Source organism: Hemicordylus capensis, chromosome 5 (genome assembly GCF_027244095.1).
Source record: "Hemicordylus capensis ecotype Gifberg chromosome 5, rHemCap1.1.pri, whole genome shotgun sequence".
Lineage (NCBI taxonomy): Eukaryota > Metazoa > Chordata > Lepidosauria > Squamata > Cordylidae > Hemicordylus > Hemicordylus capensis.
Genome location: NC_069661.1, coordinates 199506139 through 199578227, shown reverse-complemented (window position 1 = coordinate 199578227; position 72089 = coordinate 199506139). Strand labels below are relative to the sequence as shown.

The window sequence follows — 72089 nt, the reverse complement described above, 5'->3', positions numbered from 1 at the left end:
CCCAGCCGCCAGGGCTTCCTTCAGTTGTATTCATCCTCCAAAACTGATGTGAGTGTTAAGACCTGGAGCTACCAGAACAGCATGTCTTTCTCTAGTACCATTAAATGACTTGCATCGTCCACAATTTACAAAACCTTTAAAAAATAATTTAGGAGGATGTTCTATTGTGGCACATAGGTTTTTGAGAGAGAGAGAGAGAGAGAGATTTTACTATGCTTTTGGTTACCACTATTCAGCCTCATTTAAGAGTTCTTTACTTCATAAGCTGGGCTTCATCGAAGGGGGGGGGGCGTTTTAAAATCTTGTCTCTGGGCCCACTCCAACCTTGCTACGCCCCTGATAGGACCAGTTGCTCTCCGCCTGCACAATAAAGATAATTACCACTTTTAAAAGGTGCCTCTGCTCAGTTAGCAGATCAATATGCCTGATTATATATTTTTAACGGGTTCTCCTGGAACAGAAGCTCTTTAAAAAGAATCCTACCTTTAGCATGCAAGCAGATATTCAATAATGATATTTTTCCTGACATGGAGATATAGCGATGAATTTGCTATACCATACAGCAGTTAAAGGTTCAGGAGCCCTGCTAAAAAAAATGAAATGAATGATTGCAACCCTTTCTCAAAGTGGAATATAAGGCTCTTAGCATCCGCTTGGAAGCAAGATCTGGGCTGCTGCCCTGTCACTGGGATCCGTCCCAGTCTCAAATACAGCACCATGCCAGAAATAAGCACCCTGCCTGCCTTCCACATTCCTTGAGCATTCTTGTCCTAAAAGTCAGGTTGCCATTCAGCACAACATATTCCAGGGAGCTGAATTGCTTGCACACTCATTGCAAGGTAGTCATGGACGTAGTTAGGACCATGCTAGCTCAAGACTCGGTTGAAAGTAGCCTCCCCCAAAGGAGTTTGTTTATAAATTGCTCTGGTCCACTTGACAAGGTCAAATCCATTCTCTTAATGATGAATCTCATCTGTTCTGGTGCAGAAAGAAATGTTTTCTTTCACTTCTACGTGTTGTAAGAGCTCATTCATCTCTGTATGTTCTATAACAGAATCTCGCTACATCAGAGGGAAAAGGAGTAACCAAAGGGCAACTGATGGCCAGGAAGATATATGGAATTCACTTTCCTGGGACAGACAGTCAAGTGGTAACAAGTGATAGAAAACAGCTCTATATTTCAGCGTGATGTGTGTTCTCTCCCTTATGATTAAACCCCTTGTGGGCCATCTGCATTTAATGGGTCCAAACTACTTTGTAGCTAGATTTCTCTCTCTTTCTTTTTTGATGTTTTGCTTCTACTGCCCTTATTTATTTGAGGCCCAAAGACACTTTTGAAAAGTGCAGCCCATTAGGAATCACTGCCAAGAGAAAGAAGAAGCCGGAGTATAAGCCACTGTTGTTTTAAACAGTTAGTAGTATAAATAGGAAGTGTAGATAAACATGGGCATTTAAGTGGCTTTTTGTGTGTCTCCAGTATATCACTTGCCTAAATTCCAAAGGAGAATTAGGCCAATTAGTTTGTGTATTGGCTCATGCTGGGCTTCAGGCCCAGGGATGGAGGGGATATATTTGGAATCTCCAGTTGATCTTCTTTCTTAGAACTGGTCCTCCTCAAAAGGTTGGGAAATCCCTTTCGCAGTAAATCCACATTGGTGGGTCTTACCAACCACAATTAGAAACAAGAACGGAAACTCCTGTAAGTAATTAGGATGTGAATGCTAACTCAATAATATAATTGTGTTTTGAAAATAATGGAGGGACTCATTTAGCACAACACCTCTCATGTGAATTAAATTATGCCAAGCTAAAACTGTCTCATTCAATCAAAATAAATATGTTACTTGCATATTATCCAGCAAAATCATAAAGCAGTTGAAGCTTATAGTGAAACTACAACTGCTGCTCAGAGATTCTCTCTGTGGACAACACCCCTATTTAACACTGCACATGCACAGCCAAAAAGAAGCATGTGTGAATGGATGCATTCCCATTTCAGCAGCATAGGCACTCATGTTCAAGGGGGGTGATTTTTACTAATTTCCCCTTCTCTTGGAAGTTCTCTGTGCAAAACACAAATATGTCTCTGAGGGTTGCACAGGCCTCAGGGACATATTTGTATGTTGCACAGAGTGCTTCCAGGGGAAAGGGAGTAAATAAATCTCTCCTGTGCATGAGTGCTCGCTGTGCTGAAGTGGAAACACATCCTCTGCATGCATGTTTCATTTGGCTGCGTGCATGCAACATTAGTCAGGATGTCTGTCTAAAATTTTAAGTTTGCTGCCTAATGGGTTGCTGAGACAACAACAACTTCATATGTCCAGTTCCTCTCCCCCATCCCTACTGATCCTTTTAACCTGCCTTCTTCTGCTTGCTGCAAGTTACACATAGAGTTCTTCTCATTAGGGAAAGTGGGGCATGAAAGGAGGCAAAACCATGTGCGAATTGGGGAGAAAGTTCCTAGACTTCTAATTAAGAGACCAAGTTAAAGACACATGGGTAATTTCTTATGACTTGGTAATCTTTGATAAGATTTTGGCTGCATTTGGACATAATGGGGAACTGGAGTTAAATGGGGCAGAGTTTGGAACTCCATGACATCCGATTACATGCAACTGCGGTTTCACAGATAAAGTGACCTGTGGATTGCCTCACCAAACTCCAATTGGAACTTTTGTTTTACACAAAGGTTTGCTGCCAAAACCTGAGGATTGGCCACCTCAGCATTACGTCCGAAAATAATCACAGTTCTGTCCCATTTCTGGCTCCGCAATCATAGAGATGGCAGTACAGACCAGCCCGGGATTGTTCCCCCTCCATGACTGCAGCACTTCTCACTGGCTGCCTCTCCGAGCACTCACCCCACCGCTCCTGTCTCCAATCCAACAAAGCAGTTGCCCAGCAAGAGGGATGATGACTCATCCCAGTCCAAGCTTGTCAGCCTGTCAAAGAGTGAAGACACACAGGGGCATGCCCTCACCCCACTCTGTCCTTTGCTTCCCCCCCCCCCCTTTCCTGGCAAGCAGGGAAAGGGAATGGGATGTCTGGATGGGTACTGAGTCATTAGATTAATTAGATTTATAGTTTTAAAAATTTTAATACCTGGTTTTAAATGTTTAAATGTCTTAAATGATCTTAATTGCTAATTGATTTGAGGTTTGAAATGGTTTTAATTGTAAACCACCCAGAGAGACACAAGTTTGGGGCGGTATAGAAATATTTTAGATAGATAGATAGATAGATAGATAGATAGATAGATAGATAGATAGATAGATAAACTAAGTGCTTCGTTCCCCGAAAATGAAGCAAGAAAGATTCACAAACACAAGCACTCCAGGTGGTAACACAAGCTGGGCACCCCATTAGATTGCTGGGATGGAAACATATGGTAGAAGGGGTTACCTGGGGTCGGGTTTAATGGGCAGCCCCAAGCAGGGATTCTTGAATGGCTAAGGTGTATTTTTTTGTACAATGATGTTGTACAACATCATTGGGGGTACCAGTGCAGTCACTAGGCTTACTCATGAGAAGGGCAGGGTAGCAGAATGGCATTGCCAACACTGAGAGGGGACATTCCTGCTCTGTGATGACGATGGCTTCGGATCCTGAGCGGACCACTCACTCATGAGAGCGTAAGGCTTTGGGGACAGCCCCTCACAACTCATGAGAAGAACCATCTGTGGGGACAGGGGTGTTGAACCAGCTCTCTAATAATGTGTGATGACATTCCCCTTCTCCCATGGACTGCTCTCTCACAAGAGTGCCAAGCCATGGGGGCTGGACGGTAGAGGTTGCCCAGCAGTTGCTCTATAAAGGAAAGCCACGGGTATGGGCATGGGTACCCCACCAAATGCTCTCCCTGTCTTGGCAATTGGTGCCAAGAAGCTGTCAACGTGTGCCTGCCACCACCGTGTTTGCCCATTTGGATATGCCCACCCTTGCTTGTACCTCCAAATGGCGACCCCACTCTCCTGGGGTTGCTGGAAACCGGGGCACCCATCTCCCATGATTCCCCACAGTGGCAGGTCTGCAACGCTCATCTGAACCCAGGCATTTTGAACGTTAGTAAATATCTGTCTCTGCACTCTGTGTTTACCCTGTTTGCACATGCAGTGAGGCTCTGACAGACTGAGTGTCAAAATCTCCTTTGGGTCTTTGGCTTCCCTGAGGAGGAGGCGGGGTTGCAGTGCAAAAGTTCTATCCTTAACATGTCTGCAATGCGATTTATGGCTTCAAATTGAAACAGCAGGTCTGGTGATCTCCGGTTTCACATTATGTCTGAATGTGGCCTTCCTTTGGCTTGAATTGAAACCAAAATTTGGTTCCAGAATAAGGGTCCTTTAAGCACAAAACGGATTTGTTCCTGAAAGCCCCTTCTCCATTGTCCGGGCATGAAGAGGCAACTGTTTCTATCCCAATATGTGTTTTTTTATTCACACACACTTCTTGCTGAGGCCCCAATCATTGTTAAATGTGTTACAGCCAGGCTTTCACTGCACTTCATAACATTTATGCCTCATAAATAGCTGAAATTGTTATTTGTAAGTATATTATTTACCCAGGTCCCTGAACCAAACATATGCATTTCATTGCTTTAAAATTCTTATTAAAGCTAGTGAGAAAATATCTTATTTATTCACTGATATCCTGTTTGGATTATGAATGGTTCTCAAAATGGAAATTAATACTGTAGACGCTGTAACCCCTGGATTTCCAAGGAGAAGTTAACAACCATCTTCCATTATATCCATAATTTATAAGGCAATAATTGCAGCTGCTAAGCCTCTAAGCTGACAGATACTAAAACATTAGCCTAATTGGTTACAGAATGATACTTGCAGTGAATTTTGCAATGACAAAAACTGCATGCCTATGCAATTAGTATCTGTGCCCTGAGCTAAAAGATTGCAAATTCTCCAACCAGTGTGGTAATGATATGAGTATGCTACCAGGGAGTTGTTTACTGTCATATACCTTTGGAGTTTCCTCTACCACTGCAGGGGGTGCATGTCAGCAGTGGTAGTTTGGTGTTAATTCTCACTGGGAGATTCACCAGCAGCTTCAAGTATCCTGAGAGAGCAGATAAGTCAATGGGGTTCTAAAATACAGAGGGATTACTCCTATCCACCTGGGCAAAGAAAGCTGGGTGTATCCTTTGTGTTTTCTTATTCTATGCATGGGAATGACTATGGTAGTCTTAGCTTTCCTCTCATTGTCAGAAGCAAAGTACATAAGATGAGCAAGAGTTTAATGTGCACTAAAGTGAATGGAAACAGTCAAAAAGTGATCTACTCATCATCTCTTGTTAACAGAGGAGCATCATGTTGTAAAATACACAGAAACAAACTACAGATATATGAAACCAGCAGGAAAATATTGTTTGAATTTTCCAATTTTTCCCCAGTATTGTGAGAATGGCTTTCATGGTGGGGGTGGGTCAAACTAAAATTACTGCAGTTAAGTGTTTTTCCTAGTCTTTCCATTGCTCCATTTAATCTAAGTTCTGAGAATATAGTTGCACATTTGTCTTCTTTGCATCACGGGTTTTGTAGTATTAAAAGATGCCAAAAAGGTTATTCTGAAGCATGCACGTTTTGCCCAATACCGTATTGCATTGTGATGTTGCACTGCACTGTGTTGTAACAGAATTTGTAAGGAGAGGAGAGCTGGTCTTGTGGTAGCAAGCATGACTTGTCCCCATAGCTAAGCAGGGTCTGCCCTGGTTGCATCTGAATGGGAGACTTGATGCATGAGCACTGCAAGATATCCCCCTCAGGGGATGAAGCCGCTCTGGGAAGAGCAGAAGGTTTCAAGTTCCCTCCCTGGCTTCTCCAAGATAGGGCTGAGAGAGATTCCTGCCTGCAACCTTGGAGTAGCCGCTACCAGTCTGTGATGACAATACTGAGCTAGATAGACCAATGGTCTGACTCAGTATATGGCAGTTTCCTGTGTTTCCTAAATGTTAGCCGACAGTTGCACAGCCACCAAGTCTTTTTTGGATGTGTGTGTTTTTCTGCTGTGGCACTTGAGCAGAGTTGTAGCCAGACTGTTTTATCCTTCACTTCCATTACTAATGGAAGTGAATGTGGAAAATATATTTGGGAAGTAAGTTCTAACCATTTTAACTGGGTCTTCTTGATACAAAGAACGGTAATTCTGTGAAACTGAATGGGATTACAGGTATTCAATTGGCCAAAAGCTAACTGAGCTTGACCCCTGCTAACTGTCCCCCTGCTAACTGAGCACCACATTTAGAAGGGAAGAGGCCCTACCTAACCCCTGCACAGCATCCCACCCAGTGGCTGTTGCTGGTGCCTATCTTAGGTTTCTTTTTTTGGATTATGAGCCCTTCAGGGACAGGGAGCCATATTTGTATGTATGTATGTATGTATGTAGACCGCTTTGGGAACTTTTGTTGAAAAGCAGTATATAATATTCATCGTATTTGTAAAAAATAGTGACAATATCTCAGCAATATAGAATGCATATTGCTGTTGACTTTAAAAAAACAAAAACTGCAGCACTACATGGAAGGGCATACAGTCCATTCAACCAAAACTCTATATATTTTGGTAATATGTCTTGCTTGACATAGTGATATACAAAAAAAAAAACAAATATTTGTACTCAAATTTATCAGGGTTACCAAAATGTAGCAGCAACTGTAAATTAAACATATTCTGGCTGCCAGGGGCATATCTAGGGTAGGGCAGGCAGGGCACATGCCCTGGGCACCACTTGAAGGGGGGCGCCATTTTCTAAAATTTTAAAAAAAAAAAATCTTAAAAATGGCTGCTGAAAAGAAAACGGCCACCGCACATGCTCAAATGGCCTGCCCAGGCCATGCCAGGACATGCAGAGGCCATTTGAGCATGCACGGTGGCCATTTTGTTTTCAACGGCCATTTTAAAAAAATTTTAAAATGGCCACCACACATGCTCAAATGGTCCCTGTGAGGCCCTAGAGGCCAGCGGGGGGGGGGCCTTTGCAGACCTATCCCCAAGGCCTTTAGGAAGCCCCCTGAAGGGGCTACAGGTAAAAAAATTAATTTAATATAATACAAGTCACTATACACATATTTCGTTTGGCACTATGTACAGAGAATCAGGGCTTGTGAATACTGAGCTGAAACATATGAGCTAGGATTGTATCTAGGAGCTAGGATTTGCTCTTACTTTACTTCTTGTGATAAGTGAGTTAAATGTGATATCTTCATAATATGGCTATTAATGGTGAATTTGTCTTTGAATCAGTGTGAAATCCTTAGTATTAAGGCCCACTGGGAGTTTCTTTCTCTCTTTCTCTCATTTTAACTGTCTTTCTGAAATACTAGAATATATTCCAAGCAGTGACACAGTTTACTCTGCATATCCTTTAATTATTTTCAGAGTATCTGGGAAAAGTCAAATTCTCCATTTATTTTTAAAACTCATGTAATAGTGATGCTACAATGCATAGTAGATAATTAGACAGACACTTCTGTTTAGTTTTCCAAGTATACCTCCGCATAGTTTTTGGGTATTTCATGAGCCCCAGCATAATGAAATTTGTAGTTTCCAGCATTTTTTGGTCTGGCTACGTCCACTTCTAATTTTTTTTTTTTAAAATATTAAAAGATTAACGAGCTTGACTTGTATTTTTGAGCTGTTATTATGGTAAAGTTATCTGAAAGATGGGTGTCAGATGTTTGGACAGGGGCCGCAATTTCAGTGCTTTCCCTAGGCATTATTTTTCCTAGCTACGCCTCTGCTGGCTGCAGTTCAGCAAGAGGAAATCCATGTGGAGGAAATCCATCCTTGGGAGGGGGGGGAGTTGATGCTGGCAAACCAAATCCAATTTATCTTCAATAGTGGCATCAAAACAAATATATGGCAGGGTCCTTTACATGCAGCAGGTTTTACTGCAAGTTTATGGGGAGGCTTTATTGCGAACTTGAAGTTGTCCCCAAAAAAGACACAAATAGTGGATTTTTAAACTCCATATATAAATTGAGTTACACTCTAATGCACAGTGAAAAAACCAAATTGTGCGTGAACTGCTCCTCAATAATTCGCAGGGACTTCGGGGTAAATCTAGCCGATATGTGGATGCACCCCCTCCATTCTGGAGAAGATGCGAGTTAAAGGGCTTCAAAAGCCCCATGTGAAAAGCTTCCAGGGGGGACATACAAAAGTGTATTTAGGTGAACCTTGCCCCACATGTAATATTATTGTCTACCATACAGAGCAAGGGTGCACCAGTGCAGTGAGAGAGCAGCTTAATGGAACTTCTCAAGTGACTGCACTAGTGCAGCAGGGAATTGGAAATTTTGATACCCTCCTCTTCCCCAGGAAACTCTTTGTGCCATCTGAAAATATGTCCCAGAGGACTGCCCTCGGGGACATATTTTCAATGTATTTTCAAGACATATTTTTGCCTTCAGGGACATATTTATGAAGTAATAATCCATCCCAAATTTTTTGCTATTGAAGGCAAGGGAATAACCTTCATTTCAGACACAATAAAGAATAGCTATTGTTAGGCAAGTTAGGCATAACTTGTTATGTCTAATCTTTTTAATGAACCTCCAAAACGAAGAGCGGTTATCAGGGTCTTTGGGAGGAGCACAAGGAGGACATTGGCCCAGCTCCCCTCCCTAGGGAAGGGGAGGATGCCCGAAATTGTCACTTCCCCACTGCACTGGTGCAGTTAGGAAGTTCTGTTAGACTGCTCTCTCAGTGTGTTGTAGCATCTTTGCTTTGTATGTCAGCCCCTAAGAGAAATGGTGATATATTTAAAATCAATGCTCAGATCTTCAACAGGTGGTCCCATGAGTATTTGTTGTTCTTTCTGTGAGCTCATGGGGAATTGCTCTTTATAGATCTTGATATAACAATAACAAAATCCACTCTATACGCTTGTGAAGAATGCCTTTCCTTCAAATAATTTAATTGTGTTTTAATTGTGTTGTAATAGTTTTAACTTTTAAATTTTAAGTGTTGAAATGTGTCAATCTTTTTATTGGTTGTTTTTATTGTTTTGTAAACCGCCCAGAGAACTTGTGTTTTGGGCAGTATAAAAATATGCTAAATAAATAAATAAATAACCAGAGAAATAAGCAAGGGGAGGCTGAGCTACTTAAACCTCTTGACCCTGGTGCTCTGTATACATTCTGCAATCTCTAACACATATGCAGTGAACACAAATTCAGAAATCTAAAAGTGCACACTAGACTCAGCCACAATCATTGATGATGTCCTCCGATTTTCTTTCTGGAAGATGTGGCAGTGAACAGGAGGAAATGTAGGCCAGGTATCCCTGCCTGCTGAACGCCTGTGTTCATGGATCTATGTACAGGCGGCTGTGTATTCCTTATATTTCCCTAGCAAATGGTGCCCTAAATTTATTTATTTATTATTTATTAAAACATTTTTATACCTCCCAAAACTTACGTCTCTGGGCAGTTTACAACGGAATTTTTAAAAAGTAAAACATTTATTAAGACAAAAATGGGGGGGAGACACACATTACAACAATTTAAATTTTTTAAAATAATATTTTAAAACAGCATTAAAACCATTAAAACAACATTAATTAAAAGCAGGCTTGCACAACATGCGGCCCGGGGGCCGGATGCGGCCCGCGAGGCCTTTTTTCCTGGCCCCCGGGGCTATTTCCCCTTCCTCCCCCTGCTGCTTAACCCCCCCTCAAAATTCCAGCCACTGTGTGGCTGAGGAGATGGCTGCGGGGATGCGTGTGTTCTTCCTTACCCTCCCTCATGGCAGCAGTGGCGCACAGCGGCAGAAACCAGAGCGACACTCGGGCCTGCCATTTGGCCCAGCGTTGCTTCCCAACTGCAAGGTGCACCTGCACAGTTAAGCCTCTCTCTCTCTCTCTCTCTCTCACACACACACACACACACACACACACACACACACACTGCTCCATTCAATCTCTCTCTCTCAAGCCAAACCTCCTGCTGCATCCTTTCCATCTTTCTTTCCCCTTCTCCCTTCTTTTCCAAAATTATGAGAAGAAGTTCTCTTCCATGTTTTGTGTGATGATTTGGCAGAGGTGGAAAGGAAGAACATGCATTTTATTATGTATTTTGTACAGATTGTATAATATTTCTATGATTAGAATGAATTTTAATTCAACTTATTTCATATTAATTTAAATCAATCTTGGTCTGCCAGAACATCAAAAGTTAAATATTGATTAAATTCATTTTTAATTCATTTTTAATTCATTTCTCTTTCATTTGGTTGATTGGTTGATTGATTGATATTAAGTGTTACTCTAATAATCAGCACCCTAGGAATTGACCTCAGCCCTCATGAACCAAGTCACGGTTGGTTTCGGCCCGCCAGATCATTTGAGTTGTGCAGGCCTGATTAAAAGCCTGGGTGAAGAGATGTGTTTTCAAAGACTTTTTAAAAGCTGTCAGAGATGGGGAGGCTCTTATTTCACTAGGGAGTGCATTCCAAAGCCTCGGGGCAGCAGCGGAGAAGGCCCGTTCCTGAGTGGCCACCAGACGAGCCAGTGGCAGCTGCAGACGGACCTCTCCAGCAGATCTCAGTGGGCGGTGGGGTTCATGCTGAAGAAGGCGTTCTCTTAAATATCCAGGGCCCAAACTGTTTAGGGCTTTCAAATAATCAATAAAATTAAAATAGAAAAATAAAATTAAATAGGGCTTTAAATAATCTCTTATTCCATGGTTGCCTTTAAGCATTGCCCTGACTTAATTTTTGAGGTGGCTGCCTATCAATCAAATAATACTTGATCCAGCTTTACAGCACTACAGGTAAATGCTGCTCCAATGATTGTAATGAAATATGCCATATTTACCTGAGTCCAAGATTACTCTGAATTTAAGATGAACCCCTTAAAAAAATAGAAGTTAATGTATTTCAGTTCAATAAGAGAAAAGGTTTGTGTGAGTTTTCAAATATGTGTGAATGGATGGATAGATAGATAGAGATAGAGAGAGATAGAGAGAGAGATAGGCCATTCTTGAAATATAGGAAGTAACAGTGGCTGACATACACTCCATCTATCTTGTAATGTGCACTGTTGTGCAAGAGCTCTCTTGTGCAAGACTGCTGAATTGTGCAAATGCAGCTGAGTGATAGAGGACCCTTATTTCCAAGGGTCCTCTGTTGCACAACAGTGTGTGCATGATTCTGTGCTTTGCCACTAACCTTTTCATTCCTGACAAGATCTCATTTGGAGTTAGGTCACCAGTTCTGATTAGCGCAATTCAAGGAGGGTATTGAAAAATGAAGAATGTGTCATATGAGAACGATGGGAATAATCCAGGTGCAAATCATATGAAAAAAGGTTGACAGGCAAGAGTGTGATTAACCAGGATGAAGTAAATGAATGGCCTGTTCCTAACTATGCTTACTTTGAAGAAAATCTCACTCATTTTAGTGCAACTTGCTTCTAAGTAAATTAAGTTTATAACAGAGAAGGCCCCACTTCTTAAGCAAACCACCACACCTCAGTAGACAGTGGCAAGTAGAACAGAGCCATCTATGCTGAACTTAATGGGCATGCAGGATCACATGGAAGCAGGAGATCCTAGGTTCTTGAGTTACCTGAGGACCAGGGGAGGCCCAAGACTCTCAGACACCTGAACTCTCCACTTACCACACCCTCTTCACCCTGCTGACACAGGGGGTATGGCTGACCTTGGGTCACAAATGTCTCATCCATCATGCATCCCAGCCAGGAAGTATTTAATTCACTGACTTGGTGCCCTAGGGGGTGAGGGGGTGCCATGAGAGGTGAGGGGAATCCAGGTGGCCACCAAGTGGCTACCCCAGGTGGTCCCCAGCTATCAGCACAGGTGGCCCCCAGTGATGAGGGACATTGGTGTCCATCACCCCCAGTTCAGTGGTGGTTATGCCACTGAGCTGCTCCTCCTCTTTCCCGGGGCACTCATTTGAAAAGGAGAGGATTCTCATTTGAAAAGCAGAAGAAGAAGTGGAGAGAAGGGAGGATTTCCTCTTCTCTGTTTCCCTCCTTATTTCAGAAGGAAGAGGAAGAGCAAGATGAGGTAGAGTGTCTTCTTGCACTGCCACTGAAGGACAGCGGCAGTGGGGAAAGGGCAGCAGGTGATGTGGAGGTGACAGGTGCAGTAGTGGGGGGAGAGATGGAAGCAACATTCTCTGCCTGCTGATCATCTGGCCCTTCGGCAACTGTTCCAGTGCACTTCCTTATGAGGCTGGGCCTGGCTTTGTAGCAACTTACCTTGAGTTGCACCCAGAAACCAGGGGCGGCCCTTCCATGAGGCAAAGTGAGGTGGTTCCTTCAGGCAGCAGATTACTGAGGCACTAGCAAGGCAGCAAGATGCCTCGTGCCACCACCACTCCCATTTCACAGAATAAAAGGGCAAGAGGGGGAGAAGGTTATGTGTAAGGTGGGTAGCATTTGGTGCCTTGCCTCAGAATGAGCAAATGGAAAGTGAATGGAAAGTGAAGATTGGAGTCAAATGCCATCTGAGAGGTCCCCACTAGCAACCTATGAAGCAGCATTCTCTAGCCACTGTAGTTTCTGAATACTTTTTGCCTCCACACAGAGCATGTTGCAGTAATCCAAGCTTCACTTCCATTCCAGTGAACACCAGACATACGCCTCATCTAAAATGGTTATTCTAGTCTCATGACTGTTGTTGGCCTCAGAAACTGATATAGCTTTGTTCTCCAGTCTAGTGGCTCCAAACTGACTTGGGTTATCTGGTTCCCCATTCATCATGTGAAATGCTGTCTCTATAGACACTCATTCATTGCTTCCAAACAGCTCCACGCAAAGGCCCGGCAAGTTTCATGCAGTCTCTGCATCTCATCACCTTTCCTTCAACAAGATCTTGAATACCTGCTTGTCTGAAATGTGTCAGGATATGCCTGCAGAGTGTAACGAAAATAATTCCCACTGTAAATGCTGGGAGGAAAAGTTTAATTTCAACACAGTCTTTCCAATTAGTTGCAAATGGCAGGAAATTTGCTTTGCCACTCCCTTTCCTCCAGTTGAGGTTACTTCATAGCATTTTTGAACGCAGCGGTTGATTGCTGCAAGCCCTCCGCCTCCATCACAGCAGTCCATTGGTGGGAAATGTGCAGTTCAAAACTTACCTAAAACTCTTGGGGGTGGAGGCTGGAATAGCTAAATGCCAAATTTCATGACTAGAATAATTTCTGGTACTGCCGTATATGACCAGGATGGAAACAACTGCCAAGCAGAGCTTGAAATGCTTTCCTGCTAATGATGCCCTAATAAAAATTATCTGGAAATTGATTTGGCATGTTCCACATGCTATACCTTGAACATGATTATATGGAAACATTCCAAAAGATTAAAAACACATTTTGTAATAAGGAACAGTTTCAATTTCTTAAATATAAAGTGCTGATGGTTTTCCTCCCTCGTCTTTTCCATGTGGCGAGAGGATTCTGGAGATATTCACACATGCTAATATAAACCTCTCTGCTTGATGCCGTTATTGCTAGCCATTTCTATGGTACTTTTCATAATGCACAAACGGCTTTTACAGAGATTGTCTCTCTAACTGGGATTTCCAAATGACATCATTATGACGCATCGCTCAGGTTTTTAATGTTTTTTGAACAGGGCATTTTTACGAGCTGCTAATCTTGGGGCTCCTTCCCCCCACCCTAAACATTTCCAGTTCCTTGAAGTAAATGCAAACCTGATTTTGGCAGATATGAGGTGGTCATTGGGAAATCATTTGAAAAGGCAGATCTGCGTGGAGTTTAAAGTTACAAGGAGAGAACAAAACATCTCTTCTGTAAGCAAATGCCACTTTATAAAAATCATTTCTCTATAGAGGTATTTCTTTTTACGACTGGGCATCACTTACTGGATTTTTTGAGAGGAGTCATCTGACTTGGACCTCTTCCCATTGAAGAGATGGTGAATCAGTAACACCCTGTCTAGGGAGTCTTCCTTGGACCAGCAGACGAAGTTCACAGAAGCTCAGACCATTGAATCCTTATTCAGAATCCAGTGCACAGGCGGGAATTTGAAGAGCCTTATTCATAATTGATGGTATGATCCTCAAACTGCACAGACACACAACTGCCACACTGTTGAAATGCACTTAACTAAATCAGTCTGAATTCAAACACTTCACCATAAATTGGTTGTGGTTCATTATCTGTAGCCTGCAGCCCCAACATCTTTTACATATGAATTTATGGATCATATTCTTTAAGGATCAGGTCTGTCTGCCAATAACTGCTTAGGATGAGATGCACTACCAAGAGAGTATTATCATGATGGGTTGACATACTGCACAATGTTACATGCATGTTGTAATGTAGCCTTCATGCTGTTGCACAAGAGCACTATTTCACATGTACAAACATTGTACAAGCACAGTTGTGCAATGGATCAGAAATTATTCACAATGGTTGCACCATTGTGCAACTCCATGAGCAGTGTGGAGAGCCGAGGAGGGTTTGGCAGGGAGAGCGGGCTTTCACATGAGCACTCTGCCCTCCATGGGCGGCCGGATCAGCTGCCCACACAATTACCGGCTCCATCATGGAGCCAATAGGGGCAGTGGAGATCGGAGGCTGCCCAGCCCCCGAAGTCCCAGGATGCCCCACCCAAGTGTGTGGGACATTCTGGGGAGACCCCGACACCAGGTGGCTTGTTGTTGCCTCCTGGTTGAGGGTCTCCTCATGAGTCGTCTCAATGTGGAGCCATGCCACAGTGACTCACGGTCAGGAAAATGGAGTTTGTGGAGTGCTTGAGCCGCTAACCTCATTTTAGAGGAGGTGAAATTACATGGGCCAGCCACCTGGCTTTCCCGCAAGCCCAGTGGTTCTCACCACCCTTTTTGCTGCCCTTTTACCATAAACAAAAAAGGTTTGCTTTAAAAAATAAAATAAAAAAAGGTAAAGGGGGGGACTTTCTCCTCGCCCACTCCACCCTTCCTGCAGCCGCTGCTGCCCACAGAGAGGGGCGGCAAAACTTGAGGAGGAGCAAAAGTTGCTGCTCCTCAAATTTTGATGCTGTAGGCAAATGCCTACTCTTCCTCTCCATTAATCCACCACTGGTTTTCACAACCACTGAAAGTCAGCTGGGATCCCTTAGCCTGCTTTCCAGTGGTCATGAGAATGGCCTCCCATGTGTGTAATGTTTGGGTTTGCAGAAGACCGTACAGATGTTACATTGCAACCTAAATGTAACACGGTGGAGTATGTCAGCTGCAGATTGGAAAAGCAGGCTATAAGTGTTTAAAATAAATAAATCATAGCCAAGGTGAGTAGATGCAATTATGATTCATATAGCTATGGATGAGTGCTTAGTAGGAAGCGTTTTCCTTTTGTGTTATATATACCACCCAGCATGCTGTTGGCACCATGTCAATGTTAAATAGCAATAGGTGCTGCTGTGAGGTTGGGGTGATTGCATGGAATGTTTTGCTGGGTGGCAGAGTTTTGTATGTCAAAGATCCTGACAGAGTTTTTAAAAAAACCTAACATCTCCAGCTAAAGGGATCAGCAGGCAGATGATGAGCTTTCTTGCAAGGATAACTTCTCCCTCTTCCCATATCAGGTTCAGGAGTTGTGAGCAGGGCTGGGGCTGCCATTAGGCCAACTAGGCAGCCGCCTAGGGCGCAGACCTCAGAGGGGTACAGAGTGTGTCAAATCAATCAAAATGATTTGTGTGCCAAAATATTTTCTTTTGTATTTGAGAAAGATAATAAAAAATGATGTATTTCCTATTCTTGAGATTTAAAATAAATTTAGCAGTTTCAAGTTTTGTGTGTTTCATTTTTTTCTACAAAACATCTGTTTTTGAAAATCGGAGTTGACATTTTTGGGGGAGGTGGGTGGGGGGTGCAAGTACTTAGCCTTGCCTAGGGTACAAAATTGTCTGGCACTGGCCCTAGTTGTTAGAAAAGCAAGAAGCTGAGTGAATCATATCCCATCCTGCCCATATCCACTCTCAAGTCCTCCTTTCTTGCAGTGAAGTTTAGTTTGCCTTTATGAACTTTGGAGTCCTGCTCCTTTCAAAGAGGCTAACATTTCGCTCATCTGAAGGAGCCTGGAATGTGACAGGGAAAAGGGAGGAGAAGTAAATCAAAGCAGATAGCAATTCGCCAGATGTAAAGTATTTTTCTTCGTTCTCTCCCCCCACCCCATTCCCTTCACCCCCAACACACACATCCTTTTTTTCCCCGACCAGAAATTTCAGAATGTTTGCTGACATTTTAATTCCTCTGTGTACCAGGAGTACTGACATACTGTTGAGGCACAGAAGACCTTGTCTCACTCCTGCTGAAAGCGGTGGGAGTGTTGCCCTGAGTCCTTGCAGCAACCACCTGAACTTCAGCACACACACACACACACACACACACACACACACGGCAGTCAACCTGATATTTCAAATATTTCAACTCAGCAGTCAATATTATTCCGACTTTGTTTTTCAGCTCAGTTACAGCTTGCCTTCTCTGCTTTGCCTCAGGATACAGAATAAAGAAGGTTCATGATGAGTTCAAGGTCACCTCATAGATAACTTTTGAAAGCAGCAAATAATCCCCAAGCACAAAGCATATAAGAATTAGGTCACTGATAATTTTGGGCAGTTCCCTTCAAAATGTATGCATTTCCCACGTATCACTTGCAAGAATCTTAAAGAAAGAAGTCACAATTCATATACCGGTATACGTTGGCACTGTTCATAATGCTTCGTGCATATATTTTGAACCCAGGAATCAATTCCAAAGTACAAAATTTATCAAGGCAAGTGGTCTTTCAAAAAGCCAAATCTGGATTAGAAGTTCAGTAAGTGTGTGTGTGTGTGTGTGTGTGTGTGTGTGTGTGTGTGTGTGTGTGCATGTGAGGGGGAGGTGGGGGAGTAGGGAGAGGAAGAGGCCACCATTCACTGTTTCTCTTGTACAGCTCACTATCATTTCAATGGAAAATAGGAACATTTTCCTATTAAGGAAATAGGAAGCTGCCATATACTGAGTCAGACCATTGGTCTATCTAGCTCAGTATTGTCTTCACAGACTGGCAGCAGCTTCTCCAAGGTTGTAGGTAGGAATCTCTCTCAGCCCTATCTTAGAGAAGCCAGGGAGGGAACAAAACCTTCTGCTCTTCCCAGAGTGGCTCCATCCCCTGAGGGGAATATGTTTCAGTGCTCACACTTCTAGTCTCCCTTTCATATGCAACCAGGGTGGACCCTGCTTAGCAAAGGAGACCATTCATGATAGCTTCCACAAGACCAGCTCCGTACCACAAGAAGTACCACAAAAAGTGCTCTCTGAGAGAGAAAACACATTGCTGACTCTCAGTGACATCTTCCTTCTCTTACAGAGCACTTCTCGAGCATGGGCAGAAATGGGAATTTTCTCTCTCTGAGGCAATACTGTATGTGGAAAATTGGGGGAGGTATACACAGTTTTCCATCACATCCCTGTGGAGCATCCTAATACACATGCTTTTTTCATTAGGAAGTCAACCCTGTGCTTTCCTTTCACACTTTGAACCGTGTAACCGTGAACCACCTGGAGGGGGTTCAAAACTGAAAACAAAAACAAAGGTCTCATGAAGTCAGGGGTATAGCAAGGTTGGAGTGGACCCAGAGACAAGATTTAAAATCCCCCCCCCACTGAACCTCAGCTTAAATGAGGCTGAATAGTGGTAACAAAAAGCATTGTGTGTGTGTGTGTGTGTGTGTGTGTGTGTGTGTGTGTGTGTGTGTACACACCTATGTGCCACAATAGAACATCATCTGGTAGCTCTAGGACTTAACACTCACATCAGTTTTAGAGGATGAATACAACTGAAGGAAGCCCGGGCAGGTGCGTGGCTGGGGGAGTCAGTCACGTGACTTGCCTCTAGGGGGCCCCCCAAGGCAGTGGGCCCCCAGACAACTGTCTCCCCTTGCCCTGTTAGTTGCGCCCCTGCATGAAGTTACACAGTTCAAAGAGTGAATGGAAAGCACTGGGTTGACTTTCTAATGAAGAAAACATGTTAATTAACTCAATGTAATCAAATAAAGTTAATTAAATAAATTAACACATAAGGGAAACCCCGTGTGCCGTGTGTAGGTCATGGATGTTGCCTTTTGCTAATCCCTCAGAGTCCCAGGATATGCAAGTCAAGCCTAGGTGGACCCTTTTAACAGCAAAACAGCTGTGCAGTCAGCTTCACTTTAGAAGTACCTCATCTCTGCCCTATAGCCTGTTTCCAAGGAACTCATCTTTGGGACAAAGACATTCCTTGAGCAGAGACCTGCCTTTGTTTTTATGTGATTTTGTCGAATATTTCTATAATGCTTTATGTAAAAGAATTCACACATATCTTTCTGTTTAGTGACTTACCTAACTAAATGCATTAGTTAGGTAAGTCAACTGCATACTACTGCATACCATGAAATCAGATTCACTTAAAGTAAACCGGTCACAGTGCAGCTATTTACAGCTCAGGAGAGGAGAGCTGGTCTTGTGGTAGTAAGCATGATTTGTTCCCTTAGTTAAGCAGGGTCCACCCTGGTTGCATATGAAAGGGAGACTAGAAGTGTGGGCACTGTAAGTATTCCCCTCAGGTGATGGAGCTGCTCTGGGAAGAGCAGAAGGTTTCAAGTTCCCTCCCTGGCTTCTCCAAGATAGGGCTGAGACAGATTCCTGCCTGCAACCTTGGAGAAGCTGCTGCCAGTCTGTGAAGACAATACTGAGCTTGATAGACGAATGGTCTGACTCAGTATATGGCAGCTTCCTATGTCCCTATGTTCCATGGCATTAAAAAGCCAGGTGTTTGAAAGGGTTAATATTCCAGCAGCTCCTATTGAATCCAGAGGGACTAGGTTTTCAGAATGGAACAATATCACGTTCTTTTAAAAATGGACAGCTTTCTGGGAAAACTGTCCCATTGTATACCAGGCCTTCCAGCATCTCCCATTGATTAAATCGAATGCTATATTTCATTCCTCCCACCACTTGCTAAGAGGTTTCCCTGACCACACTGACATAACAAATGCATTTTCCTCAGTCGACTTCCTTCTGTGTTGCGAATAAGGGATTCCTCTTGTCCACAGCACTGACATTAAGCAATATATAGCAGATGTACATCTTTAATAGGTTTATTCTTTTTGCAGGTTTTACAATCATATTTCATCAACTGGTAAAGAAAACATGTTTGGCAATTTCTTTTTTTTAGAGGGCTTTTGGAAATCAGCACTCGGTGGATCTATTTAGTCCTCACACATGCTTTATGCTTACATTTTATTGTTTAACAGTATATCAGGTATTTGCTTAAGCAGGCTTCATGGTACATCCTGAACTAGCGATTCTTCACACAGCAGCTTACTGATGATTCCTTTAAATATTTGAAATAAGAAGGGTGGGGTGGGGTGGGTTGCTTGACATGTAAAAGGAAAAGTATTCAGCTACATTACATGGCCCAGGAGATGTTGGCAGTATGTTCTTTGGCTTTCATTCGTAGAACCGCAATACTGGAAGACCTGCGTTCAAATTCCGGCTTGGTTTCAAATGCGTGTCCATTGGTTGTTCCGGAGAGTAAAGAGTCAGTGAAAAAATTGTTGAGGGGAACATGGCTGAACTGGCTCTGATGATTCGAAAAGCCTGAGTACCCAGAATCTGTCCGAGGCGAATGGGAGTAAGGGGTCATACAAGAGGAAGTGTCACGTGGAAGCATGCAGGAAGTCACCACTGAACCACTAGCTGTGTTTCCTGCCCACAAATTATTCTGGATCTGGAACATATAAAACAAAGAGGATTAAATGTACACTTTTTAGTTAGAGTTTTCTGCTCTGTTTGGTCTGTTTTAAGGCAACGATAGATCACATCTGCCATTCACATTGTCGTATGATACTATTTTTGTGGAAACGATCAATTTGATGTCAGTGGAAACTCCAACATGTCTGCTTGATTAAGAACATCTTGCACTGCTTCCAGAAAATGTTGGAAATAGAGCTTGGATGGTCTTCCTATGAAAGGGATTTCCAGTTGTCATCATTGGCTGAGCAGGAGCAGCCAACTTTACACCTTCATCCATTGAAAACAGCACATGCATGGAAGCTGATGAATGTACATATAATAGATTGACCCCCAGATCAGGTCTCACATACTCACAAAAGTGCTTTCTTAGGCGCTTCCCTTGCTGAACCTCTGCATCCAGTTCTTAAGTCTGCTTGCAATTCCACTTCAGTGTCTATGTATTGGTAAAGTTCACACACCTCTCACTTTGAGGCAAGTCTGTGTGAACATAAGAATTCCCTTGCTAAATCAGACCAAGATGCATCTAGTTGGGCATTCTCTTTCTAGCAGTGGCCAGCCAGATATCTCCTGACTTATAAGTAAGGCATAAAGATAACTGCTTTTTCCTGTAACAGCATCTGGTATTTAGGTATACTGCTTCTCTATATGGAGGTTCTATTTAGTGACCATGGCTACTAGCCATCAACAAACCAAAGAGCTGGTGTAGTGGATTAAGAGAATGAGCTATGAATCTGGTCTGAATCTCACATCTGCCACCAACTTCGGGTGACCAAAGCCAAAGCATTCTCTCTCAGTCTCCCATCTGCAATATGGAGAGAATTAATACCTACCGTACACGTTTGTTGAAAGAAATGCAGAAGAATGCATGAGAAGTGCTTTGAGCGCTATACAAATGCTAAGCATTATTCTATACATATCCTCCATGATTTTGTCCAGTCCCTTTACAAAGTCATCTAAGCTAATGGCCATCAGCACGACTGCAGTAGTGCATTCTGCAAATGTCATGTGTCATGTGAAGAAGTACCTCCTTCTGTCTGTCCTGAACCTGCTGCCAGTCAACTTCCTTGGGTGATCCCGAGTTCTAGAATTATGAGAGAGAAAAAGTTCTGTCTATACTCACTTCCCCATTCAGAATTCAAAAATCTGTATTTTTTTATCAAGTTAGTGATGTGCTGTGAGAGTAAACACTTCTTTTGCCTGTCCTAAACCAACTGGCAGGCAGCTTAACGGTTAGAGCTGGAGTTGCACATTGCTCAAAGAGCATGAAAAGCTGCCACAAGAACGACTCACACCTCCTTTGTCGCTGCACCTTTCAAACATGTAAAAAACCCCAATCCACTGAAATACCATACTAATGTCAGTCAATTTTTTTGTACAGACAGAGGTAGTCCAAGACATTTTGCTGCCTGAGACAAAAGATGCCCCCACACATACACATTCTTGGGTGCATGCCCCGCATTCTTGAGACCATACTGCTGAGGCAGTGACAAAGACACAAAAGCACTCGCTCAGATTATGTCATCAAACCAGGCAGTGAAAGCAGGGGTGTTTCTAGCTGTCATGATGGGGGAAATGAAAGAAGAGACGCATTCCAGTGGGGTGAAGAAGGGGAAATGAGCAGCATGCCCTAGTGAGTGAGGAAGGGCATCAAAGAGACCTGGAGATGGTGTCCATGATGGAAGAGGGGGTTGGGCTTGTGCCTACCCATGCCCATCCCTGAGGCCACTTTCTCACCCTGCCTTATTGAAGGGCCGCCCCTGTGTGTACAGCCAACGGCCATTACAACACAAACAAACATACACAGAACAATCCAAAAATAAATTTGACAGCCTTCAAATTATAAAAATTGCTATCATTGGAGGAATAAACCCTAACAAAGTTCTCCCCAATAAAATTTAAAGTCTACCCAGTTGTGAGACACAAAAAGAGCTTGTAACTTTTTGGCTGCTAATGAGAACAATGTAACTCTGTACTAAGTAACAAACTTAGTCAGATCTGCCAACAACTGACTGATCTTGAACTCATCTGATTGTCCATTTATAAACCTTTGAAAATAAGAAAGAAACTATTCCCTAGATGAAATATAAAAGTGAGGTAAAGTGTGCCATTTCGACTCCTGGTGACCACAGAGCCCTGTGGTCTTCTTTTGGTAGAATACAGGAGAGGTTTACCATTACCTCCTCCAATGCAGTATGAGATGATGCCTTTCAGCATCTGCCTATATCGCTGCTGCCCAATATAGGTATTTCCCATAGTCTGGGAAACATACCAGCAGCTATTAAAACCAGCAACCTTCTGCTTGTTAGTCAAGCATTTCCCTGCTGTGCCACTTAAGGTGTAGATAAATTATGCAAAGGACAATATAACATAGGATGCATATTTTCCTGAATTTGATTTGCTCTGCATATACAAAACTGATTATTAGCTGGCCTTTGTTGGGGGTGGGGAAGGGAACATCGTAGGAATGTTCATACCATGACCTTACACAAGATCTTGACACGCTTGGGCTATATGAGAATCTTCACTTCATTTAAACTAGTAATCATAGTTACTCACATACTTACTTATTGTAGCTCATCCCCTCCCCTCCATACCTTTTAAAATCTTCTTGTTCCCATCCCAGCAGGCTGCTTGCTTTGCCTCATCATGCCTTTACACATTGCAGTGTGCAAAATAGCCCTTCCCTTGACTGCTATCTAGCTCTTCCGTTTCTCTCAGGTGCTTCATGCCATCTCCCTGCACACACAGAGAGACATGGACATGGACACACATGCCAGCCGTCACCATGTCATTCCAGAGCAGCAGAACCATGTACATGAGAATGGAAAGTCTCTTGAATCCACTAGGAGAGCAGAAAAAAGGAACAGGTACGCAATCTGGGCGTGCTTCTGGATCCAAAACTCTCCCTGGTGTCCCAGGTTGAGGTGGTTGCCAGAGGTGTTTTTTATCAGCTTCAGCTGACACGCCAGCTGCATCCATTTCTTGAGATGAACAACCTCAAAACGGTGATACATATGCTGGTAACTCCTAGGCTGGATTACTGCAATGCACTCTATGTGGGGCTGCCTTTGTACGTAGTCCATAAACTGTAGTTGGTTCAGAATGGGGCATCTCTGTAGTTGGTCTCTGGGTCATCTCGGAGAGACCATATTACTCCTGTGTTGAAAGAACTACACTGGCTGCAGATACATTTCCAGGCAAAATACAAGGTGCTGGTTATTACCTATAAAGCCCTAAAGAGCTTAGGCCCCGAGTATTTAAGAGAACGTCTTCTTCACCATGAGCCCCACCACCTGTTCAGATCATCTGCAGAGGTTTGTCTGCAGTTGCCGCCAACTTGTCTGTCGGCTACTCAGGAACGGGCCTTCTCTGTTGCTGCCCCTGGACTTTGGAATGCACTCCCTGCTGAAATAAGAGCCTCCCCATCTCTGGCAACTTTTAAAAAGGCACTGAAGACACATTTATTCACCCAGGCTTTTAATTAGAGGCATGGTTTTAAGATTTTTAATACTGGGTTTTAAATGCTTTAGATGATTTTAACTGTAAACTGCCCAGAGACACAAGTTTTGGTATAGCAATATTTTTAAATAAATAAAAATAAAATAAAAGCTATCCTGAACAAAGTGTCATTCTCATTGCACCAGTGCCCCCTCAGTCAATCCCCCCATTCACATGTAACACAAAACTGGAATATAAGGGGGCAGAGGTTGCCAAACCTGCATGTCTGAATGCAGGAAATCCCAGTTCCATGTGGAAAGTGATCCAAAATTTCACTCTCTAAACTCCAATTTGAACCCTCGGGTTGTAGTGAGTTTCACCCACTCCAACCCAAGGTTTCAGTTCCCCAGTGTGTTGTGCAAATGCAGAACTGGAGGCTACATTTACTGTAACCTGGGTTGAGGGAGGAAGTTTCTCCTTCTCTCTGGCCATGATTGACTGTGCGGGCTGTCCTTCATGCAAGAAGGAAGCTCACACAGCCAATTCCTCCTCCTCTCTGCAGTCTCCCTGACTTCAGAAAGCCTGCTCTCTGTTATGTCCGAATCCAAACAGGAGAGTAGGGTGTGGGTGCGGAGCAGAACCTCAGGTCAACTGGACCTGTGGTTCCATGTTACATGTGAATATGACTCAGGTCTTCAAGCCACTGGCATATCAAATCACTGGTATCAAATCATATAGAAATGATTGTGGTTTTTTAAAGTCATCTTTTTGGAAAAAGTGGGTCCTTTTCAGATAATTCAGAAAACGGAATTTTCTGCTACCAACCAAAAATTGCCAGTTACCCACTAGACTGGCAATACCATGTAGTGCATTTAGGGAGGAATGACTGCTTTGCAAAGAGACCAATGCTATCTTTCTCCACAGTGCCTGTTACAGCACATGACACAGGCAAATGTAAAATCCAAAGGCTGACATGATGTGCAGCATTGCAGTGCCATAGTTCTGTGCATTCAACACTGCTCTGAATGAGCAGTTGCACAAGCAGTGCTATGGCCATTTTCCCCACTCGTGACAACTTAGGCAGCCCACAGAAGCCCTAGCAGATAACTAGCCTTCACGGCTCAATTTAAAGCCAGAACTAGCAGAGAGAGAGAGAAGAAGAGGCAGCTATGCAGGGACAGGAAGAGAGAGAGGAGCAGCTGTGGTCTACACCTGCCCCACCCACCCACCCCACCCTCCATCCATCCAACCCCAGTCTCACTGGCCGCACCTCAATAAGGAGCGTTTAAACTCTGACACCATATAGCTGCAATGACTGGGGAGAAGGACCAGAAAGATAGGCAGATTTTATTAAAGCAATGTTCCCACTCAAATCACTTGACAGTTTATAACCAGGATGGCACTTTTCCTACATCCTGGGCAGGATGTAAATTCCTAGACTGTCCTGGCCAGTCCTGGACATGTGGCAATCCTATCTACATTATGTGTAATTTGACTGTCAGTTCCAAGCTAGGCTGGGACTTCTATTCTGGTCCCAAGAGCCACTGAAGTTCTGGGGAGGTAAGCTGGAATGGTCCCAGTGACATCTGAGTCCATGGGGAAGAATAACAATCCTTTGATCCAGCACTGGGACCCATACCGAAACTAAAGAAAGAATCCGAACTGTTTTAAATTTTTTGGCAGGACCATGGTGTGGGGGAGAGAGAAAAGGCCCCTGTTAACTCATGTCATGATGATCCATGACAAGGGTGAACATTTGAGGAAAGCTGGTCTTGTGGTAGCAAGCATGACATGTCCCCTTAGCTAAGCAGGGTCTGCCCTGGTTGCATATGAATGGGAGACTTGATATGTGAGCACTGTAAAATATTCCCCTTGGGGGATGGAGCCACTCTGGGAAGAGCAGAAGGTTCCAAGCTCCCTCCCTTACGTCTCCAAGATCCGGATGAGAGAGATTCCTGCCTGCAACCTTGGAGAAGCCGCTGCCAGTCTGTGTAGATGATACTGAGCTAGATAGACCAATGGTCTGACTCAGTATATGGCAGCTTCCTATGTGATATATTTAACCTGAAGCCAAACTGGGGACCTTGCACACTAAAGTAGGCAGAATGATTTACAGGACAAGAGGGGACCTGAATACTATTTTTATTCATTTTTCTAGAATTTATTAATCACCTTTTACATCATCTCAAAGCAAGGCACATTTTTCATGTCATCTCAAGGTGATGTATTACACTTGAAGCAACTTTAGTGGTGCATTTAAGTCTTAAGCCCCTGTGGCTGCACTTAAAGTATGTGTTACCCTGAAGTAACATGTTTTAAGTGTTGCCACAGCCAGAGAAACACTTCCCATGTTTTATCCAACACGTATCGCTTGAATGGGTCTTGAAACTCTAAAATTTGGCAATAAAGTTACGTCAAAGTTTGACATAAAATTTATGTCAATCTTTTAAAAAAATTAAATTGGCAAACAGGTTGTGAAGATTTTATTTCATGGAAGGAAACTACAAGTTGGCAAACAGGTTGTCAAGATTTTATTTCATGGAAGGAAACTAAAACATAAATTCAGTACTGAAAGAGCCCACAAAGTCCAGCGGAATTCCCATTGTTGGTTAATGAACCTGACTGACTTTGAAAGTGATGATACTGTTGCAGCCATACTGAAAGGTATACTTTTTGTTACTGGAATTAGCAAGCCTTTATTTTAAGTGATTGTATGCGTGCTGCAGTGCCACTGCTTAACAAGATATATACTCAAAATAAAATGTAAATAAATTACTAAATGTAAAATATATCTTGGAATGAAAAATAAATACAGTCCCTGTTTTACAATAAGTAGAAAACATCAGTGCCTCTTCTGGTATGTAGGAGGAAAAGGAGACATTGTGCACATGAATTTAAAGAAAACATTTTTTCCTGTTTAAATCTTCTGTGATCTGTGCACTATATAAAAGGCAATTCAGGGAGATTCTGAATAAGCCTATACATAGATCCCATCTCTGGTTTCTGTTAACATCACAAGCATCTTGAGTTTTGCTCTTGTGGTTACCATAAAATCACCAAAGAGCCTTTCAATAGTGTGTGTGTGTGTGTGTGTGTGTGTGTGTGTGTGTGTGTGTGTGGGCTGTGAACTTCAGTCAGTTAACCAGTATATTAAAATCACTAAAGCTTTAGTTGATTAATTGGTGAGTGGCAATTTTAATCTATGAGGGCAATTTCTAATCTGTGATGCAAGGGGCACATGACTATTTTTTTTTAAGCTATTCTGATCTTTGTGCACTGTTGTATTGTACTGAGGAGAGAAAGAGTTCATATACAGATGGCCTTTCCTTCTGACAGTGGATGGTAGTTTGCATTTATCTCAACGCTGCCTACAATATCTCAAAAGGACAACCCAAACTATTGAAAAAACAGCTGTTGCTGTATTTATCCAAATATGACACTGGATTTGACACGAGCCCCTTGAAAATAGAGGTAAAATACAGGTTATACCTGTAGGAAGAGGAGTCTGAATGTAAGATGACCCCCTGATTTCTAACATCAAAGAACTTGTTAAAAGCCTAATCTTGGATTCAGGTAAATACAGTATAAAGACTATTTTCTGAAGGGTAATAGTTGAATGTTCTCTAATGCACATGTTCTCTAATGCATCATGTACATTGATGGAGGAAGAAGAGGAGGAACCCACAACAAAATCTCGTAGTATATCCCTTGTCTGCAGGAGTCCCTGGTAGAACTTGGCTCCTTTCACATGCAATTCTTTTTTTCTTTCTTCCAGTTTTCTAGGTGTTTTTGTGCAGGGGGTGGGCAGTGGTGCTCAGTCTCAACTCCTTTTCATTCAGCCCTAAACTTTCAAGAGTTAATGTTAAGAAGAATGTATCTCCAGTTTGTGTAACTGTCACAGAGTTATGTAAAGGTTGCAGATTTGTGGGTTACCCTGACTCCGCTGGCACCTCCCTCTCATCTGCAGGTTTCCCATTTATGCACCCATAAGGATGAGAACATTTTCATAAAGATCATAAAATCTTCAGTTCTTTCAAAAACAGATATAAGACAAAATGTTTTGTCACTTTCTATGTATTGTCGTATCTGTTCACCCTGTTGATTAAGCATTTAAATGTGTCAAACCCCTTCCCACTCAAAGTTGTGAACTGGCTGAAACATGAAGTTGTGAATTAGCTGAGGAGAAAACTACAGCGTTTTAGACACCTTTTCCTCTCAGGAGCAGAAGGGGTTGTGACTGTCTTGGGGAAGTATTCTTCAAACAGATAGAAAATTCCCACTCTTTTTGTTCAAGTCCTCCTCCCCACATCACCACTGAGTTCCCTTAGCTATGCCCACTTGGATGTCTGTTAAGTACCCTCTGAGTCAGCAAACATTCTGCTCCATTGAGTTAAACTGGGCAGTTTGGTAGGCTTTGGACCCCCTTAGTTTTCCCCCCTCCAGATTTTTGTGAATCCAATGTATTTGCAGGTTACTCTGATTTTTCTAAAAACCAATGTATCTGCAGTTTACTCTGAACCTCCCTCTCACCCACAGATGCTCTCATTAACATCCATAAGAATAATTTCAGAAAGAGAAATAAGATGTTCTAATTGTGTAACATACTAGCCATAACTGAAATAAAACATTTTACAAATAAATATTGCAGCCCTAAAAATAAATATATCTTTGCCGATATAATATTCCAGAAGATATATAGATATAAAAGCAAAATTGCTAGCTTATTTTTGACCTGATTATTTTTATTGGCTCTACCAGATGTATTTCATTATTTCATTGTTTCTGTGGTTTTAATTTGTATTATATTTTACTATTTCTTCTTAGCTGCTCTGGGAGTTTTTAATTGGAGGATATTATATAGGCTTTTAAGGTAACTAAAAATAAATTACTTTTGTAATTTAGGATAGCACTGGTTGCTTCAATTTCTGGTTGGACAAGAAAGATCCCGATAGCAGGAAGCTGATGAACAGCTAACTTTTAACACCTCCATCTTTTTAACTCTGGCTTGGCCAAAGATCATCCTAATATATCTTATATTATACAGCTTGATCACCAATTTCATGATGAGTTATTTCAGGTGTGGAGAAAACAATTGAGTTTCTGAAGGGAAAAAAATCTACAAATCTTAGTTAAATATGTAAACAAAAGTGTCATCTGTAGGAAGGGGTTGGAAGAGACAGAAATGGTTATGCTTCTGAGGTAACAGTGGTGGTATTTATTAGCTTTCAGCAAAGATTTAATAATAATAATAATAATAATAATAATAATAATAATAATAAAGTTTTAAAAGTTACATTAGCCCAGTTCAGAAGGCCCATTCACAAACTGAGTGTACAGTGTGAACACAGATCTGTATACTCGGTACACTCGCTACACAGGTATAGTCATTCATATGTTTTGCTGAATGCAAGTACAGAAGTACACTTCCTATCTGTACCATGCATTTGAAGGGTGTGTATCCAATGAACACTGGTACAGTCATTCACACAAACACATTTTTAGTGTACAAACACCTGTGCACTTGAACAGCATAATGTCTGTTATGCTCATGAATCAGACTGTTATGCTGTACAGCTGTCTATATCTGTGTTCATTTTAAAAGTGAACCTGGATACAGGCCCTCCAAATGCATGGTGCAGATAGGAAGTGTACTTCTGTACCTGCATTCAACATAACTTGTACATGACTGTAACTGTGTGCAGATCTGTACACTGTACATTCATATAAGTGTTGAACGCAATGTGTGAGTGGGCCTATAGTAATATTGTAGCCCTCCACTGGCAGCCAATTAAGGACAAAATTATAGAGTCAAGGAAGTGGCTGGAGTTCTGAGAGGGCTAGATGATAGTCCTTTGAAACTAAAGGAATTTGTAACTCTATGAAACACAGACAGCCAAAGGGGAACAAAAAGATCAGCAAATGGGAGTCCGGCATTCAACATTCCATCTCCTAACACTGATCTTTTATTATAGACAAATGAGACTCAGGCCTGATATATAGTACATCATGATTGGCTAAAGAGGTCAAGCAGAAAGAATATAAGACCTTACAGAATCTTACCAGAGGAAAGAGAAAGGCACCAAGTCAGAGAGGGTGGCTGAAATTCCCTGCAGTGTTATAACAATGGAAGAAGCCCTGTGGGATGCAAAGAGGTTGAAAACTAACTGCACCTTTTCCTTCTTCAACAGCCTAGCAGGAACAGAGCAGGGGGGTGATTTTCACTGCTTTTTTCTCCCTTCAAAAGGACTATTTATTTGTAGAAATGTGCCCCTGAGAGTTGTGCAGCCCTCAGGGATATATTCCTGCAAGTGAATATTTCTGGAGGGAAGAGAGAGCAACAAAAATTGCTCCTGCATCCCACATCTGCTGGGCTGCAGGAGAAGGAAGATATTCAACTAGTTTCCCACCTCTTTGCATCCCTGAAAGGCTTCTTCCATTGTCATAGTGATATGGTGAGTGTCATCCAATCCTTTCATAGAAACTTATCCAAGATCTGAGAGAAGGCAGGAAAAAAGGAATGTTGAGGTCTTAATGGCAGCTGAAGGAGGAGCTGTGGGAAGAGAAGTCTTCTTGAAGCAGCCATTAGACAAAGCTTCAAGCTTTGATGACCAGTAAAGGAAGAGCCTTGGAACATAGGAACATAGGAAACTGCCATATACTGAGTCAGACCATTGGTCTATCTAGCTCAGTATCATCTACACAGACTGGCAGCAGCTTCTCCAAGGTTGCAGGCAGGAATCTCCCTCAGCCCTATCTTGGAGAAGCCAGGGAGGGAACTTGAAAACTTCTGCTCTTCCCAGAGCGGCTTCATCCCCTGAGGGGAAAATCTTGCATTGCTCACACAGCAAGTCTCCCATTCATATGCAACTAGGGCAGACCCTGCTTAGCTATGGGGACAAGTCATTCTTGCTACCACAAGACCAGCTCTCTTCCCTTAGACCAGCTCTCCTCCCTTGGAGCCTTGGAGAGATCGAGCTCAAGAAGTGGTATCTTCAAGGAGCAGAGATTAATCTGCCTCTTGCATCCTGAGCCTTCAGCAATGTAGACTTTGGCCACCTTTGCATGTAATGTGGAACCACAGGTCCAATTTTCCACCCCCTGAACCCCGCCACCCCTTCATCATTTCGGATGAAATGGAGAGCTCTCTCTTTGCAGTCTTGTTGATTGCAGAGAGGAGGTGGAACTGGCTGCTGGGGCTTTAATGAAGGACAGCCATGGCAGCCAATAGCAGCCATAGTGAGGGAAGAGCTTCCTTCCTCAACTCCAGTTGCACAGCGGGGAGACTGCAGTGCCAGCATTCGGACATAACATTCGGAGGTCCAGGCGGCAGACCTCACTATAAACTGAAGGCACAAAAGGCAGTTTGGGGAGTGAAACATGGTTCTAGTTCCTTACAAAACTGTTGTTGCCTGCATTTGAACATACAGTTTTCAAAACTGGAGGTCCCTTCACTACCGGTTTCATGTTACGTGCGAATGCGGCCTTTTGGTCAAAATGTACCTAAGCTCTGAAAATGTTAATTAGGAGAGGAGCTTAGAGGAAGCTATTAAGCAGTAATGTGTCCCAACTTAGGATGATTGCCTCAAACCTTCATTTCTCTATTTATTAAGCCTGATCAGAACTAAGCCAATTTTTATTGTTTTTCTATAATAGGCACTGATTTTATCATGTGTTTAAGATATACGCTTTTTAAGAATATTAATTATATTGTTAGTATTTTTAGAAATTCATCTCATTGTCTGCCTGTCTGATACCTAGAGCAGAACTTAGCTACCAAAGGGTAAGGAAAAAGGGTAACTGATATCAGTAGAAATAAATAGGATAGTGTAAACTAGGATTATAGAACCAACACAATCTTTACAACATGATGATCATGTCATAATGGTTTGTTAAACATAGTATATTTACCCGAAGCGAAGACGACTCTAAATTTAAGATGATCCCCTTAAAAAGTAGAAGTTAAATACAGGTTATACCTGCATTACTTAAAAGAAACAGGAGTCTGAATTTAAGATGACATCCTGATTTCTAATATCAAACAACTTGGAAGAAACCTAGAGGTCATTCACACAATCGAAAACTGTGTTCTACCCAGGTTTGGGAGCTGTATGTACTCCCAATTTTTGATTGTGTGGAAGCAAGGTTAGAGGGAAACCTGGGTAGAAGTGATTGTGTGGAAGGAAGGTTAGAGGAAAAACTGGGTAGCTTTTTCTCCTACCTTGCTTCCACACAATCACTTCTACCCTGGTTTTCCTCAAACCTTGCTTCCACACAATCAAAAATTGGGAGTACACACAGTTCCCAAACCTGGGTAGAACACAGTTTTCGATTGTGTGAATGACATCCTAGTCTCAGATTCAGGTAAATACAGTATTATATATCAGGTGTACTGAATTAAAATGAGTCCTAAAGTAGGGCTGTGCAAACAGGTTCAACATTGAACTGGTTCAGTTCAACTCTTTGGGGTTGAACCAAACCACTCCCTGTTCAGTTTGACCCTGGGCTGACCCCGGCCCGAATCCCCCCAGCCCGTTCATGGGGTTTGCAAGGTTTTTTCAAAAGTTTTTTTATTTCAACTTACCCCCTCCAGGGATGTTCTCTGAGGTGGGGGGGTCCATGGAGGTTCCCCCTCCCCTCTCTGACCTTCCTTTGGTTCAAAACTTGCCTATTTGGCTGTTCTTGGGCCCCCCAGTGCAGCAGCCATTTTTGAGGCCACTGCGCCTGTGCAATGGGCCTCTGCATGGCCTGGGTCAGGCCAGTTTTTGACCATAGGGAGGTCAGTGGGGGGAAGCAGAACCTCCATGGACACACACACACACCCCGCCACCTCGGAGAACACCCCCAGAGGGGGTAAGTTTTTTAAAAATAGGTTTGTCAAACCACACACACACCCTTGGTTCGAGGGGGTGTAGGACCAAACTGGCCCAGTCCAGTTTGGGTCTGGTTCAGACTCGAATCAAACCAGACCAGCTGATTCCATGCACACCCCTAGCCTAGAGATTGCTCATGGTAGATAAACTTTTGCAGCTCCGACATTTGATAACTTTCTTTCTTGTTTGTGAACTATTTTAATATCTAAGGGAAGGTTCAACTGGAGCTATCATGATCTAGAAAAATCTCAACTCAGTATGTGCTGTGATCTAAAATTGCACACAGTTTATTCCAGCAACATCAACTGGAGAAGAATTAACACATATTAAAAGTTTATTTTGCAACTGCTACCTGGGTAGTGGGGTCCTTAGGGCTGTTTCAAAGTTTAGTCTGTGCCCAGGAAACTTCTTATTTATTGACATTTTTGCTGTGGCTTCCTGTTCTCCCTTCTCTTTTGCATTGGGCAGATGTTCTAGAACTGTCAGCAGTTAGGTCCTTAAGTCTATATTTATGCCACTACCATAATTTCCAGCAGGAAGTGGCTAGTGCTGTCCCATGACTCAGGTGCCCCCTACAGAACTGAGGGGATGGGGGCAAGTAGTGGAAGGAATGCTGTCAGCAAGAATCACCAGTGTTCTGGTGCAAGGACAGGTGTTATGAAACTCTGAAGACAAAGTAGGAAAACTACAGCCTTCAAAGAATGTCAAGAAACAATACCTGGGCACTGGCCAGACCATCCCACACAACATTGGGATAGAAGTGTTCCCCCACATGGGCGTGGGAAGACATACTTAGCAACTTACTAGGCACACTACCCCAACTGGCAGTCCCAATGTTGAATTCCATCATGGACTACATAAGCAGTTGCCTTCTAAAGATTTTACTGTGACTCACTCTTCTCCATTGGCTTGAATTACTCAAAAATCACTCTGCTTTGAGAATGATCTTGCCCTTCAACTCTCCCAATTGAGTTATGACTTTCAGAGCCCTCTCCTGAAACACCACTTCTCCAACTGACCCAGTTTTAGAGAAAAAGCCAAGATTCAGACTAACTCTGCGCCAAGGCATCAGGTTTTTCATCATGTGCCAAAAATCATTTCTCCCCCCCCCCACCCTCATACAATGGAGAACCCTGGTGCATTGGCACAAGCTTAGTCTGGATGCCAGCCAGTTTGAACAAAAAAAGACTTTTGCTTTGAAATTGGGACAGCTGTAGAGAATTCCTGTTGCATGATGGGGATACAATTTTTGACATGGGGTGGAAAGTTCTGACACAGCCTCTGTATGCCATTCACCAGACATATCCCAAGGCAGAGCTAAAATTGAGCTCATGGGTTCCAAGAACCCATGGGGTCCTGTTTCTGGGTCCTGGCCTCCCAGAAACAGGACCCATGGGCTCCTGTTTCTGGGAGACCACTTTGCTCATCTCCTGCACCCTGCTGGCGAGCCACTCCTTGGGCTGGGGAGGCTGAGAGTGAGAGGGAGGAGTGCCCCCACATGCACAAAAGGAAGCAGTAGTAGCACTAAAGACTACTGCAGTACAGCATGAAGCACACTGCCACTACTGCCGCACGGGGAGTTATCACTACCGACACTGAGGTGGGTGGAGTTGCCGTTGTTTCTGCTGGGGGGGAATCCCCACCACCATGGGGAAGAGGCTGCAAACTGTGTGCACATAGTTGTTTATGATTTGGTTAATAGTTAAGTAATAAACCTTAGTAACTTTGTTCAATAAACTTAATAAGCCTCAGTTTCTCCTCTGTTACACTGCGCTACATGGGCTTGCAGGCACAGAGTACTGGAAATAATAAAGCAGGCAACAAGCAGTTTATGAACAAGAAATGGCTACTTTCGGGTCTACAAAGATGTAACCAACTGTAGAGATGGTGAGTGATACAAACTATATAAGTAAAGATGTGGCTAAATACTCTGTCTTTTGTTCTGGAAGAAAAGAGACCATTAGAGAGTGGAAGACAGCAGCAGGCCTGGGATGCTGCAAACATGCAGGATTGAAGTAAATATTTACATTGAAGTAAAGATAGTTTCTTCAAGCTGGAAAATGAACAGTTAGTGATAGATATAAAAATAAAGCCATGAAAGTTTGAAAACAGGTGCATTGAATATGTTAAAGTGAATTTTATCAGAAATACACACTCTTCAAAAATGGAAATTTAGTCTAGTGAAGTCTTTGACAACCCATAGTAACTTTTATTGAGTGTGTGTGTGTGTGTGTTTGCTGAAGGAGAAAAATGAAGTGTTGGTGAATCTCAAAGAGTGTGTGAGCAGAGTCACTAACAGATTTGGGAAGAAATCTAAGACTTTGCATACTGATAATGGCAGTGAATATTGTGCAGATGACACTGAGAAGTATTTGCAGGAACAAGGAATTAATCATAAAAGGACTATTCTCTATACTCCAGAACAGAATACAGTAGCTGAGAGGAAAAATAGGACTTTGAAATGTGCAAAAGCATGCTACTTGACATAGGATAATAATTTCTGGAAGGAAACAATTAAGATAGCAACTCATCTGCTAAATAGATTACCTACTAAAACTAAAGATGTAAATAATAAAAATAAATAATGATAATGATGATAACAATAGTGGTGCCAATAGTTGTTGGTGCCCTTGGTGCAGTACCAAAAGAACTTGAACACCATCTTGACACCTTGGGCATCAATAAAATTACAACATATCAACTACAGAAGGCCACACTACTCAGTACAGCATGAATACTACGATGCTATCTTTAATTTTTCTTTAGTTATCCTTTTGAATTGTGGAACAGAATAAAACCCAGTTTAAAGCACATCAGAGTGTTTGGAAGTAAAGCATACATATACATGCCCAAGGAGCAGAGGGGGAAATTGGACTGTAAAAGTAAGGAAGGGTATTTTGTGAGATATGAAGCAAGCATTAAAAAATATATAGAATACTCAACCCTGCTATAGACACTATCCAGTTGTGTGGTGTTGCTTACTTGAATGAGAAACAGAAATCTAATGTCATTACAGTGTCTAATTGTGACTTCTTTTTTCCAACAGGTGAAGAAGCTGAACAGAAACTACAATGTCATTATAAAGAATTAATCAACTTTGACATTGCAGGGAGATCTGATCAAGAAGGGGTGATTGGTTTACAATTAGAGATGAGACATTCAAATAGGATTAATAAAAGGAATCCACCTAAAAGATTTTCTTTTGAGGCAAAAAAGAAGAAAATACCCCAATCCATAGATTGACATAAAATAAAAGGAATGCTCAGTTTGGATACACATAAGTGGATACAAGCTCCTAAGGAAGAGATTGTTTCATTTCATAAGAATAAGACATGAACACTTGTAAAAATACCAGAAAACAGGTGGCTATGGGATGCAAATGGGTGTTTACTAGTAAGCATGATGAAAAAGGAGTCATTCAAAGATATAGAGCCAGGTTGGTTGCTAAGGTGTATGCACAGAAATATGATGAGGACTATGACGAGACCTTTGCACCAGTAGTTAAGTATACCTCAATTAGACTGTTACTTGCAATTGCTGTATCTTAGGAAATGGATGTGCATCATCTAGATGTAAAGACTGCATTGATATCAAAGAGGATATATATAGATATATATATATATATATATATATATATATATATATATATATATGCAGCAACCTCTAGGTTTTGAAGAGTTAGGTGAAGAATAATTCTGGGTATTCTTGTATGTATACTACAGAAAAGTACATACAGACTTAAACAACCAACTAGAGCTTGGAATGGTAAATTAAGTCAATTGCTTCTGAAAGAAGCAGTTGGACAGGCGAAAGCTTATTCTTGTCTGTACACTAGAGACAGAAGATGAACATACATCCTTACTTATTTATTTATTTAAAAATTCTTGTATACCACCTCCTCCAAAGACTGTAGGTGGTGAACAATAACACTAACAATAGCAATAATAAGTTTTTAAAAAATTAAAGAGCAAAAGCCTGGTGGAAAAGGTAGGTCTTGAGAAGGGCCTTAAAAGCCACTAAGGCTGAACAAACCTGGGGGGAAGGGTATTCCAAAGAAAAGGGGAGGCCACAAAGAAGGTGCTCCTACGTGCCCAGGCACCATGCATTACACCAGGGCCTGGGACACTAAGGAGGGCCATATTTGTAGATGATTTGAATGTTTTTACATCAAGATAAGAAATAACATGATGAGATGGTGAAGAATTTAAATAAAGGAGTAGAAATTAAATATTTGGGTGAAATCTTTTGGGTGAAAACCCAAATTTGGGTTAAAATTTGGGTTTGGGGTGAAAACCCAAATTTTAATTTTGTTTAATTTTTATTGTTTTTGTTGTACACCACCCAGAGAAGCAGGTTTGGGGTGGTATATAAATATGTTTAATATAATCCTATATAATAAAACGCTAGGGTGCCTGCGTCCCTAAGGTACCTGCGTCTGTGTCTCTGGGAGGTGTTCTGCGCATGCGTGGCACACACGGCCTCTCACTGGCTGAGCGGGAACGGAAGGTTCGTTGCGGCGGCCATGGCCACTGGTGGGCCTGGCCCGGCAGCGACAGGGAGAAGCCGAGAAGCCGAGGCGCCGGGCCGGGCGAGGCGAGGCGCAGCGAGGAGGCAGCGGGGGAAGCCGGGTGAGACGGTGGCGGGCCCAGGAGGCAGTGGGCCCAGCCAGAGCCGCGGGCTTGGCTGGAAGAGGTGGTGGGCCCGACCAGGAGGAGGCAAGGGGAGAGGCCGGAGAAGGCAGCAGGCCCGGGGGAAGCTGGATCCTGGGGGAAGCGGGCCCGGGGGGAAGCTGGGGGGAAGCTGGCCAGCGGCGGGAACCACCCGGCGCCGCTGCCGCCGCTGCCAGTTGCCAAAGGAGGCCCGGAGGAGGTGAGGCGGGGGCGCGGGCGGCAATGGTACTTCTAGCACCTGTTATTGTAACGGGCCTAATGTGTCTAGTAAATAATAATAATAAATAATGATAACAATAATGATAACAATAGTGGTGCCAATAGTTGTTGGTGCCCTTGGTGCAGTACCAAAAGAACTTGAACACCATCTTGACACCTTGGGCATCAATAAAATTGCAACACACCAACTACAGAAGGTCACACTACTGAGGACAGCACGAATACTACAACAATATCTTTAATTTTTCTTTAATTATACTAGACACTTGGGAAGGGCACGATAATTAAAGTACCAAATCCAGTCAATAACATCTGTGTGTAAATATAAAATAATAATAAATATATTTATTATTATTATTATTATTATCATCATCATCTTATTATTATTATCTCAGGGTACAAATAAGAAGACAAGATGATGGAAGTTATACATTTGATCAGAGGCAAAATATAATCGACTTAATTGAGAGTCTTGGTTTAACAGAGGCAAATGAGATTAGTACTCCAATAGAAGTGGGTTTCTTAAAGGAGATGAAATCCAATGAGTCTCTGGAAAGCCATGAAAACTACAGAATGGGAATTGGAAAGTTACACTTCATTACAATTGTGTCCTGACATTGCAGCAGAAGTTGAAATGTTGTGTAGGAAAATAAATTCACCAAAAAAGGGCTGGGTTGCACTTTAAGAATTGCACAGCATTTAAAGGGCACAGCAGATCTGGAATTAGTACTGCCAGCATGTGAGCAACCCAAGTTAGCAGGATACATGGATGTCAATTGGGCTGAAGACAGAGATGACAGAAAGCCAACTAGTGGCAATGTATTTTTCTGTGGAGGAGGAGCAACCTCATGGTTAAGCAATAAACAATCTATTGTAGCTTTATCTTCAACCGAAGCTGAGTATATAGCCATGGTACAAGCTTGTCAAGAGGTTATTTGGTTGCATAAACATCTAGAAGATTTTGCATTGAAGCCTACTATAATGTATGATCAATCAAAGTTGTATTATTCTGTACAAAGTGAGATTAACACAGAGAAGAAAACATTTTGATGTGAAATACCATTTTGTAAGAGAATAACAAGAGAAAAATATAATTGATATAAAAAATTGTGCTTCAGAAGAGATGGTTGCAGACATACTGACAAAACCATTAACCAGAGAACAGTTTCAAAATATGTAGGTGACAATAGGGCTTATAAATTAAGGAAGACAATGAAAAGGGGAATGTCATCTTTGTTCTTCCCACTAATGTATGTATATCTGTATATAGGCTTGTGGTATAGTTTAGAATGTCCATGTCAATCATAAGTTCTGTAGACTGATTGGTCAGTTTGCTTTTCTTACTGGACAACTGAGACTGTTATTTTTCTGAGAGGATGATCTTTCACTCAAAGTAGGACTGTTGTTTATTATTTGTAATAGTTAAGTAATAGACCTTAGTAACCTTAGTAACTTTGTTCAATAAACTTAGCAAGCCTCAGTTTCTACTATGTTACATGCTTCTACACAAGATGCATAGGTGAATCTAGGGTGGGGCAGCCAGGGCACGTGCCCTAGGCACCACGGGGTGCACCAGTGCTATGCTGCCCCCACCCCCTCCCCAATTCGAGGAGATAGATAGATAGATAGATAGATAGATAGATAGATAGATAGATATCTCCATCCTGTATCCCCTTTGGTGGGGGCTTCCTAAAGGTCACGGGGGGGCATCTGCAAAGGTTCCCTCTACCCCCGCCGGCCTCTTAGATCACCACCACAGGTGATCCTGGGCTGATTTTCAGGCTTGTTAGGGCCTATAAAGATCAGTGCAATGGCCATTTTGGGGGTCGCTGCACATGCACAAAAGGCTTCTGAGCGGCCTGGCAAGGCCTAGGACCTCGCAGGGACCATTTGAGCATGTGTGGCGGCTATTTTTTAAAATTAGAAAAAGACTGCTGAAAACAAAAATGGCCACTGCACATGCTCAAATGGCCTCTGCAAGACCCAAGTCTAGATTTTTCCCTGATCTAGGTAGTCATAAGAATGCAAAGTTGTTGGCAAGGGACCCGAGCATTTTAAAAACAGGTATAAATGGCACAACAGTAAGTGGACAAAACATCCCTTAAAAAGACAATGTTGATTTAATACCTTGTAAACTGGCAAAACTGAAGGGTGAGGGCGGAGAGGCAAGGAATAAAATGGAAATATTCACTCGCATGCTGTTTAGTTCTCTATACAGAGCTCTATCTTTATCTGTATATATTTGTCAGGCAATCTGATTATAAGGTTTGTGAGATTTCAAACTTGGAAAGTGCATGCCTTTAACTTGTGTGGTGCTTTTTAAAAAAAAACTGTTATAAGAATTCACACCCAGAAATGTTGCATTTGCAATGTATTGCCATCCCTGTGCTGTGCAGTCTTACCACACTGAGAAATGGCTTTTCTTTTGAAATAAGTGGTTCACATGCTGCAAATTGTTTCCTTCAATTTAGCTGAGCTGTACTCGGGTTTTTATTGCCTGTGCATGCCAAGTAGAATTGCTCCAATTTCCTTGCCTTCTAAAAAAAAGTTATATTTTAGAATGTCTTTTTTAAAAAAAAATCAATGCAACTCCCTTTTAACTTTGAACACAATTGTTTTTAAAAGACATTGAATAATCATGCTGTGATTCTGATTGAACTGCATTTGATAAACTAGACATAAAATTTACTGTCCAGTCTGCCTGTTGGCTGCCTCTGTATTGAACAAGGGAGGTGTAACTTATCTAAGGCACCATATTTGTGTGCCTACTTGGTTCATTTATGGCAGAACGCACTTTTGAAAGGGTTGTAATGCTATGAAGGTGGCTGGTGTCCTCCATCCAATACACACTGTCACAGGCCATATACTCTTACTACCTTAGTATCTGTCACAGCGACAGATAGGAAATGGAATATGTATGCAATAGAATTGGGTTTTTTGTTTTGTTTTTACCTTTAGACCCAGGAACTTGAGGGGATGGGGCAGGGGCAACCTTTTACCAAACCTTTGCAGTGTGGCAAACCCATTGCAACCATCTCCCTTTAAGGCAGTTTGGACAGAAAAAACCCAGCCCTGAATTTATTGGAGGCAACAACCTGTAGTGAAGTGTGCTGAGGTGGCAGAGCATTTGCTAGAGAGAGCTTTCACTACTTAGCTCTATGGAGGCATGCCCAGCACATAGATGTGCTGTGTTTCCTTGGGAAGGCGACTGGCACATATGTGCCACATGTGTGGTTGTATGTTTGAATGCATGTGTGTGTTGCTTACAACCTGTTTCTCCTGAAAGTGTCTGAACTTGTATTTTTGAGCTGATATTATGGTGAGATTATCTCTGAAAGATGATAAGGACAGGGGGGCAATTTCAGTGCTTGCCCTAGGCGCTATTTTCCCTAGATACACCCCTGACAAGATTCCACTGTCTTTAGCTATAGCAAGTTTGTGCAATGCTGTGTTTCATTTGTGCCATAGCTCCTAAAAAACTGGAACTCTTTGCAGTATTCTATAGGCTGAACACTCTACCACTCCACTGGTGAGGATATCCTGTCTTGCCAAAGGATAAGAAACTGAAACTGACCAGAAAGCACTGTGTGCATCCCCTTCCTCATCTCCCTAGGATCCTGATCTCAAAGAACCCCATCCTTATTCCTGTAGAGTGTACTCAGATGTGTGGTGATTGGGTTTCAAGAGCTAATAGATGGACTAATGGTCTGACTAAATTCATATGCCCAGTGGATAAGCCCTTTCTTGATTATTCTCATCAAGTGACCTACCTCACAGGATTGCTGTGATCCACTAATGATGAGACAGAACGTATTGTACAGTATATGATAATTACTAAAAATATTATAATAGCAACAGTTACCATTGCCTTTGTGTCTTGCTCAGTGAGTTTGATGCTGTATAAAAGAGTTTCCCAGCCTTTGGCTCCCAGATATTTTTGGACTACAACTCTCATAATCCTTTTGGGCATTGTGGCTGGGGATGATGGGAGCTGTTGTCCAAGACCAAAGAGTTATGGTCACTGAATCAGAATTATTGCCTCCAAGGAGTGGGAGCCTCCATGGTTATTTGTCTACTTTATGCAGAACAAAAACATATTTTAGTTAAATGCCATGTGGTTTGTAATAAATACCACATGGGGTATTTAATTTGAGTGCGTAACTCTGATTATTGCTAATAGAAGTTCCCCATGTGTGCTATGTGGGCATAAAGAACTCCTATGTAAAACTAAGATGCAAAGGTTTAACAAAGTGTGTGTGTGTGTGTGTGTGTGTGTGTGTGTGTGTGTGTGTGTGTGTGTATTCCTCACACCCTTGACTTACAAAACAGTATCATGCACCCTAAAAGTTTCCCCCTGCTGGGAAGGTTGCCACAGGCTGAACAGATTTCCTTAACTATGCACAGCAAGAAACGTGACTCTATTTACTACTCCCTGGGACAAAGCCAGCTATTCTGTTTTACTAATCTATCTTACTTTAAAAAAAAAAAAATCAATCAAATCCAATCTTCTCCATATACTCTTAGCTTGTCTTCACAAGCTCTTTAGCTTGTTTTCCCTCAGGACCCATGCCCTGGTCAGCAACTAGTTTTCCTGAAGGAAAAAGGGAATGTGGGTAGCAGCTCAACCCTGCACTTCTTAACATTTGGCAAGTTTTGTCACCACTTTTTCTCCATATTTTTTTGGTCTCTGGGTAGTCAGTAGAGGTAGATGGTTGCTGGGCTGGAAGTGGCCTATAGGTTTCCAGTTGCTTGCTGACACTTCATCAAGGTGTCAGAAAGCAAAAAGAGAGGCTAGGGGGATGGGATGTGTTACTCTGGTCTGGGGCTCTGCAAGAGAGAGAGAGACTGCTTGTACAGAGTGTACATAGGCATGGCTGATGCTCTGCAAAGGGGATAGGCTTTCTCTGTGGCTGCCCCAGGGCTTTGGAATATGCTCCCTACTGAAATAAGAGCATCTCCTTCTCTGTTTGTTTTCCGGAAGAACCTCAAGACTCTCCTGTTTTTGCAGGCATTTAATTAGAATTAATTTTAATAATTTTAAAACTTGTTTTAATATCTATTTTATTCTATTGTTTTTATTATGTATTTTAATTTGTAACTTTAAAATATTTCACATTGTGTACATCACCTAGAGATGTACATATCAGGCAGTATAGAAACATGATAAAAGAAAAGAAATAAAAGAAATTAACTAATTTTTTAAAAAATAGATGGGCAGCCTGACACTCTCTTGTGATTCCACCCAAAAAATTATAGGCTGGCTACAGGCCTGTTGCTGAGCAATGCTGAAGAGCCTCGACAGCACAACACTTGTGCCTAATAGAATGCTGTTCTCCTTTGACCAGCTCAAAATGCCTCAGATTCTGCCACTGAGAACAGCATCCTAACACTCTAAGCCAGTATGGATAATAGTAACCCCACCAAGGGTGGCAAGGAGGGCAAACATCCCTCAGAATAGTAGTTGCCCTCCCAGCTGTCGCCACCATTTCTGTTTTGGAAACCGAACATAGGGGACACAAATTGCCCACCCAGAAATGCACTTTGCCCTTTCTGTGCCCCCTCATTTTTGTCTGGTGCTGCCATTGATCCCTGCCCATGCAGTGAGGAAAGGAATGTGCCACGTGCTGCTGACCATCACCTCACATACATCCCAATGCCCTCCCCACGCATCCCTTTATCTGATGGGAGGGGACCCTGCATAATCCAGAGTCCTAAATGCACACAGAGATCTGTTTATACTTTCTGCCGGATGTCTGGAAGTCAGGAGCAGTGGCCACGATCCCCCTCCCCACATTCAGTGAATGTGGTATTGAAGGTGAAAATGCCCCTATTAGAATTTCCATGTGTACACATAGTTTCTCACCAAAGAATCAAATATGACCCAGAGACACCTTACATTGTCGCGCCTATCATCTTAAGCCACAATGGCCACAGGAACTTGTGGTTGGGAACCCCTATTTTTCATCATGGTTGAAGGCACAATGCAGCAACCTTGCTAGAGCTAAGCAGACCTGGGTCTAGTCAGGGAAGCCATTCACACAACCAGGTGAGTGGGGGAACCAGCTGGCAGGGGGAAGACAACACTGAGGCAACTCCAAAGAACAGTTACTCTGGAGTTGGTGGAAGAACTTAAGAAAGTAGTGAGGAGGCAGGAGAAAACAAAGAACAAGGGACCTAAATATGCAATAAGTGGTTTATTTGCTTTAGTTTTCAAAGTCATTGTGATAGCTACAGAGTGACCTTTGGGCAGACAGTGAAAATGATACTTGTAATATAATTACAATGAACAAGGCAACAATGTACATGAATAAGTAAAGCAACTGGGAGGCAAGGACATTCCCCCTAGTAGTATCATATACAAACAATTAATATTTATTATCTAAAACACCATACAATAGCACTCGTGGTGTGTACATGTCCTCCTCGCACATTCTGGGCCCTGTGGCTATATATCATATATATCAATCATATAATATATATTTTAATTGTAAACCACCCAGAGACACAAGCTTTGTGCATTATAGAAATATGTTAAATAAATAAATAAATAAATAAATAAATAAATAAATAAATAAATCATAAAAGAAAAAAATTAATAAATACTGAAAACAGAACTTGTTTTAATAAATCTAATATTTAATAATATTATCTATTATGTTATAAATGAACATATATAACAGATAAGAAATTCTTACATACTCTTCAAAAAGAACCTTGTTTTAATCATTTAATACAATTATTATTATTTAAGTATTAAATTTAATTATTAATTTCTAAATAACCAGGCTCAAACTATCATACTTCAGACACATTATGTCAAAACCCAGCTCACTTGAGAAGTCCACAATGCTGGGGAAAGTTGAAAGAAAGAGAAGAGGACAACCAGCAGCAAGGTGGATGGACTCGATTACGACAGCAATGAATGTCTCACTGCGAGACCTTAAAGGCCAAGTTGAAGTCAGATCATCCTGGAGAGAATCTATCTATGTGGTTGCTAGGAGTCAACACTGACTTGACAGCATTTAATCAACCAATCGATCAAATTAATATGTAATAATTTCTTATTATGATATAGATGAATATGGTTTTTTAGATGATAAATATTAATTGTTTGTATATAATACTCCTGATCTTTGTGTTGTTGTTGTTTTATGAAGTTCTTGTTGGATCAGGCACATATCCTGTTAGTGTGTTATTCATGACCACCTAGCATCTACAAAAACATCAGGAGTTAATGCTCCAATCACAGCAGTTAACAGCATCTGAGAATGGAGGCCTTCCAAACACAAGGAAATTCCTTGAAAACAAACAGAAACAGAACGTGGGAAGCATAGGCAACTGGGACTGGAACAAAGAAGCCTGTTGCTTGGAAAAGAGAGGTGGAAGGACAACAGAAGACTAATTCAGATGATATTACATCCATGGGGCCCAGCATGTGTGATGAGGACATGTATAAACCATGAATGCTGTTGTATTGTATACAGCACTCTTTTGCAGTGTGTTTGGACATTTGTCCCAAGGCTGATCGTGTAGACAGTGTGGAGGAGGAGTCAGAAAGGAAAAAGAGGAGAAAACTGAGTAGTGACTGAATAAACCTTTAGTTAAATCCACATAAGATCTCCATGAGGGAAGCAGCTACAAAACAAGTGCGCACATACTTTCCCACTCCCAGTTCACCAGGACACCTTTCCCTCATTGTGCTTTAAACAAGTATTTTGTACTGTGGGTAGAGGAGCGGTTTGGACACACAAATTGGAGGGTGGCGGGCGGGGGGGGGGGCAGCATGCTGGGAGAGGTGAAGATGTGAGCACTCAGTGGAATAATTCTCCACTCTGAATTATAACCACAAAAAGACCTGAATATCTGTGCAAAGTTTGTGAAGCTTGCTGTATGGAAAAGGAATGGAAGCTGACCAGGGGCGTAACAAGGCTGGAGTGGGCCCAGAGACTAAATATTAAAATGGGCCCCTCACTGATACACACACACACTTCACAATATATAGTCATGTGACTTGCATCTGGGGGGCCCCTCGAGGTGTGGGGGGCCCCAGGCAGCCGCCTCCCCTTGCCTAATGGTAGTTACGCCCCTGAAGCTGACGGCTATTGGCTCAGGGCAGTGGTGTCAGGGATAGGCTGAAAAGGTGAAATCTGAACTGCAACAAGTGGAAAGTGTTCCTCTGTTGACCAGGAAATGGCAGGAAGCCAAGTTCCCAGTGCTTATATTGGGGCTAGCTGATCAAAGCCTTCATCCTATTCACCAGTCTCAAGACCTGACGATTTACAACCCAATATCCTTTCTTACATGCATAGGCGGAACTGGGGCGGGCAGGCAGGGCACGTGCCCTAGGTGCCACTGAGGTGGGGGCGCCACGCCAGTTCTTGCCACCCCCACCCCATTGCCCACCTGCCCAGCCCCAGGGCCCCTCAGCCACTTGCCTCCAGCTCCGGCCTAGGATTGGTGAGGCCTAGGATCGGAGCAGCCTGCAAACTGCAGAGCTCTTCTCTCCCCGCCTCTCAGCTGATCGGCGGGTGGGCAGGGCTTCCAGAGAGGCCTCCGAGTAGGCCTCCCTGAAGCCTGAACTCGGCAGGCCCCAGCAAGCCAGGAAGGAGTTTGGCAGAGCTCCCTGCAGCAGACCAGACCATCCAGCACAGCTTTTGCAAGGTAGGCTGTGAATTCCTTTTTGTGCTTACCCCCGTATATAGGGATCTGCTTGCCATAGGGCTTTGATATGGGTGATGGGGCGAGACTGAGAAGTCTCTGGATATTTAATTTAAAACAGACTGAAAAATGTGCTGGCTTTAAAAACAAAAACTATCTAAGGCCTATAAGAGGCTTGTTTCATGTCAGAAAATTACAAAAACTTCTGGAACAAATGTTTATTCATTCATTCTTTCATTCATTTATAAATGTACTTATGTTCAAGTTGTTTTGCAACCCAGAAGGTCTGAGTGAGAACTGTGAAGCATATGTTGTGCTTTTATTTTATTTTATTTTTCTTGTGTGTGAACTGCTCTCCAGTAACTTGCAGGGACTTCAGGGTACATCTGGCCAACATGTGAATGCAGCACCTCCATTCCAGAGGAGATGTGTCTTAAAGCGCTTTAAAAGCCTCGTGTGAAAAACCTCCTGGAATCAAACTTTACTGAATTTGTTCAGAATTCTGAGAAAACAAACACAGGCTCACCCTGCATGGTTGAAAGTCTCCTTTGCTAATCTGCAGCGAGGGTCCCATTTTAATAATTAGTGTTTCTAGTGTGTTCTAGGCATTAAAAGTAACACAAATATATAGTACTCAATGTATATCACTATATACTGTGAAGTGTGCATGTGTTTATTCAGTGAAATGTATTTCCAGGCAGCATACTTATTTTGAAATATCAGACTTAAATCCTTGGGGACCCGGGGTGTGTGGAGGCCCTGGACTTTGAGGGGCTGGGGGCCCATTTTAAAATCTCATCTTGGCCCATTCCAACCTTGCTATGCCCCTGGCGGTCACTACACATGGGTTTCTGCACAACACCTGCACAGAAGAAACTTCCATGTAGAAAATGTGGCTCTTGTAAAATGACCATGAATTTTCCATCCATGACTGGGATATTTGAGAGCTAGAGTCAATAATAAAAGAACAGCACACTGCTTGTGACAGGAAGGGGCAAATTACAATGATTTCTTAGTCTGGCCAGGGGCTGGTTTTGGCCCTGGCAGAACTTGGTTGTCTGCTCCTGTTGCAAATGCCTCTGTCTAGTGAGGCAAACTAATGTATCCTCCTCCCTCTTGGTGTCAAAGTAAGCACTGGTGTGGTGAATGCACATATACCCCATCATGAGCCAACAGTCATCATAAGACAAAGGCTGGCAGGAATCATTCACTGGTTTATAGACCCCCACCACCACCACCTTCTTCTTCCTCTATTTTGCTAGTGGCTATTTGGGCAGGTGATCCTCTAGGACAAAGTCATGTTTTTTAAAAAGAATGAGATGAGACACAGAGAAAATGACACTTGGAATCCTCGCATAACTCCTGACTGTTGTTCTAAGTCTTTTACAGAGATGGCTCATGTTTTCAGGTTTTGATCAACAACCATGTCTAGATGGTACAGTGTTCCTTTTAAGAAGGATTTCCAGATATTGTTGACTACAGGTCCCATCATTCCTGTTTGGACAGAGGCGCAATTTCAGTGCTTGCCCTAGGCTCTATTTTCCCTAGTTACGCCTCTGCTTACATGAAAAGGCCTTTGGGGCCTAAAAGCACATAATCTGTGGTAGCTGAAAAAGCCATGACCTGGCCTTAGAATATAACCCTTCCGGCATTATGTTGTACATGGTTCTTTCTACATGTACATGTTTTTGTGCAAGTTCACATGCATTCATATGAAATGTAAACCAGGGCACGGGCCTCCTCAAATGTAGGATATGCTGTACATGTATTGAACATAATGTCTGAATAACTGTACATACAGACGTGCACATATGTTTACTGTGCACAGATTGTTAGGGATGTGCAAATCAATTCAAATTTGAATTGATTTGACTTGAATCTGGGTGATTCGAGTGATTCAAATTCAAATCAAATCACCCCTTAAAAGGGCAATTCATTTTGAATTCAAAACAAATTTTCAAAATGCATTTTGAATTCAGTTTGAAAGCCGTTTGGAACCTTCCAAAAACTATTCGGGCCCCTTGATTGGTTAAAATAAAAAGGAGCTAAAACAGGGTTGAATTAATTCAAATTCAAATCAAATTTTCAGTCCAGATTAGAATTTGATTCATATTTGGAATGAATTTTTTTAATTAGATTTGAATCCAAAACAAATAAAAAAAATTGTTCCATGCACATTTCTACAGATTGTACATGCATTGAGTATTTGCCTTCATAAATATTATATGAGAATATATTTATACAGTAATTAAACAGCTGAAAATATAAGATTTGTATTGTTTTATACTGTATAGAGATTTTCGATGTAATAAGAATCACAGGAAACAACAACCAGAAGAAAAGAATCTGAATCAGATGAGCAAAAACCAGGAGGAGGAGGATGGCGACAACAGCTTGCTTCTTGATAGCACAGAGCAGCTACTCTACTCATCCTGTGTAGTAGCAGGCCCCAGAGGAGCAAATGTCAAGCTCCTTTAATAGCAACTTTGCATTTAGCCAATGTTGAATGTGCTCAGATGTCATGACACATCAGGAGCCAGTGTGGTGTAGTAGTTAGAGTGCTGGACTAGGATCAGGGAGACCCGAGTTCAAATCCCCATTCAGCCATGAGACTAGCTGGGTGACTCTGGGCCAGTCACTTCTCTCTCAGCCTAACCTACTTCACAGGGTTGTTGTGAGGAGAAACTCAAGAATGTAGTACACCGCTCTGGGCTCCTTGGAGGAAGAGCGGGATATAAATGTATAAATAAATAAATAAATAAATAGAATGACCTCACACCAAGTAAATGGAAAGTAATTCCATATACAGTCAGAATGCAGTGCCCGTAAGATGAAGCTGTGCTGTTTAGATGTGGCCTGATTTATTTTGAAATTGTACCATTATGGCCATTCATTGTATATGTACAACATTTATCTCATGAAGAAAGTACCAAGTAGCAATAGTTCCATAACACAATTATGACATAAAACCAGTCAGATCAATATCTAAGCTGATTTTGTAATCCCAAAGACAATGGCTCATTACCAACACCCAGGGCCAGCCCCTCTATGAGGCAGACTGAGGCAATCCTTAGGTAGTGGATAGGCAGAGGCAGCTATGACCACCACTGTCTACCTCTTCCTATCTTGCCATCCACCACTGCCACTGCTCATGGGTGACGCAGTGTATTATAATGTATTACAATGTACTAAATGCTGCCTTGCCCCAGGCCCCTGGTGAGGACCAGCTCCTTTCAAAACCATCTCTTTTAGCATGAGAGCAGGGGCAGTCCTTACATGAGGCATGGTGAGGTGATCGCTTCAGGAGGCAAATTATGGGGATGCCAGCAGGCAGCAAGATTCTCCTGGCATTGCCATCAGAGCAGCTGTAGATGATTGACCCTCGCCTGCTTTGCTTTCCTTGCAAAACTCGCAAGAAGCACAAGGATTGAAGTGGCAACCTTCTCTCCTCACTGCCTCACAACACCACTTTCAAAGCTTTCAAGGGTCAGTTTCGAAAGGTCCCTGCCTGTGGCAAGGGGCAAGGCCTCATTTGGCAGTTGGCACCCAGCCTTAGGTGCTGCAATAGCTTAGACCACCCCTGCTTGAGGGCAGCTAACTGTCAGTGTGTGAGAGGACTCTAAATCCCTTAGAAGAATCAGCCAAATTGCCCAAACAGAAAAATGGTAAACCTGCCAGACAAAAAGCCCCTGACATTTTACTAAAAATTCATCTTTGGGACGTTGGAAAGAGTTGAAATGGTTTTCCCGAAACTCTCTTTTTATATACATTCTTCTCAGAGTAGTCCAATGGCTAATTATTTATCTGTGTAAACACGCCAACTGCCCTGATTACAATGCTTTCTAACATTTATGAAAGGCTCCAAAAATCCAAAATGTGTTTTGGGGAAAATGAAATTATACAATTAACGGCTGGGCGCAGAAAGGAATAAAAAGAAAACAGATGGTTGGCTGCAATGACTGTTTTTATAGAGTCTTATTCAAGCAGGATAGTACAGACTGCCAAAAAAAGGCCTCAAAATACTGCCTTATCATGCTACACGAGGTTAGATTTCTCCTAATAGTTAACAAATGCATTAAATTGAAAGAACAAAAATGTACAGTAGTTTCAACGTTAAGTGTAAGACATTTACCAGCTTGTTGGGTTTCAAGCATTTGCAAGGGCAGTCATTTAGAAAGCCTATTGTAAAATGCCATATAATTAAATAAACTCCAAACTAAGATGCAATCATCCTGATCTTTCAACTTCTTACAGCAGGAGGAGCTCCAGTGCACAGATTGAGCTCCCTAACATATAGAGGCTGCCCCATTCATTATTTGGGGGGGACACACATTTGCATGCAGCCCCAGATCAGGTGGGTGGGAGCTCTCCTTGCACTCAGAGTCTATCCTGATCCCACACTCTAGGAAAGTTCACACAATGAGAATTAGGGTAGGAGAAGTTCCTACCCTAATTCAAGAGCTGTATGCACTCTCATCTGTTAATTGTGTGAGAGTTAAAACCAAGGTTGGAGACACTGTCCATGCTCATCTGCTAAGCAGCAGCTGGCTCAGATGATTTGCTCCCAAGCACGTATCTAGGGGAGAGTGGGGTCATGTTCGCCCCTTTCCCTGGTTGCCCCTCACATGTGCCAACCACACCCCCTTCATATGACATGAAGCTGGCTGTGAATGAGGCCAGCGAGAGTTCAGCGGGGAGAGCAAACCAGGCGGCTCCTGGGAAGTGAGTGGCTTGGGTTTTTTGAATCAATCCACCCAATTATAGCTCCGCCCTTGCTCCCTGCTCCCGGCCGCTGAATGAAGTAGGAAGAAAAATCCTTTGACCCAGCTGCTGCTTAGCAGACAAGCACAGACAGTGCCTCCAGCCTTGGTTGTAACTGACACGCAATCAGCCAACAGGAGCATGCACCACCCCCAAAATAGGGTAGGAAGTTTCTCCTACCCTAATTCTGATCATGTGAACTGCTTTGCTCTCTAGCAGTCTTGGATAACATCTTGTTTTTAAACTGCAACTCCCATCATCCCCAGCCACAAATATCAAAAGCCTGGGATGATGGAAGCTGGAGTACAAAAACAAGGAAGTTACTCAAAGACTGTTATCTACTGAACCGGAAAGACTGTACACACAAAGACCCAGTGAACACAGAGTGCCCATGTGGCTCTAGTGAAGGAGGAAAATCACTAAAACTGTGAGTTATTTCAAAAGCATCAACACACTGAGCCTGTGCTACCTGTAAAAAGTACAGCTAGGCCTTTGTAGTCAGGGCAAGAACTGAAGTTTCATGAGATTAAATACCTGTGGGTAGCTATCAGTCCTTGGTAGAACAGATATGTCATAGGTGGCTGCAAAATGGCTTTTTGCTTGTTGGATTTGCCCGTAGCGTTCTCTCTTTCTCCACTTTGCTCTTCGGTTTTGAAACCAGACCTGCATCAGGGAAGATAACAATCAGAATAGCCAGGAGACTACCTCTTTCTCCAAGTCCCTTCATAGACTTTGAGATGGACCAAGGTGTCCCCTTGAAGTTAACATCTGTGTGCTGGATAAGGTCAGCTAGGGCATGCAGAGAGATTTTGCACAGCTATCGAGTAACTGCTTCTGGCTATTCAACAAAGCCCAAATTGAAACGTTTCTCAGAAATGCTGAAAGTAAGTTTTTCAGTTGGACTGATTTGGAAAGCTGGAGAAAACTTAGCGGAAAGTAGCATTCTGTACAGGTTTATATAGGTTGATCCTTTATTACCACTCTAACTATGAAATGGCATGGGCTATGAGTTAAACAAATAGAACAAATGAGAAAAGGACTTTTAAGGAATCTGGTTTCATGGCTGACCCACTCATTGAGCAAATATAGCAACCAGCCCTGGTTTTGTAGAGAAAGCCAAATGGATACCCGGTACATTTGCTACCTAAAACCTCTTACAACAAACCAGTTTAGGATAATAAAGAAGCAGGGACCACAGCAGAAAAAATAGCACCACAGGCAATGAACCACACAGAGTGAGGGCCCTATCCACACATCCTATGCGATGAATTCCAGTAAAAGAAGGGGGGATGCGGGGAGAGTTCACAACTTCTGCTTATCTGAATCCCTATTCGAATTCAAACTTTGAATGTGAATAAAACCCAGCCTCTTTGCTTCTAATCCCATTAATTTTCAGCAGAAAGCAATGCAGCTGATTTTCATGCATCCATGCTATCTGCTATTCTCATGACATTTTTAGGTTTGTTTTATGGATGTACAGTATATCCTTTCTTTCATCAAAGAAGATACCAGGGCAGTGTACAGAATAAAAAAATAAGATAAATAATAAAAACAAATAAGTAATAAAACCATTTCACAAGAGATTAGGAAATTCTAAACCTGTCACGTAAAAGAAAACAATGATATATCATCACCTAGAGATGTATATATCAGGCGGTATATAAATATGATAGATAGATAGATAGATAGATAACCAGATCAACTTCCCTAGTGAAGGAGTTTCCTAAGTAGGTCACTACAGGTGAGGAAGTTTTCTCCCTAGCAGCTCCATCTCATTTCTGAAATCAAGGGCACCTGACAAATAGCATCAGTGGATGTGTTCAAGCAGGCTGATAGGGGACGAAGAGTTCTTTTAGAGACCCAGGTCCCAAGTTGCATAAGGTTTTCCAGGTAAGTCCCAACACCTTGAACTGGACTAGCAACCAATGAAGCTCAGAAGACAGCCATGGCCTTGTAGCTCTAACTAGGGTATTCTAAACACAGGGGATGAAAGAAATTCAGTGGCTGGCTAGCTTTAGATTATACAAACAGTACACAGAAGGTCATCAGTACAACACCCATATTTTCTGGAACAACCACTGCACATACTTCTCCTGTTGAAGTTTTCCCCCTGTAGATTTCTGAGAATATTAAAATTTATTCCAAAGCTAAATTGCTAACATTGATGATAATTCCAACAAAAGCAGTTGAACATATTTATAAGCATCTTAAAGCTCTGTCTAGATAAAAATATGGGCAGTATCATGGAAGAATAGGAAATGCTTTGCTCCTTTATTGTTGTAATCCCTGAAATCAGGGACAGCTTCAGATTATATCAACTCCCCTCTTCAGCAAAAAATCTTCAGTGAGCCCTCTTCTTCTTCCCCTTTCCATTCCCAGTGGGAGTGCACTGATTTTTGCCATATAGTCCATGATCCCTGCTACGATCCTGAATGCTAGGAGATCAGTGGAGATCGTACCTGGATCTAGGTCCTTCTGGATCTAGTCCATGGGTCCCAGCAGCACCAACAGTGCTTGACATGGCAATTTACAGAATCTCAGTCTGCAGGGCTACAAAATATCTTTGGTGAAGACTCTTGAAATCTATGGCTAGTCAGAGAGTAGATAGTACTGGGCGAGCTGGACCATTGGACTAACTCATATAAGATAGTTTATTATATCCGAATGTAAACATTATTGTCTTGTGCGGTTTGTGTCCAAGATTCTATGGTCACAAAGGAGGCCTCTCAGATGGCCTCTCAACAATTGTGACTGATATGGTAAAGCCTCCAGGAGTTGACTTTGAGTGTAGAAACCATCTATCTGAATGCTCTGACACATGCTGAGATCACAATTCTCTCCTTGCTCAATCCAGATTTCATTTATTGGGCTGGTTCAGATTTATGTGGAACCATGGTTAAATCTTGGTTCCACACAAGATCTCCAAGTCTCAGGAACACATATTCCCTCCTTTCCCTGCCTTCTTGTAAGTCAGAAGAATCCTACTTCCAGCTTTTGTTACAAAGATCAGCCATATTTGAACTGACCAGTCTCTCTCTCTCTCTCTCTATCTATCATATTTTTATACTGCCTGATATGTAAATCTCTAGGCAGTGTACAAATCCCAACATTAAAATCACAGGTTAAAATACATAAAACACGATAACAACCATATAAAATAAATTATTAAATTTCTAATTAAAAGCTTGCAAGAACAGGAAAGTCTTGAGGGTCCTCCCGAAAACAAACAGAGAAGGAGATGCTCTTATTTGACCAAATTGCTTGAAATTCACTGAGATCTGAAACTCACTTCAGACCTTGAATTCAGACCTCATTTTATTGCAAGCAATTTGGTTAGAATAAGTCAAGATCGATCAGTCCAGACATCGCAGCTGATCTTGGTTTGTTTCACCACAGTTGGAAGTAGAATTCTTTTGATGTATGCAAAGTTGGGGAGCAGGGAATGCATGCACCCAAGGCTGAAAGATGTCCTATGGAACCAAGATTTAACCAGGATGTCACATGATGTCTGAAGTGCCTTATTGGGTCATCATGTGGCAAGTCCCACCATTTATTTGTGATGTAGTAAAAGAGCCACATGACCTGTCACAACACCAAAAGAAATTATCCCATGGTTGCTTCAGAAACCATTTCAAAACAGTTTTCTAATACTCACCCCAGGATCCAAATTACGTGTTCTACTGTTCTATGTGCAGCAAACAAATGCCATTAAAAGTGTATTATTGCGCTGGTATCTAAGGGTGGATTCACATTTCATGCTGCAAGTGTGCCACACACACCTGACTGTGGTTCCCTGATACATGTCCACTCTGGGTTTATAAGCACAAGTCTCCCCTTTGCATACAATGGTGTTCCTCAAAGCAGATTCCAGTGTACATGTGGTAAATACATCTGCAAACAAGCCCTAAATGTGCACTAATGTAGACACCTAAATGGACAGAGCACATACATACATACTCATGGAGTACAGTGTTGTAGAGCAAGGGTGTCAAACTGCAGCCTTCCAGCTCTTGTTGGCCTAAAGCTTCCATCATCCCTGACTACTGGCCACTGTGACTAATGATGATGGGAGTTGTAAGCCAACAACAGCTGGAGGGCCTCCGTTTGACACCCCTGCTGTTGAGGGTCCTGCAGTATCATTTTTATGGCTGGCTGGAAGTCAGCAAACCGTTGGACCCAGTGCTGGCATTTGCCCCCTGAGGCAATAATGACGAGGCAAGACTCAAATGTTGGGAGAATAAAAGGCCACAACCTTATTCATTCTTAGAAAAGTTTCTGCAACTCTGAGCCAAGTTAGTTAATCAACTCAAAACCAATACTGGAAACTCTCTGGTCTGTGGTGCTGAAGGCCTTATTCACCATCTTCAGGGCAACCCAAGCTCCATGCTTGTGAATGTCCTAGTCACACCTTTTAAGGTATCCAGAGGGATTCCTGACCTCTTTGCAGCCACCTTATTGCCCTGAGCATAGGGAAAGGCCTTTCATCGTGAGGCTGCAATCACTTTCCCCAAGCCCAGTGGCCCAGAAGGGCAGATCCAGAGTAACCCAAACTCAGGATGCACTCCAGTTCTCCAATCCTGTACCCCACATTGACACTCCTGTTGCAACCACTAAAATCAATGTCAGACTAAGCTAACCTTAGATTACTTGGGTCTAATCTAGCCAAAGCAGTACAGAGTAGACCAAAAAGAAAACAACAGAACCCTCAGCCAATTTGGGACAGGGAGTAAAATATTCCTGGTCAACCAGCTCACCCTATACTGCTTTGTCAGAAGGCAGGAGGAAACAGCACCAAAGGCTGAACAAGGCAGGAAGGAGAATGACCAGCTTTGGCAAGGCTTGGCACCCTCTCCCATTGGCTGCCCAGGCCTGCTGAAATGGGCATTAAGCCAACAGACCCTGCCCTGCCACATCACATGACAAGGACCAGCCGCTCCTTTGGCTTTAACGCCTCCCCAGCATCAGCCACAGTTGCTGTCCTACCCATTCAGTGCAAATGTGATAGGCCTCAAGAACACCGAAATGTTGACACACCAAAAATCCTCCACCTGACAGTGCAAATATATTAATCCACATTGTGGTATGTACATAATGAGTGCCTAGTCTCAAGGAAAAGAGGCAAGACTACAGCACTTGTTTTTAAACATGGGACACAGCTTGATTAGGCTATACTGAAGCATCTGCGATGGAATTAGCATATCAGCTCAAAAGCCCATGGTGCAAGGAACTCCCTGGAGTGAATAGTGCAATCAGCAGTGTGGGAAACTGCCTCTTTAAGACACATTTTGGACAGGTTTGCCCTTTGCAGATGCTCTGCTCACACCCACATCTGGCCAAGCTCCATCCTGGCTTCACACATAGGAAGCTGCCTTCTACCAAGTCAGACCACTGATCCATCTAGTTCAGTCCTGTCTACACTGACTGGCAGCTGCTCTCCAAGGTTTGAGGCAGGCATTTTCCCCAGCCCTACCTGGCGATCTTGCACACAGGGCTTTTAGCTCGCATCTGCTCCGGAATGGAGGGTATGTGTCCACACATCGGCCAGATTTACCCCGAAGTCCCTGTGAGTGATCGGGGAGCACTTCACACACAATCCGGGTTTTTCATTGCACGTTGGAGTGTAGCCCGGTTTCTATCCGGGGTTTTCAAAAAATCCACTTTTTGTGTTGGTTTTGGGGGCAACTTTGAACTCGCAGTAAAGGCAGTTGTGTGTGTGAAAAATGCTCTGGAGATGCCAGAGACTGAACTTGGACAAGAGTAGTTGCCAGTAACTGCTCCCAGCTCCTCACTGCCACCAGTGTTCCCTCTAACAGGGATTCCCAGATGTTGTTCACTACAACTCCCATAATCCCCAAGCAAAAGCCATTGCAGCTGGGGATTCTGGGAGTTGTGGTCAAGAATATCTGGGAATCCCTGTTAGCAGGAACACTGACTGCCACCCATCCTATGACCTGTTGCGGGGGGCCTGCTTGAGTCACTAACCCACAAACCTGTTAGCTTTGGGTGGGCAGAGCAGGCATGTCCCAGAAATGCACTGTGAAACCCACCAATCTTGGGAGGTTTCTCTAAGGAAGCCCCCTTTGCCCTCATATGATACCCTCAGGTGCTCATTAAGCTTCCCCATTGCTTAATCCCAAAGCAAATGCAGTCTGAAGGTAAACATTCCACGCCACCCCAAAACACTGAGAAGCAGGAGGGTAGGCAAGTGCCAAGCTGAAATCAGACTGGGGAAACAGATTTGTGGCCGACAGGGCTTCACTTTCCCATTGGCTAGGCAATGGCACAGGAGGCCCATGTAGCCAACCATTGATATTACTGTGCCCCTCCTTTTTTCCTTCGTACAAAGATGCCCCTCCCACTGTGTAGCAAGAGGGGAGAAGCAATATTCATCATTTTCACACTGACTGTCCAGCTACTGTGTGTCATCCAGTTATTTCAACAGGCCTTATGTAGAACTCTGATGCCATCGCTATTGAAAAGCAGCAATAACATCATCAGGACCTAGCAAACTGCAGTCCTCTTGTACATCATATTTTTTAAATAATGTCCACTATTTCTTTCTAAACATCTATGAGCTATTTTGCCCATTTACCTGAAAACTGAATAACTGACATAGAAATGGTAAGTACTGAAATAATGGATTTTCTTCTTCATAATTGCTTGAATCCAGGGCTCTATGTCAGGCGTATTTTATACATGTCCAGGTGTTTTGATTACATTTAAGTGACCAAAGTGAATAACAACATTTATTTTAAAAAAACATACAACCATTTAAAACCTCGCAGCAGCAGCAGCAAAAAAAAAAGTGTACTAACTTAACACCATTTGAAGTATAGTCCAATCAATAAAATGGTTAAATCAGTAATTTAATTCCCTGGAAAAGCATTGGTTTTTGAGTACTGATTGAATGTAACTGTAAAATTGTATATTGATGTAATGTAAATTACTGCAGGTCGTATTAATTCTCCTGCAATTTCTTGTTTTTGTTTTCTAGTCCTGGACTGTAATAAAATTTAATCAATCAAAACAGTCAATTACATGGCATTTCAAAAAGCACTCAGGAATATTTTTCCCCATTTGCTAACATTCTGCACAGCATAATGCGGGTGGTTCCAAACTTCCCACACTGCTACGAGCATCTGCAACAGTGCTGGAGGTGTTCTAGAACAGGGCTGGTGTACTATTTAAAGCTGTGTAATCACACTTACATTGCACTTGAAATAATATCCATACTAGTAGTGTCACAGAAGTGCAATTGCACAATTTTAAGTAGTAGCACACCAGACCTGTTCCTCAACACTATGGGCATGTTTTTAGATGTTCACGGTGGCACGGGCAGTTCAGAAACACTTTATTTACATGGCACAGAACACCAGCCACTGACTGCCAAAAGGAAAGCAAAAGCAAATCCAAAACCTTTTCCAGAAAGTCATTCTATAACCCTGGCACTTCAACATCAAAAGGTTTGTCCCTCAGAGCCAGCCCTAGGGATGAGTGAGTCAGGCAATTGCCCAGGGTTTCTATCTGAAGGGGGCACCGACCTGAGCTTGGTGGCTTCTTGTTTGTTGAGTGCCCCATGGGAGAGTCCCAAAAGGCACTCCTCATCAAAGGTGTTATTTCCCCTAGGGCCAGCCCTGCTGCCCCTCATACTCATCTGCTGTACCTACAGTGGCAGAGGGGCACGGAGCAGGACCACCAGTAATGACGACCTCAGCACTCAGGCCACTTCATCTGGGACAAGAAGGCAACTCTTAAAGGATCCAAGCCCTAAGCTGCTTAGGGCTTCATAAGTCAAAAGCAATGCCTTGAATAGAAGGAACTAGAACCAAATTAGTAAGGAAAATTGTCTATTTTGCAAGGGTTCTCAACCCTAGTTCCTCAGATGTTGTTGGACTACAGCTCTCATTATCCCCAGCCACAAAAGCTGCTGATGGTGGTTGTAGTTGTAATCTGGAGACCCAAGTTTGAGAACTCTTGGTGTATTGTACGGTTTATATAGTCCAGTTCATAGGTCCCAGTTAACAACATGGCAGCTGCATCTTAAAACTAGTTGTGACAGCTTCTGAACCATCTTCAGAGGCAGCCCTATGCAGATTGTTGGAACTCCTGAGCATGTGGTCTGTCCTTTAGGCTTCCATAGAGAGGCAGTTCCACATACATTCACGGATGTTTGCATTGGACTGGACTCTCCACTGCAGTTAATGGGGCAGCATTCATGGTAGCTCCATCCACAAGTTAGAAGTCATGACACTAGGACAAATTGATCTAGCATCAGAATCTTAATTATATTGGTGGCCACATACTTACATCAATCATTTTCAAAAGCATATAATAAGACACATTGTCATGATCATATGTCTGGGTTGCCCAAAGCCCACTCTAACCCCTCTCAACCTTGTTTCCCCATCAATAAAAATAGATCCTGATTTTATTTTATGATAAACAAATATCAAAAGATAGCCTAATGATATTAAATAGCAGGAGATTTGCTATAATTAGTGCCACAACCTCTAAAAATAAACTTACACAGCATTAAGCCCAACACCCAAACAATGTTGCTCTCCCTGCATTGTGGTTAAAGACCAGCAGCAATAAGGAAATGATTAATTCAGATCTAATATTGGAGCAGGAACGTAAATGTTTCTGAAATTGATTTGAGTGTTAATCATTTCTGGAGGTTATTGCTTTTGCTCCGTAGGACGGAGAAACTCGCCTAATATTGCCTAAAGCAGCAGGTATAAACTTTAATTTCCATAGACCCGCTGCAAATTTAATATGGCAGTTTTGAAAAATGCCCCAAACAATCAAAGCACAGCACCAATTCCTACCTGTTGAGCAAATTTTTAAGAACCTTGGCTTCAGTCCTGCCCTGAGCTACTCATGCAGAACTTCTACTGAAGTCAACGGGACTTCCCAGACCTAACCAATTGCAGGATTGCACCCCTTGTTGGTAAATTTGTATTATCTATTGTGCCGAAGGCTATGAGAAACCATTTTTCTCCTCCTGCTGTCTCCACAGGAGGCACAAAGAACATGTTATGGGAATTTAGTAATGAGGCCCTTTCATTGGAAAAGTCCTTGACAATCTCCTAAAGCTGGGTGCCAATTACTCCACTGACATGCAGCAGGAAAGAGAACAACTCCGATAAATTAGGTTCAAGCTGACTCTCTCGGCATGTATGCAGGACAAAAAACTTAAATTGGATCTTGATTAAATGCCCAGGAAGGGAGACGTGTGGAGCATATCCAGCCAATCATTTGGCTAAACTAAATAAAACAATTTGCTGAAATTTAAAGAAACGGATGGGGGGAAACCCACATTTTTTAACGCTGACACTCCCCCAAAATGTTTCTGTTTACATCGATTTACTCAAAGCTGACTCTTGGCAAAGATAAAGTAACCATTTGCCTATACAAAACAAGGCAGCAATCTGCTGCTTGTTATCCCGGCCTAGCCAGATGCTGCTCTCTAATGATGTAAGGCCTTTGAAAATTGCTTAATATTGTGATGGAATCCTGTTGCCACTCTGAGCAAGAATGATCCCCATTTTTCTTGCCTTGGTCTTTCTCAGTAAGCTGATCAGAAATGCAAAAATCCAGGGCATTTGGTTCAATAAGCAAGGAAATCTCTGTGTACACAAAGCATAAAATAAACATTCTCAGGGGGGAAAAATTGAAACCGGCAATTTTGTTCCAAGGAGAGCGCATAACATATACAAACTGTAAATTCCCTCTCTCTTTATTATACCTCACACAAACTAGATAGATCTGATTCTGCCACCCTTACCCATCATGAGCATAACTGTGCAGCACGAGTACCCCAAACAAAATGCCGCTGAGAAAATACGACTTCAACAGCTGCATCTCAGTTGTGCTAAGATTCCTTTATTCTACTCAAGAGGTGTGAGATTATTTTATCGCAGACAAACTACTCCCTCTTGCCCACTTCAAGATGCAAAAGAAAAAGAACCTTCTAAAACATGGAATTCAGGCACAGTAAATATAATGTCACTTATGGTTAAATGACTTATACTTCTGTCCCCAAGAATAGAACCATTTTCAAGAGAAGACAAGTTCTCTGGACTCCATAGAGTTACCAAATATTCTGGTGTTCCAGTTTGTTTAAGTACAAACTGTGAATTTTTTAAATGTGATTTTTACTTGCTCAGAATATTCAACCTCATATTGGTTTGTTATGTTTAGTTCAGCAGGAAGGAGGACCAGATTCTGTCACAATTAAATCTTGGTAAGACATCCCCAGTAAAAGTCCAAAACTGCCTCTTTGTTCAGCTCCTGGTGTTTGAATATCTGTTCCCATTTATGTCATAAGGCAAGCTTATTTCAAGTTGCGAAAAACTGTCCCCAGAGCCAGAAATAGCCCCCAAATCTACAAAGTTGTTCTGTTCTGAAAGATTTCCCAGGTCCAGTAGGGCTCGCCAGGGTGTAAAGTAAAGTTGTACCATTGAGTCGGTGTCGACTCCTGGCAACCACAGAGCCCTGTGGTTTTCTTTGGTAGAATACAGGAGGGGTTTACCACTGCCATCTCCCGCATAGTGTGAGATGATGCCTTTCAGCATCTTCCTATATTGCTGCCACCCAATATAGGGGTTTCCCATATTCTGGGAAACCAGAATATACATACCAGTGGAATTCGAACCAGCAACCTCTGGCTTGCTAGGCAAGTTACTTCCTCACTGCAAAGTGTACATAGAAAGAAAAAATTCTGAATGCTAACTCTAGCCATTGTTTTATTGGACTGTAAAACTATCTAGCGCTGATCAAAGGACATTTCATTGTATTTTGTGGTTTCGTTGACATGCAAATCATTATCTCCATCATCTATGGCATTTGTCAGTGTGCAGAGCAGTTCTAATCTTGGCTCATAGATTGCAATGGATTTTGCTTTAAATCCCTTGCTAACTGGGCAAAGAATCACCTTGCACAATGTGGTGGCTCTCTTTTATTTAGCAGGGGGAGAACAACTACCCCTGTTCATCCAAGGCACAGTGTTCTCCACTGGGGTCTCCTTTGTAGTTTGTGAGCCTTTCAGTGACACAATCTTCTTATTCTTTTTTCTGTGTCAACTGCTGTGGGAATTTTTTATTGTTGAAAAGTGGTATGTAAATATTCCTAAATGCATTTTTAAAAATCAATGGCCAGCGTCCAAGCACTATTAAAATAGTTCCATGAGCCCAAGGGAGTGAAAGGAGGCGTTCCCCCGCACTCTTCCCTGGGAGTAAGAGCCACAGAACTGAACAAACATGCCCAGGATTGCGTTAGGATTGGTTTGCTCGGAATGCTTGTTTGCCCTTCTCACCCTGACACATGGCAATCTGCTTTTGAAACTGAGGGGAGATTCAAAAGCAGTTTGTGATTGGATCTTGGGGGGCCAGCTAAATCTTCCACTGGCTTGCAAGCAAACTTTATGTGAGTCACGCAGCTCTTTGGACCTTGGCCAATATATTTAGGTAGCAGGCAGCGATCCAGCTTGGAGCTAATAGAAGCAGAGGAGTGCAGCATTGACCCAATGGAAACAAGACATTATCCAGGTTCTCTCCCCGCACCTCTGCCTTGTGTTCCAGCACAAATCTTCTTTATACCCCCACAGTATGTTTATATGGAGGCAAATCCCACACATTTCCGTGTTATGTATTTCCATAGCAATGTGTTTAGGATAGCTGCTTTAGATTTCTAAAACATTGCACTGGTTAATTAGAACAATCATTGAGATATCTTTATTTTGTTATTCTTTGAAAAACATTTTTTTTAAAAAAAAATTCAAGACTTTCTTTTACAACTTTGGAATGCTATTTACATAATATATGCAAGCAAGTGCTACTGCTCCCTGCCACAAGATCTGTTTGCCTTGATGTCAGCGCACTTGCTGCCTGAAACGGCAGCTAAGTGATCATCACTATTTTTCCAGTGCGAGGTCACTTTGGCCAAAAAGCGGGTGGGCGGGACTTCAATGCAAGAGCCATTTCCCACTGTGCTGAACTCTGCACAATACTGTGCATTTTTTCTCAGTGCTGGGAGCTCGATGGAGAAAATGCTAGGAAGGGCTACACTTCCTAGCACACCATGCACACCATCCAAGATGGTACAGGCCCAGGGGCTCAAGATGGCTTTGTTTCCCCAGAGGAACTCCACCAACACTGGACAAAGCACAGAACATCCACAAGGTGCCAGAGGTCTGTGCAGAATATTCTGCTTTGGCTGAAGCTTCACATTGGTCAAACAAACAATTAGTCATGGGGCCACTCTTAGGCTTGATGAGGGCTGCCACTGCCCCCCCCCCGGCCTTACACTGAATAACACTGCTATAGCACATGTATTTGTAATAAGTGTTACTAGTATCAATGAGTTGATTGGTAAGGAAGTCCATCTAGGATGGGGAACAGTAGTGCTTCCCCCCCCCCTTTCTTTCTCTCCCTCTCTCTCCACCATGTTAAAACTTTTTATTTTTCAGAATTTTACATTGTTTCTAAACAAAAAGGTCACAGCACAAGATTCCACTTTAATTACAAATCTGAGAGCGACTGTCTCAATAAGTTTGAGAACAGAGTGAGAGGAAATGAAAATCATAATTAAATAAGGCCATTCTTTTAATTCTTAGCACTGCTACACAGCATGAAACAAAATGTTATTTTTTCTAATCAGTTAGAACACGTAGGTAAGAAAACATCCACCTTGAATAATTTGTGTGAAAGTGTGCCTAGTGCTGTATAAATGGTAGTGCCGAATACGCTAATTTATGCTTTTGCTATGGCTCATTTAAGCAACATTAGCAACATGTATGACGCTTTAAAGTTCCTAATGGTCCAAACATAAATATTCCTCTACTAATTTAAACAGGACTTGCTTCCAAGAAACTGTACTTAAGACCACAACCATTAGTAATGTACAACCTCCTCAAACGTTTCAGAATGGCAAACTGGGTTTATCACCTAATATAGCCTTGACAAAATTCAGACTACCAATCCTGGCCTGGTGATGAATGTACAGTACACACATTTGTTGCCATGTCTTGTTCATAATTTATATTTTCAAGAATACAGTTAAAGTGCACACGTAAAACAATAGGTAATGTGTGGGGAAACCCTACTATTGGTCATTGAGATTTGCATTCAAAGACGTGCAAGCATGTCATTTTGTTGTTGTTGTTTTCACAATATCATAATATGTATCCAAACAATTAGAGAGCATTATTTATTACCATTCAGGATCAACACCAAATCAAAGCAGCAGACTTTAATCCTGCACTATCTATTTGATTTTATTTGTTTAATGGATGTATACCCTGCCTTTCCTGGCCACCATGACTTCAAGCACTTACCCACTCTCCCTATAGTCTCACACGATTTCCCCTTTGGTCACTTTAAGGTTAATGCTCTATACATGCAATTCCAGTGTTTGTTTCTGGTAAAAGGTTCAGGGCTAGAAGACTGTAGAAGATCAGGAATAGTCCCTATATTGGTAATATAATTATTGTTCAAGGATTATATTGCCAATATAGGAGCTGTTCCTGATCTTCTGCGGTTTTCTAGTTTCATTTGAGTCAGGCTTATTCCCTGTTTGTTAAGGAAAGGGTTCAGGGCTGCCTTTTAAAACCTGCCTTTATGTTGATACAATTAACTCCAATTGGAACACAGCCACTAATAGCACATAGACACAGAATACTAGTTGATTTACTGCGATGGTGAGGAACTCCAGAATGCAAAGAGATCCCTCCAGTATATGCACATCAGTGCCTGATAAGGCTGAAGCCATTTCCTTTTCATGCATCAGCATTTTTTGTATTTCCTAAATCTATGATTTTAATGTGTTCCTTACAGTAACTAGACTACACCTTCCCCTGAAAAATGGCTCTCTGCCATTCTCTATCCCACATTTACAAGATTTCAAAATGGTGCAGGAGTGAATGATTCAAAGACACTTTTAGTGCCATTTTGGCTGTGTAGGAGAGCTGTGGGAATGAGCTAGGTGGTAGAGCATCTGCTTTACAGGTGCAAGGTCTCAGGTTCGAATCCCTACCATTTCCAGGTAAGGCTGAAAAAGACTCTTGCCTGAAACCTTGGAGAAGCTGCTACTAGTCAATTTAGATAATATTTTTTTCTCTTTTCTTTTATTGCAATTAGGTTACAGTATATAAACAAGATCAAGGATGATGACGATGACGATGATGATGATGATGATGATATAACATGTGAATATAACTGGGGGCGGGGGGGAAACAAAATCCCTTAAATACAGCCATTTAGACAGTAATGAGCTCAAGGATCAAGGGTCCGACTTGGTATAAAGCAGCTTCCTATGTTCCTAATCACACTTTACATTTAATATAGTGTAGTTGCTCAACCACAGAACAGAAATCCTCCGTTCAAATCCTGTCCCAGCTGCTGTGAACTCATTTGTCCTTGGGCAAACCATGATCTCTCCACTGCTTTCCCCTCTCTGCAGCAATCTGGGGATGATAAATACAACATCCCTGCAAGGGGGGTTGGTAAGACTTATCGAAGCAGCTACTTAATATCCACTCTATAATTGTTCCAAAGGATTCCTACTGACACGGCCTAGTGGATGAAGAGCAGGGCTACCAAAAAAGTCATGCAGTGAGCTGGCAAGCTTTGGCCATAAACATAACATGCTTCTTTGTCAGAGGGATAATTCATAAAGGCTTTCACAACCTAATGAGTTTTTCATTTCTAGCATGAGTAGCTTGTTTTGGATGGAAGAGAGGCTCCTACCTGAACTCTGGCCTCGGTGAGTTCTGTCCTCAGAGCCAGCTGCTCCCTTACATAAACATCAGGGTAATGTGTCTTCTGGAACACTTTCTCCAGCTCTTCCAGCTGCAAACTGGTAAAAGTGGTCCGGTGCCTCCTCTTCTTACTGCTGGAGACATTGCTGTCACATTTATCTCCGAGTTCATCCAGCTCGCCTTTCTCCTGCATCCCCTTCACTGGAGACATCCGAAGGCTGCTGCAGTTGTCCAGAGGCCTGCCCAACTCCGTGTGAAGTGGCTGACCTTCAACTTTGGTAATCCCGTAGCTCACTGGACAGAGGAAGGAAACCAGTTTGGGTTGGTGGGTTTGGTTTTACATTTAGGAGCTTTTTTTTAAAAAAAAGGAAACAGTGGACAAGGAAACTTTCATGGCTGGGTCACAGAATAAGAATATTCTGAGCAATATTCTGAGAAAAGAATATTCTGAGCAATATTCTGAGAAAAGAATAAATGCCTTTGCAAAATTTCATCTGAATACATGCTTATAGTCTCCCATGCCCCACACCATCATCATCACTACTTATATACTGTTTTTCAACCAAAAAAAAAAGTTATCAGCACATTTACATAGAAAAAAATAAGGGGGGGGAGGTATAAGAAAAATATAGTTCCCTGTCTCAAAACGGCTCACAGTCTAAAACACACACACAAAGCAGACACCAGCACAGCCATGGTGCAAAGCAAATAATCCAAACGGCTAATATGGAATACCAACTCAAAATAGAATTCCATTGACCCTCCAATAAAATACTGAGGATAAAAATAAGTGATATATTGGGCACTGTCCAGCTAAACATTGCAGTACAATACTATTCACCTTTACTCAAAAATGCCCCACTGATTCATCTACTTCTAAGGTAATGTCCATGGGATTGTAGTCTTAAGCACTTTCACTAAAACTTCTAGACACACTTATCAGGAAATAAGCTCTACTAGACACAGTGATGCTTACTTCCAAGTAAATATGAACAGAATTGGACAGCACAATGTGACATTGAAACCAATGGAATTTAACAATACGTGGATGGATCACACACAATTGGTTAAACTTTTCTTTGCAGCCAGTTTCAGTTAAAATTATTGGGGGGAAATATGTGAGAAAAATGAATTAAAGAGGAAGTATGTTAATATTAAAGTACTTAGGAATTGTGAATGACAGTATGAACAGAAAGCAAGATGCTGCACAGTTCACAAAATAATGCTCTTGAAAACAAGTGCCTATTTCCAGTTAGGATTCCTATTATTGCAAACCGTAGGGGTTTCCTTCAAAATCATAATTCAGTCAAACAGATTGTTTCCTATAGTTAGCACCAGCCAGCATTACAGGATCCATTTATCTTCAAGGAAACACTTGCTGCCCAAGATAGGGATTAAATATTTTTCTCCCTCTTTTAGCTCCTGAGCTAGGAATAAAACATATTCCCAGCTTTTTAAAAACATACCACATTTCTGGGATAACTGATGCAGCATGTTACAAGATATTTGAAAGATGTTCAGGTATTCCCCCCCCCCACCGCTTTTTTTGACAGGTGGGGGTAGGGGGAGATTCCAGGCATCCAGAGTAGTAAAACTTTACAAAGGATGGCACTCAACCTGCCCTTTGGAGCTTGTTTTAACAGTCTCTGCCACTCTCAGTAATTTCATTACGCTGCTCTGTTCATTTGGTGTAATTTTAACCAGACACAGGCTACAATCCAAAGCAGCACAACGGACTAGAAGGTATGCTCCTTTGAAATCACTATGTAGCTCGCTTCCAAGTGAGGGTGCAAGCCCGTTTGCTAGCCAGAGCAAATTCTATTGACTTCAGTGAAATCTGCTCCTGAGTAAATATGTCTAAGTTGGGCTGTAAATTAGGACAGTTAATTCTGATCAGGACTAAGAAAAACTATAAATAAAGGGAAAGTATTTAAGCACGCCAATTTGGAATCTGCAAACAATATTCCGTTCTGTTACTTGCAATGGAAAGTTACTATTAATACATTTCCTATAGTCTCCTGGTTTGAATAAAAAAATCCAAGATATAAAATTGATGACAAACTATCACCAATGGCCATATTATTAAGACCCCTAGCAATTAATTTGCTTCTTTCATGCAGAAGTATTTAAAGTTTTTTCACTTCTACCTAAAACACACTTGGAAGTAATTGCCTTTCGAAATCAAGTGAACCTACTACCCAATCATATTTAAGACTAGGTTATAAAAAAGAAATGACTTATAGCTTACTTCATTCTAACTAAAAGGTGGGACGTTGCATTTAACCGGCAAAACACTTACACAGTCTCAGATTATTAAATGTGGTAAACATCAGCATTCCAATAATTCAAAACAAGTCTATCTATATACCTCTGTAGGCAGGACAAATACGTAACCTATTAGAGATTGACATCTATACATATATTTATGCATGGTATACAGAAAAGTAGCATTACTAAGGTTTTTCGATTTTAAATATAAATACAGATTTTGAGCTTAAAGAAAGCTAAAATGTTGCTAATGATTTTTAAATGTTACTGTCAATGTAAACGATAGGAAAATGCTGAGTAAAGAAAATTACTAAATATACTCAATATTATAAAATTGGTATTCCAACTCCCCCCCACCCCCGCCCACGCAAAAAAAAAAAGTTTCAGGCAAGAAAATTAATCCAGCCTTAAGAGATATAAATATTAGAAAACAGAAATATTCCAGACTTCTTTTCCCCGGATGCTTTACCCTGGTTTTTTGTGTGTGTTTTTTAATCGGCATGCTTTAGCATTTGCGATGTAATGGGAAAGCTCTCCAGCCTCGTTAAACGAAACGAGGTCGTAATAAACATTTCACATTTCATTGGTCTGTGGGCTTTAAAGGGCACCACAGCTAACAGGTTTTTAGATGGAAGAGCAAGGAGAGAGTCCTGCTGTTTCTTAGATGAAAGTTAGAAAGTTGGAATGAGAGAGAAAAAGACAAGACAGAGATTGTTGTTGTGTGTCTTGTGATCGTATCTGGGATTGTTGGGGTTTTTTTCCAGAATGTAGTGTAAAAGGTATAATCCTTTTGTATATGGCATAATCCGTTTGCCTATGAAACAATTAACAAACTCAGTTCCAAGGTGCAGCAGCGTTCGGAATACATTCCACTAAAAATATCGGTGGGGTTTCTTTTGGAAGTAGGACTTTAGGAACAGGGAGAGGGTATGGATGCGGACGTTTCTGAGGATAAAACGGAGCGGCCGGAAGTCTAATTGCCATCTAATATAATAAAACGCCCGGAAGTATAATTGCCATGACCCACGACAGCAAATAAAAGGTTATCTAATGCTGCGGTCCTAAACACACACACGTACTAAGGATCAGTCTCCTTTTACACAATGTGGGACTCCCTTCAGAGTAATCGGGCACTGGATGACGCTTCAGTAGAGGTATTCCTTAACTAAAGGAATTATAATTTAAGGCTTACGTACTGAGCACACTCTGTTTTTAGTACAGTGTTGTGGAAGAGGAAGGGCATTGGCTAGGAATTCTTTGAAACCTCGAGTGCTTTTAAGGTATTCTGGATTTAAAACGGGGCTTATAGGATTTCAGGTTTTCTAGAGCATTTCTTACTGCTGGGTTAGGAAGGTGCTTAAAACGCCTCCCGACCCCCGATGTTACTGCAAACTTAGACAACATTTCCGATCAGTATAAAGGTTCGCGGAGACGAACTCTATTCTTTTCCTTTAAGGGGTGGGGGGACACCAGAAAAACCGCAGTCTAGAGGTAAGAAACTAGTAGCGCGGAAGGATGGGCGGGCGGATGAATCTGCAAAAAAGCAGCCTTAGTATATGGATTTAAAGCGATTGACACCACATTCAAAATACTCTGGATTCATCACTGGAGTGTGGCTCGAGCTAGTAGAAATAATATCCATATATAATGTAAGTGAGGGGAAGTAGAGGTGATCCGAACAAACTACTAATCCTGCATTCAAGCATGCTTTGAGTCCTAACAAGGTGAAGTGCATCCCCAAACCATATTGCATTATATGCAAATAATATTATATGTCAGTAACTGACTGACCAAGCAGATAGGTAGAGATTTCGACTTCTCCTTTCCTTATAAACACAACACCATGTTATCTATAACAGACAACATGTACTTGGAAATTTGCTCCCCGTTCTGTGATGTAGTTGGCTGTCATAAAAGCTATTCCCTCCCAGTTATTTTTGGATTATTTTCCCCGTCATGGCCAAACGGCTACTTTTGGAAAAGAAAACAGAAGGGGTTTTCTTCTGTTAATTGTATTGATTCGTTAACTGACAATTAAACAACAAACGTATTTAATTCTATTAATTACACCACCTTATTCCTGTCTCTATTTTTTCTGTCTTATTTACACGCACAAGTATGTATCATTGTCTGCTGAAATCAATATAGATTCATTAAGAAATGTATATGTGTCTGACAGACAGACCACGCTCTTTGGCTATATACGGAAATCTAATGCATGAAGCTGATTAATATATAGAAATGATAACATAAGTGGATGTGTTTCGCTCCCTGCTCCGGGTAACCTAGGCCCTTAGAACAATCTTTGTGTTGTTCCACCCCCTCCCCTTACCAAAAAAAATAAAGCAGCATTTTTGGTTTAGCGTCCCAAACGTGGCTGTAAGTCCTTCCGGGAATTTGCTTTCGCTGCGCTAAAGCAGACGAGCGGGGAGAGATGGCGACTTCTTTGTGATTTTCCTTCCTAAGAGGTCGAAGGCGGTTGTGGGCAAGAAGACCGAGATCCTAAGGGCACGACTCCGAGTATAATCATTGGCAACCTGGCTATAAAGCTGCAACTATAAAGCTGCCCGGTGAAAGAGAACCTCAGCACGATTTCTCCCCCAAATAAGAATCCGGACTTATGGCCCGGAGCTGCCGGAAGGGCAACTGTGTGAGGGCACCTTCCAAACTAACCGGCTGGTTGTGGAATGAGCGGGGCGCGCGGGGAGGGGGGCGTTGAGCATGGCGACTGCCCGAAGGGACTGGAAGGAGTTGGGGAAGGTGCCGTACAAATTGTCTGCATGTTCCAGCCCCGAAGTGTGTTGAGGATAACAGCCTTCCCGATAAAGAAAAGAGCGAGGAGCATCTCCGCTGCCTTATCCTCGCCTTTGGCTAAGTTAGCGACGGGGCTGCTCCAGTTTTGAGCATATTTCTCGGCAGAGAAAAGTTCCTCTGAGTGCCTTACACACACACACACACACACACACACACACACACACACACACACACACACGATTGCTCATCGCCAAACCATTTATTTCGAGGCTTTTCAATTCGGTGGCTGGCTTTCGCTTAAGAGCTGGTTATAATGTGGTGTGTATTGAAATAATTATTATTATGATGATTATTATTAATAAAATTATTATCAATAAAAAAATTATTATTATTATTAATATTAATATACTCTCTGTAAGTGTTTAGAGTATCACCACAGGTCTGATGCACAACAACGTAACTACTTTTCAGGTCCAACTGAACTCCAAAGGCGCGGGGAAAGCACAAGCCCCAGGAAAAGGAACAGGCAGGAGGATTTTCTAGTGGATCGGGCCCCAGATGACTTTAGGGTGGCGGGGAAATGCCAAGGATGCTTTTTCAACCCAAAAGTTCGTTTCCCAGCCCTGGGAAATATTAAGGCCAAACTCATCGGATCGTTTGGAAGCTTCGGAGCCTACAGCCGTCCGTTTACTTGGGAGTAAAGTCTTCCATTGCGGTGGGCATCCTTCCAAGTAAGCGATTCAACTTGAATCATTCAAAATGGGGTCCAGGGAGCTTGGTATTCTCCCCCGCTCCCCGCCCCCCACCCCACTCCATCCTAGGCTTTCTCTCTCTCTCTCTGCGCGGTCCAGCTATGCACTCACCCGAGCCGTCCCGGGCCGGGGACGCCCTGTCGAGCCTGGCGTGGGGGTTGTAGGCGGCCTGCGCCACGCATTTGCTTGCCCCTTTGGCGTAGAAGGCCTCCCCGCCGTCCAGCGCTTCCATGACGTGCTCCAAGGAGCCCCCGGAGGCCAGGTAGAAGTCGGCGCCCTTGCCCGCCGCCGCCGGGGGGCTCTTGAGGCCGAACTTGTCGCTCAGGAACTCCATGGTCCTCGACGGAGCCGCGATCGCGCCCGCCCTACTACTGCTGCCGCCGCGGCGAGGCGCCCCCGACGGCGCTTTTATAGCTTGAAGCGCAGCAGCGGGGGCTTCTTGCGCAACCTCCCCGCGCTCCGACCTCTGCTGGCTCCACCCCGCCGCCGCACAGCGGATGGGCAGCAGCCAGGCGGAGGGGATGGGGGGGCCTGGGAAGAGTCCTTCGCCAACCGCCAGCGACTCACATTTCGCCCTGGATTCTGCCGCACGCCAAGAGGCTTCCCTCCCTCCCCCTCCCCCTCCCTCTCTCCCTCCCCCAGCATCGCCATCTCCATCCCAAGGGGCTTCTCTTTCCGTCCGCGTGTGAGCTGCGCGGAGAAGGCAAAGGGATCCATGGAGCGTCGCTGAGAGCAGCCCGAAGAAGAGAGCGAGCTTGGAGGGCTTTCTTCCAAGCCCCTCTTCACGCCGCAGCAAATGCTGCAATCCACCCACCCTTGCGGGACTCCTGCGGATCGCACCAGGAGAGGCGAAGGTGATCCTGACTGGATAGGCAGAAGCGTGCGGACTTTGCAGCCGATCCACGCCGGGAAGCATCTGCCTGCGCCGTGCCTCCGGAATCGGATTGCGGACCCAGCAAATGGTCTGCCCTCCAGCCAGCATCTCCAGTCCAACACAGCTCACCTGGAAGTAAGTTGCGCTGGTTTTAGTGGGACAGAAAGTTTGCGGCGTTGGAATTTCACCTTTGGTTCGCACGATGGCCGGCCTTACCGTTCCTCTGGTTTTCTGGTTTTAGCTGCAACCTTATTCGCTCCAACAGGACTCCCAAGTCCTGTTAATATGTTGAGCCACGAACTACA

The 72089-nt window shown here is 42.6% G+C and overlaps 1 protein-coding gene across 1 annotated transcript; it reads right to left on the bottom strand.

Moving 5' to 3' along the window:
- Positions 1-19088: 19088 nt before the first annotated feature.
- Positions 19089-71388, bottom strand: ALX1 (ALX homeobox 1). Its single transcript, XM_053256860.1, has 4 exons — positions 71022-71388; positions 65126-65430; positions 50913-51041; positions 19089-19736 (listed from the first exon to the last, which is right to left on the bottom strand). Exons 1-4 carry the CDS (start codon positions 71242-71244, stop codon positions 19416-19418), a joined length of 978 nt encoding a protein of 325 aa, XP_053112835.1. The 5' UTR covers positions 71245-71388; the 3' UTR covers positions 19089-19415.
- Positions 71389-72089: the final 701 nt, after the last annotated feature.

Excerpts from the sequence above, each read along its gene's own strand:
- ALX1 (XM_053256860.1), bottom strand. The coding sequence starts at position 71,244 with ATGGAGTTCCTGAGCGACAAGTTCGGCCTCAAGAGCCCCCCGGCGGCG. Across the intron at positions 65,431-71,021 it reads CCCGGCCCGGGACGGCTCGG|TGAGCTACGGGATTACCAAA; the intron begins GTGAGTGCATAG and ends TCCTCTGTCCAG. Across the intron at positions 19,737-50,912 it reads GGACTGATAGCTACCCACAG|ATCCAGAATAATTTGTGGGC; the intron begins GTATTTAATCTC and ends TATATGTTCCAG.